Source organism: Capricornis sumatraensis, chromosome 9 (assembly GCF_032405125.1).
Source record: "Capricornis sumatraensis isolate serow.1 chromosome 9, serow.2, whole genome shotgun sequence".
Classification (NCBI taxonomy): Eukaryota; Metazoa; Chordata; class Mammalia; order Artiodactyla; family Bovidae; genus Capricornis; species Capricornis sumatraensis.
Genome location: NC_091077.1, coordinates 10,398,657 through 10,459,604, shown reverse-complemented (window position 1 = coordinate 10,459,604; position 60,948 = coordinate 10,398,657). Strand labels below are relative to the sequence as shown.

The 60,948-nt window shown below is 38.2% G+C and overlaps 2 protein-coding genes and 2 pseudogenes across 2 annotated transcripts; all 4 read right to left on the bottom strand.

The window, feature by feature from the left end:
- Window positions 1-4,221: 4,221 nt before the first annotated feature.
- Window positions 4,222-7,663, bottom strand: LOC138085614 (olfactory receptor 7A10-like; annotated as a pseudogene).
- A 16,429-nt stretch (window positions 7,664-24,092) lies between these two features.
- Window positions 24,093-25,113, bottom strand: LOC138085613 (olfactory receptor-like protein OLF4). The gene has a single exon (XM_068980083.1). The coding sequence runs from the start codon at window positions 25,047-25,049 to the stop codon at window positions 24,093-24,095; it is 957 nt and encodes a 318-aa protein (XP_068836184.1). The 5' UTR covers window positions 25,050-25,113.
- A 10,038-nt stretch (window positions 25,114-35,151) lies between these two features.
- LOC138085913 (olfactory receptor 7A17-like) lies at window positions 35,152-36,123 on the bottom strand. The gene has a single exon (XM_068980530.1). The coding sequence runs from the start codon at window positions 36,121-36,123 to the stop codon at window positions 35,152-35,154; it is 972 nt and encodes a 323-aa protein (XP_068836631.1).
- Window positions 36,124-47,322: 11,199 nt separating this feature from the next.
- On the bottom strand, window positions 47,323-48,264 carry LOC138086639 (olfactory receptor 7A5-like; annotated as a pseudogene).
- Between the last annotated feature and the right edge of the window lie 12,684 nt (window positions 48,265-60,948).

The following is a 60,948-nucleotide window of genomic DNA, read 5'->3' as shown; positions in this document are numbered from 1 at the left end:
CAACCAAGAGTGATTTTGCAATTAAAGATATTTGGCAATATTTGAAAGGGTCCTACTGAGCTCTTCGGACATACAGGACATCATCCAATGCAAGTAATCATACTTCCCAAGTATCAACACTGAGAAGGTGATGAAACCTATTCTAGACCAGCACTTCTCTAAATCCACTGCTTCTACACATTACCAAGGATTGTATTTCAAATGTAAATTATTATTTTTTTTATTTTTTTTAACTTTTTTTTTAACTTTACAATACTGTATTGGTTTTGCCATACATTGACATGAATCCACCACAGGTGTACATGAGTTCCTAATCCTAAACCCCACTCCCACCTCTCTCCCCATATCATCTCTCTGGGTCATCCCAGTGCACCAGCCCCAAGCATCCTGTATCCTATATCCAACCTAGACTGGCGATTCGTTTCTTACATGATAGAACACATGTTTCAATGCCATTCTCCCAAATCATCCCACCCTCTCCCTCTCCCACAGAGTCCAAAAGTCTGTTCTATACATCTGTGTCTCTTTAACTGTCTCACATGCAGGGTTATCAATACCATTTTTCTAAATTCCATATATATGTGTTAATTTACTGTATTGGTGTTTTTCTTTCTGGCTTACTTCACTCCATATAATCTGTTCCAATTTCACCCACCTCATTAGAACGGATTCAAATGTATTGTTTTTAATGGCTGAGTAATACTCCACTGTGTATATGTACCACAGATTTCTTATCCATTCATCTGCTGATGGACATCTAGGTTGTTTCCATGTCCTGGCTATTATAAACAGTGCTGCGATAAACATTGGGGTACATGTGTCTCTTTCAATTCTGGTTTCCTTGGTGTGTATGCCCAGCAGTGAGATTGCTGGATCATAAGGCAGTTCAATTTCCAGTTTTTTAAGGAATTGCCACACTGTTCTCCATAGTGGCTGTGCTAGTTTGCATTCCCACCAACAGTGTAAGAGAGTTCCCTTTTCTCCACACCCTCTCCAGCATTTATTGCTTGTAGACTTTTGGATCGCAGCCATTCTGACTGGTGTGCAATGGTATCTCATGTAAATTATTATTCAGCAGGTCAGATCAGGGACCCAGGGCCCTGGGTTTCTAACAAGATTCTAAGTGTTATTTGATAGTATAGGTCCTGGCCTGTGGATGACAATTTGACTAGCAAGAAAGTGGTTCTGTGTTAGATTCAGGTGTAAGTAATTTTAGGCCTTCACCCAGAATCCTCCAATCTTTCTTAATTTTGAAAGAAAAGATTTTTGATCACCTGTTATGTAGTGATATATTTCATGTTTGATTTTTTATAAAAGTATTAAGTGACATCAAATAGTTTCTATTAAAATAATATTTTGCAGTAATCACAATAAGATCCTCCAAAAGATGTCTACAGAAAAATCTCAAGAACTTTGGAATAGCCTAGTTTACATAACGAGTTTAATTACAATAAGCAGAGGAAATAAGGTTGCTGATCATTCATCTTGATATAAGAATATTAGCACAGATATCCAGGTCAGACTTATACAATTATGATGATTTTTCTAACCATGCAAGAGAGGGGAAGAATTGGAATTAGAGAGAGAGTTAAAATGCCATATACCTGGATTTGAATATGGAGGAGGGACTGTGAACTATGGAATGGTGGTGGCCACTAGAAGTAAAACAGGAAATGGAATGCAACCTGTTCTGGGGTATCCTTAAGGATCACAATCTTGTGGATATCTAAATTTTTGCTCAATGAGACTTCAGGCCTCTGACCTTACATAATTTTACGACAGGTACTTTTTTAACCCACTGATATGGTAATTTGTTATTGGAGCAATAGGAATCTAAAATATATTTGTCCAATCATCTACTGTTTCTAGGAGATGAGCTAAAGATTTTCGATTCACACAATAAGCTTCTCTTAAACAGGGCATTTTGTGTTGAACTCCTACCATATATAGGAGGAAATCAGAGTCACTCTAGAGACCTTTTTCCCATTAGTTGATACAGAGAATTTTTCTTTATCTATATGTAAATGTGGCTCTGATTTTGAGGCCTTTGAAATTTAAGGTAGGAAAAGTACCTCATTATTGAAATTAATATCCTACTTTAAATCTTTGTGTTAACATTTCTACATTCTTTCTAGTTTATATTAATTCAAGCATTCTTTTTTTTCTTCTATCCTTCCAACTTTCTCTCAAGTTTTCTTTCAACACAATGGGTGAGATTACTAATGAGACTGTGCGCAATACATATATGTGTGAGTGGGTTTATTTCAGAGAGTGGTGTATACAGATGAAGGCACATATAAACATATATGTACTCCTAACCTTGAACATGGTTTGTGGATTCAGCAAATATTTCTATGCATTGCATCCATACCTCACAATATCCAAGTGAAGGTAGAATTTATCATCTCATATTTCCTTATGAAATGAAAACTGAGGCTCAGGGCAATTATATTGTTAACAACATTACAAAGAAATTAAAACTTATTGTGCACCCTTTTAAATTATTCACAAGTGGAACCATGTAATATACTCTTAATTTGGGGGGATTTTTTTGTATTTTTAATTTTTTTAATTTAAATTTATTTATTTTAATTGGAGGCTAATTACTTTACAATGTCCATCAGCAGATGAATGGATAAGAAAGCTGTGGTACATATACACAATGGAGTATTATTCAGCCATTGAAAAGAATACATTTGAATCAGTTCTACTGAGGCAGATGAAACTGGAGCCTATTATACAGAGTGAAGTAAGCCAGAAAGAAAAACACCAATACAGTATACTCTTAATTTTTGAAATTTAGAAAACTGTATATTTTTAAAATGTGCAGTTTACTGTATGTAATTACATGTTAATGAATTAGCTAAAAATTAAACATTTCTGATGCTGCATGGTTTAGGGTAATATGCTAAGCACAGGTAGTTGAGTCACACCTAAAATTGGTTGAGATAGCTCTTTTAGGAAGAAAGAAAAGTGTCAAAGTGTTTTATTTATATATTTTACATCACATATATCATTTAAATATGATATTTATATTATCCACTGACTTTTACTGATCATGAAAGAAATTAGAATGGGGCAAATATTTCATTTAGAGAATTGGAAAGAATCATATTCTTAGGCAGCCGCAATGGAATTACTTCAAGCAGAAGCAGAAAGATATAATTACACCAAACAATCCTTCGCTCCAGTGATAAACCTCTTTACACAGAAACAATGAAATCACATACACCACTAAGTAAATGACACCATGAAAAACAGTTTACATAGAAATAATCTGACATGAATTTTTGCTACATCATACTTAAGGTCCCCTTTGACTCCACATCTTATAATGCCAAACTCTTTACTGAAATTTTTGTTTCACATACACACCAATTAGAGTCACTTTGCCAGTGACTCCTGTAGGTAAAGTGGACATTGAGCTACAAGGAAAACAGTACACTGTGAGGGCATAAAAGCAGATGACGTACTATGAAACACACTATTTGTTAATGCCTACATTTTCAGAAAGCAATTACGGTGGTGATGTTCCAAGGTATGAGGAATCAAAATGTGATAAAATGTAGTTTCATATTTTGTTTGGGTATACATTTTTTTCCATAGAAGTAGCAAAATTCATGATTATTCTTTAATAAAATGAAAGAAAATTTACTCAGTATAAAGTAGTTCATTTCAGAAGAATTTATTCTTAAGAAATGGGTGAAGTCTTATGAGATAAATTGGAATTTATATATATTTCATACAAGAGTTTTAATCAATTTGAGAAAGTAGAAAAATGAAAAAAGAAAAAACTTGGATAACAGAGAAAAGTTAATAAAGGATGTTTTTAAAATTGTATAAAGTGAACTGAAGTCGCTCAGTCATGTCCAACTCTTTGTGACCCCATGGACTGTAGTCTACCAGGCTCCTCTGTCCATGGGATTTTCCAGGCAATAGTCCTGGAGTGGATTGCCATTTCCTTCTCCAGGGGATCTTCCCAACCCAGGGATCGAACCTGAGTCTCCCGCATTGTAGACAGACGCTTTACTGTCTGAGCCACCAAGGAAGTCCTTAAAATTGTATACAGAAGTTGAAATCAAAGAAATGGAAATATCAGGCTATAAATTGAAGAAGCTACTACTGTCATCACAATCTGAACAAAGAATCACAATATCTGTCTATGAGGCTTTGAGTCCTGCTATCATGGGCATTTTTTCAGTCCAAGATCAAATGGCCCTATTAAAAAGTTTCCATTCCAAAGAATCTTTTCAGAGACTTCTTTATGTCTTTATTTCTCAGACTGTAGATGAAGGGATTCAGCATGGATGTGACTACAGTGTATATCACTGAGTCTATTACACTTGCTTCTGAGCTGTGGGTACCAACAGAACTAAGGTATACTCCTAAACATGTACAATAAAACAAAGAGACAAATTAGAGGTGAGATGCACAGGTGGAAAGTGCTTTATACTCTAAGAGTAAAGGATACCAGCCAGGGGAACACCCCTGAGAATTCCAGATCCAACATACAGCACTACGTTATGGACGAAGGTGTCAGAACAGGCAAGTTGGATTAGATGTTTGATTTCACAAAAAAAGTGGTAGATTTCCAAGTCTGAGCAGAAGGACAATCGCAATATCATTAAGCTGTGTAACAAGGAGTTCAGGACACTAATGATCCAGGACTCCAGAACCAGCCATCCACAGAGCTGGGAGTTCATGGTAACTGTGTAATGCAGGGGGTGGCAAATGGCCATGAAGCAATCATAGGCCATCACAGTCAGGAGAAAGTCATCTAATCCTGCAAAGAGAATGTAAAAATGCATCTGGACAACGCAGCCTTCATAAGTTATGCCTTTGCTCTGTATCTGAACATTTTGCAGCATCTTTGGGATGGTGGTGGAGATAAAGCAGATGTCTACAAAGGACAGGCTGGAGAGGAAGAATACATGGGGGTGTGAAGGTGGGAGTCTGAGCTGAAGACCAAGATGATGAGCAAATAGTGATTAGGTACATGGAGAGGAAAAGCCCAAATACGACGGGCTGCAGTTCTGGTACCTCTGAAAGTCCCATGAGAAGAAATTTTGAAATGTGTGTATTATTCCCTGGTTCCATATGGTGAAGGTGACTCTTGGCGGGGGGCGGGGGGGGGGGGGGAACATGACTAAGGTTCCCTGAAATTGGCATAACTCACATAGCTTAAATACTATAATTTCTATTTTGCTTGCAAGAAACTGATGCTAATATATTGTACATAGACAGATCTTCCCTGAGGGTGTATCCCATTTCATCTCTCATCAGATATTTTTATCACATTGTCAGCATACTTTCAAAGAGTTCATGTATTTTCAGTTTTAATGAGAAATTCTTTCAGATATTTTCAGGAATACTTTATATTGAGGGCCAACATGCTCCAAGAACATATAGGGAATAAGTAGAGGTACTGAAAAACAAATTTCTCACAATCCAGGGATGGTGAAAGATGATATTCAAATAAATATATTTTATGTTGGAAGGTGAATGATATTTTGAAGAAAACAAAAAGCAGATATAAAGGAGCAAGTAGGAGGGAAACTTATTATGCACTGAGTGTTCAGGCAAGGCCAACAAACAAGAGGTTATTTGAAGAGATGTTAAGAAAGAGACAGAAGGATATAGTATGACACCAGGAGAAGTGTGTGCCTGGAAGAGGCAACAGCCACTGCAAAGGTCCTGAGCAAGACACTTGTTCCACATGTTTGAATGCAAACAAGGAAGCCAGAGGAATGAGCAGGTGGGGGAGTGACTAGAGATGGTGTCAGGGATGCTAAGGATCAAGGTGGCCTCTCTGCTACAACTGACACCTCAGTCCACAGAGAATTCCTCCTTCCATGTTGTTCTTTGCACTTATATTAGTTTTCTTGCAGAAATGTCCTATGAATTATATTAGATCCCTTTCATAGTTTCATCTGTTGATTGAGTTCTGGCCTCTGTGAACTTCTCATGCCACCTTAATATAGGAGTCCAGTTGTGTCTGCTTTAAGAACCGCTCTCACTTCACAAGGCACAGGCAGACACACCCCACAGCCTCCTGAACTATATTATTGGCATGAATTTCTCATCCAGAACCAACCTCCTTGGGCCATGGGTGGTTACAACTCAAGTTGGTCAGATCCGATTACCTTTCTCTTGAACAATGTTTTAATGGTACCCAGAAATTCTAGTTCATAAGCTTCTGAGAGAGTAATAAAGTTAGGGTTCCTTTCAACTACAACCATTTTCTGTCCTGTGTTTAAAGAAATATAAAAAGTATGAGAGAGAGAGATAAAATGAAGGGAAAAGATCTAACAAGCTCAAATCATCCCTGAGACAATGGGACAAAGAAAAACCCCCTTGATTTGGCAATATTTCAACTTTAGCTACATCTCCTTGATGCCCAGGAAAAATCAGAAAGAAATATATCTCTTTTCCAAGGAGAGAAAGTTAAATCTAAATGATGTGAAAAACCAAAACCATACAGATTTACTATCCCAAGAGAAGAATAAGTAAAGATAGTAAACTCACAATTCAAAAATTAAAACACACAAAATACAACAAGTTTCATATGTGTTACATGAAGTAGTAGAAGATGTCTTTCTTGTGCTTTTCCATATAATCTGACATTTTTCTGTGTGGTCTAATACTGAATGAGGCAAGCCTTGTCTCTTTTTTTCTTACAAGTCATAATTTGTTTGCTACTGTTTGTCTTAATATTTTCACCTTTTTAATTAATCCAATGGGCACACTTCAAGTCTAGTTCTGGTCTTTGACCAACAGGCAAAGGCCTTTCCAGACCATACTCTATAAAGTTAGAGTAGGCCATGAAAATTCCTTCTCTTATTCTGGATAAGTTTCTTTACATGATCTAAGCCTGAGGACTATATTTTATTTCAGTGTACTATGACATTGTCACTATATTGCAAGATGCTAATCATCAGAGACTTAAATTGCTTTGTTCAATTCTTATTTTCCCAGGTCTGTGAATATATTTGCATTTATTTAAAAAACACACTGAAGAAAAATACAAATTATAAAATGACAAAATATGGCTAAAATATGAAACCAGTTAAAAGGGTGATTTCACATAATTGTATTAAAGAAAACTGAATGGAACAGCAAAAGCTGACTGAAACATGATATATATAATAGGAGTAATTAAGCACTTATGACATGAATTAAGAATTGCTCTAGAAAAGACCTTGACTCAAGAGAATATAACATAGAATGATCCAGAAATTTCTGGCAAGTAGCAAATGTTTTGCTATTATTTGTTGAATGATGAAGAATTAGGTCCCTTTGGATATGAACACTATCCTATGGGATGGTTGCATCCAATTTGGTTGGAAAATGCTGGATTGTTGAATAAAAGCTGGAGTAAATGGCCACCTATCTAGAAGGAAATTAAGTATTTCCTTATATGATACATCTTTTTAAAATGGACTAAAGAACCCAGTGCAAAAGTAAGCAGTACTCTTTAGATGAATATATGAAAAACTATATTGGAACTACTTTTCCATTGATATTAGAAACACGGATAACTTTTAACTCGGGATTCCTCAGTCTCTGCACTAATGGATATTCTCTGCCAGATTCTTCTCTGGGGTGGGATCTGTCCTATAAATTGCAAGAGGTTTAGCAGCATCCTTGCCCACCACTTACCCATCATCAGTGTGACAGTGAATAATGTCTAAAAAAATATTGCTTAAAGGCTCCTGGGGGACACAATTATCCTTGGTTGAGAAAAATAATATTAAACTAAGAATTTCAAAGTACTTTTGTAGCAGTGAAAGACAGACATATAGATCAATGGAACAAAATAGAAAGCCCAGAGATAAACCCACACACATATGGACACCTTATCTTTGACAAAGGAGGCAAGAATATACAATGGAGTAAAGACAATCTCTTTAACAAGTGGTGCTGGGAAAACTGGTCAACCACTTGTAAAAGAATGAAACTAGATCACTTTCTAACACCGCACACAAAAATAAACTCAAAATGGATTAAAGATCTAAATGTAAGACCAGAAACTATAAAACTCCTAGAGGAGAATATAGGCAAAACACTCTCAGACATAAATCACAGCAGGATCCTCTATGATCCACCTCCCAGAATTCTGGAAATAAAAGCAAAAATAAACAAATGGGATCTAATTAAAATTAAAAGCTTCTGCACAACAAAGGAAAATATACGCAAGGTGAAAAGACAGCCTTCTGAATGGGAGAAAATAATAGCAAATGAAGCAACTGACAAACAACTAATCTCAAAAATATACAAGCAACTTATGCAGCTCAATTCCAGAAAAATAAACGACCCAATCAAAAAATGGGCCAAAGAACTAAATAGACATTTCTCCAAAGAAGACATACGGATGGCTAACAAACACATGAAAAGATGCTCAACATCACTCATTATCAGAGAAATGCAAATCAAAACCACAATGAGGTACCACTTCACACCAGTCAGAATGTCTGCGATCCAAAAATCTGCAAGCAATAAATGCTGGAGAGGGTGTGGAGAAAAGGGAACCCTCCTACACTGTTGGTGGGAATGCAAACTAGTACAGCCACTATGGAGAACAGTGTGGAGATTCCTTAAAAAATTGCAAATAGAACTACCTTATGACCCAGCAATCCCACTGCTGGGTATACACACCGAGGAAACCAGAATTGAAAGAGACACATGTACCCCAATGTTCATCGCAGCACTGTTTATAATAGCCAGGACATGGAAGCAACCTAGATGTCCATCAGCAGATGAATGGATAAGAAAGCTGTGGTACATGTACACAATGGAGTATTACTCAGCCGTTAAAAAGAATTCATTTGAATCAGTTCTGATGAGATGGATGAAACTGGAGCCGATTATACAGAGTGAAGTAAGCCAGAAAGAAAAACACCAATACAGTATACTAACACATATATATGGAATTTAGAAAGATGGCAATGACGACCCTGTATGCAAGACAGGAAAAAGGACACAGCTGTGTATAACGGACTTTTGGGCTCAGAGAGAGAGGGAGAGGGCGGGATGATTTGGGAGAATGGCATTCTATAATGTATACTATCATGTAAGAATTGAATCGCCAGTCTATGTCTGACGCAGGATACAGCATGCTTGGGGCTGGTGCATGGGGATCACCCACAGAGATGTTATGGGGAGGGAGGTGGGAGGGGGTTTCATGTTTGGGAACACATGTAAGAATTAAAGATTTTAAAATTTAATAAAAAAAAAAAAGTACTTTTGTAGCAGTGATATTATAGTCACTTATTTATAAATGATATAATACACCACCAAATGTCTGAGTCACACAGCCACACCATGCAGTATTATACAGATAAGGAAATAATGAGCCAGCATTATACTCGTTACTTGGAAGCAAGTCCATGAGGCATTATTGAGAAAGGAACAAAAGAGGGACAAATTGTAGAAAACATTAAACATAATGACTATTTGTCACTAAAATATAAAGACCATTTATCATGAATTCAGGATTGTATTGATTCATTTGTGTAAAAGTATATAAGTATGTATAAGAACACATTTTAGAAAGAGATTTTTCGAAAACTAAGAACTTATGGAACAAAATATATTGGTGAGAGTGCACTTATGTTAAGTATATTGTTTCCTGAGCAATATGCCATGTGCTAAGCAACTTCAGTCATGTCAGACTCCATATGACCCTATGGACTGTAGTTTGCCAGTAGCCTCCATCTGTCCAAAGGATTCTCCAGGCAAGAAGTGTGGAGCGAGTTGGCATGCCCACCTTCAGGGGATCTTCACAACTCAGAGATCGAACCTGCATCTCTTAATTCTCTTGCATTGGCAGATGGGTTCTTTACCATTAGTACACCTGGGAAGCCCCTTCCTGAACAATAGGATGTAATAAAATTGAATGAAAATCTACAACTCACTGATAAAAAGACACAAACAGTAAAAATTTAACAATATTAACATGGATCTCTAATTCAAGATCAAATTGCCAAAGATATGGGGGTTAAACAATATAGTTCAATTCAGTTCAGTTCAGTTCAGTTGCTCAGTCGTGTCCGACTCTTTGCGACCCCATGAATTGCAGCACACCAGGCCTCCCTGTCCATCACCAGCTCCCAGAGTTCACTCAAGTCACGTCCATCGAGTCAGTGATGCCATCCAGCCATCTCATCCTCTGTCGTCTCCTTCTCCTCCTGCCCCCAATCCCTCCAAGCATCAGAGTCTTTTCCAATGAGTCAACTCTTTGCATGAGGTGGCCAAAGTATTGGAGTTTCAGCTTTAGCATCAGTCCTTCCAAAGAAATCCCAGGGCTGATCTCCTTCTGAATGGACTGGTTGGATCTCCTTGCAGTCCAAGGGACTCTCAAGTTTTCTCCAACACCACAGTTCAAAAGCATCAATTCTTCAGCACTTAGCCTTCTTCACAGTCCAACTTTCACATCCATATATGACCACAAGAAAAACCATAGCCTTAACTAGACGGACCTTTGTTGGCAAAGTAATGTCTCTGCTTTTGAATATGCTATCTAAGTTGGTCATAACTTTCCTTCCAAGGAGTAAGCATCTTTTAATTTCATGGCTGCAGTCACCATCTGCAGTGATTTTGGAGCCCCAAAAAATAAAGTCTGACACTGTTTCCATTGTTTCCCCATCTATTTCCCATGAAGTGATGGGACTGGATGCCATGATCTTCGTTTTCTGAATGTTGAGCTTTAAGGCAAATTTTCACTCTCCACTTTCACTTTCATCAAAAGGCTTTTTAGTTCCTCTTCACTTTCTGCCATAAGGGTGCTGTCATCTGCATATCTGAGGTGACTGATATTTCTCCCAGCAATCTTGATTCCAGCTTGTGCTTCTTCCAGTCCAGTGTTTATCATGATGTACTCTGCATAGAAGTTAAATAAGCAGGGTGACAATAACAGAAGAACATTTATGAAGTGAGGAAGGAGCAGTATCTAAGTTATAATTTTATCTTATATGTAGAGAGAGGAATTCAAATATGGCTATAGAATGTAAGTCAAATGGTGAAGAATTATGATCAGAGGAGATGCAATTTTTAGGAAAAGATTTAATCAGAAGGCCAAAAGGAATAATAAGGAATAACTGATGAGAAACTCTTAATAGAAGTAAATATGTATAAGTTGTCTATCACCACTAAGAATGCTAAAGAACTCTCACTCTCCTTCTTGCTTACAGCAAGGGTTGACACATTTAGAATATTAAAGTGACAAATTATTACAGTAAGAAACATAGCAATAAAGAGCAATGAGTGGTATGTACTGTGCAGCACGGTGACTATAGTTCATAATACTCTTTTTAGCATAATTGAAAGTTGCTAAGAGACAGTATATCCTAAAAGTTACCCTCACAATAAATAAATTGTAACTATATGTGGTGACAGATGTTAAGGAGATTTACTGCAGTGAGCAGTATAAACAAGTATTAAATCATTATGCTGTGTACCTGTAAGTCATATATTGTCATAGGTCAAATACCCAAATTCTTTTGGAAAAGCAATGAAGAGAATGTTTGCAGGTTTGACCAACAAAATTTATCAGTTCTTATACAATCTCACAAATATATCTATGCATATATAAAAGAACTAAATCACAAATTTAAGGGTTTTGTTAAAAAATAATCCTTCCTATCAAAGAATGCAATTTTAAAAAGGAATAACAACACTCTGATACCACTATATAAAACAAAATAGTTATAGAGACATTTTTTAAATAGAGAAACACCGCATGACTAACAAATTCATAGATCTATTTAGCCTCACGGATAATAAAACAGTTGGAAAGTAAACGTCCCTAGCATACATCTTTTTTTTTTAGCATAACTAAGTATTTTTTTGTTTCTTATGTGCACACAAGAGTGAGAGAAGATACTGTAATGTGTATGTTTCCTACACAGCTATTGAAAGTGTGTATTATTTGCAAACAGTCCTCAGTTTAGAGCTTTCTCCTCTATGTGGAGGCACAGTCTAATATGCCCCATCTTACAATAAAATGAAATGCCCTCACCTCACTGACTGACCCTCAACAGTTAATACCCTATTTGTCTACTCCTGTTAATTAACAAGAACTTTAGACTCATGTTCCACTTTTACTGGATGCAATTTATACCTCCCATTCATTCTTCTGTTGGACTTCCACTGAAAGTGAAGGTGAAAGTTGCTCAGTTGCGTCCGACTCTTTGCTACCCCACGGACTATACAGTCCATGGAATTTTCCAGGTCAGAATACTGGAGTGGGTAGCCTTTGCCTAGCATGATTTAATTTTCAACATTGACACTCTCGTTTTCAAGTGCAGTGTTCCTTTTTCAGTATCATAAATAAATACATTTTCAGGAAACCCAGCAAACAACCACAGTGACCTCTGCCTCTGGGATATGCTAGATTGGTCCTCAGGTGACCTCAGGTACATTCCTGGCTTCCATCCTCTCTGATCCTCTCCTGCAGTGTCTGTGGAGCTCTCAGACTCACTTGTTTGGGAACTCTGTGAGGGAGGTTTCCTTGTGAAAGTAAAATTTCACCCCTAAGTAGCTGATGATGCAGATCCACGCTCTGTTTCCCCACAAGACAGCAATGAGAGATCAAGCATTGTTCTCTCAGCCCGATGTAGGATTGCAAAAGCAACAACCACATCCTATCCAACCAAAGAGACACAGGCTGAGGGCCTGCAGCAGAGGAGATATTTACATCTTCTGTGTCATCTCATTAGACGTTTTTCCTTTGTTAGCCCAACCTCTAAGTACATGATTTCCCTTGGAGTACTGGTCTGAACAGAATGTATTTTTTTCTGCTAATCCTCTGTTCTTAAGAGACTCCATTATAAGTCAGGTAAATTCAGTTTCCTCACCCCTTCATCTTTACTTCTGCTTCCAAAGCTCTAAGACTCCCGGCACCTCATCACACCCCTGAGTTCAAGTTTTCTCAAAAGTATAGTATTGACAATTGGTCTTGACTAGGTCCTTTGCGTCTTCAATGCTTTGATCTGTTGCTGGAACACAACCCAAGAAATCTCTGAATATGACTTTTGCTCGTTTCAAAACATGGGATAACTTTGCTCTTTAATATAAAACTTGGTTTCAAGCAAGTTTTGCAAAACCTAAAAAGATTTCCTTCTTACATCAGAAAGTAAACAACCTGTCTGCCAACACAGGACATATAACAGAGATGGGCAGATAGGATCCCTGGGTTGGGAAGATCCCCTGGAGGAGGGCATGGTAATTCATGCCAGCGTTCTTGCCTGGAGAATTCCGTGGACAGAGGAGCCTGGCAGGCTACAGTCCATGGGGTCGCACAGAGTCAGACACGACTGAAGAGACGTAGCACAGCACAACACACATACTGCTCCTAGGAGCTGAGACTAACCCTTAGGAGTCAATCAGTGAACTTCCTTTACATAGGGTCATTGATGGTACACTCTGATCTTTTAGTCACTGTGGACAGATTTTGCCCCCTGAGCTGGTACAGAGAATTTCACTTGGCCTAAATGTAGGTGTGGATCTGACTCTGAGGCCTTTGGAATTTAAGACAGGAAAAGCAAGTCATTATTAAAATTACGGTCACATAAAAGAATGAAACTAGAACACTTTCTAACACCATTCACAAAAATAAACTCAAAATGGATTAAAGATCTAAACGTAAGACCAGAAACTGTACAACTCCTAGAGAAGAACATAGGCAAAACACTCTCCAACATAAATCACAGCAGGATCCTCTATGACCCATCTCCCAGAATATTGGAAATAAAAGCAAAAATAAACAAATGAGACCTAATTAAAATTAAAAGCTTCTGCACAACAAAGGAAACTCTAAGCAAGGTGAAAAGACAGACTTCAGAATGGGAGAAAATAATAGCAAATGAAGCAACTGACAAACAACCAATCTCAAAAATATACAAGCAACTTTTGCAGCTCAATTCCAGAAAAATAAATGACCCAACCAAAAAATGGGCCAAAGAACTAAATAGACATTTCTCCAAAGAAGACATACGGATGGCTAACAAACACATGAAAAGATGCTCAACATCACTCATTATCAGAGATATGCAAATCAAGACCACAATGAGGTACCATTTCACACCAGTCAGAATGGCTGTGATCCAAAAGTCTACAAGCAAGAAATGCTGGAGAGCGTGTGGAGAAAAGGGAACCCTCTTACACTGTTGGTGGGAATACAAACTAGTACAGCCACTATGGAGAACACTGTGGAGACTCCTTAAAAAACTGGAAATAGAACTGCCATACGACCCAGCAATCCCCCTGCTGGGCATACACACTGAGGAAACCAGAATTGAAAGAGACACATGCCCCCAATGTTCATCACAGCACTGTTTATAATAGCCAGGACATGGAAGCAACCTAGATGTCCATCAGCAGATGAATGGATAAGAAAGCTTTGGTAGATATACACAATGGAGTATTACTCAGCCATTAAAAAGGATACATTTGAATCAGTTCTAATGAGGTGGATAAAACTGGAGCCTATTATACAGAGTAGAGTAAGTCAGAAAGAAAAACCCCAATATAGTATACTAATGCATATATATGGAATTTAGAAAGATGGTAACAATAACCCTGTAAGTGAGACAGCAAAAGAGACACAGATGTATAGAACAGGCTTTTGGACTCTGTGGGAGATGGCGAGGGTGGGGTGATTTGGGAGAATGGCATTGAAACATATATAATATCATATAAGAAATGAATCGCCAGTCCAGGTTCGATGCAGGATACTGGATGCTTGGGGCTGGTGCTCTGGGATGACCCAGAGGGATGGTATGGGGAGGGAGGTAGGAGGGGTATTCAGGATGGGGAACACATGTACACCCGTGGCAGATTCATGTTGATGTGTGGCAAAACCAATACAATATTGTAAAGTAATTAGCCTCCAATTAAAATAAATAAATTTAAGTTTAAAAAAAGAAAGTATGAGAATGATTTCTCATTCAATATAGGTAATCAGTAGAGGATGGAAATTATTAAAAAGTAAGAATTATGAAGGTGATAAGTATAACAGGTGAAATAAAAATCACTGAACGTGCTTAATAGCAGATTTGAAGTGGCAGAAGAAAGAATGAGTGACGTTAGAGAGATTATCCAATGGAGGGACAGAACAACAACAACAACAAATTAAGGTCACACATTCTACTTTAAAAAAATAAATACATAAATAAAATAAAATAAAAATTCTACTTTTTTTCTAATTTATGCTAATTTAAATGTTCGTGGTTTTTTTTCTTTTCTTTTTTACTTCTCTCCTTCAAACTTGCTCTTATGTTTTCTTTTAAGACAACAGATGGAATTACAAATGAAATGGGTAAGAAAGCTGTGGTACATATATACAATGGAGTATTACTCAGCCATTAAAAAGAATACATTTGAATCAGTTCTAATGAGGTGGATGAAGCTGGGGCCGATTATACAGAGTGAAGTAAGCCAGAAAGAAAAACACCAATACAGTATACTAACACATATATATGGAATTTAGAAAGATGGTAATGATAACCCTGTATGCGAGGCAGCAAAAAAGACACAGATGTATAGAACAGTCTTTTTTCTAATAAATTTATTTATTTTAATTGGAAGCTAATTACTTGACAATATTGTATTGGTTTTCCCATACATCACCATGTATCCACCACAGGTATATACGTGTTCCCCATCCTGAACGCCCCTCCTTCCTCCCTCCCCATACCATCCCTCTGGGCCTTCCCAGTGCACCAGCCCCAAGCATCCAGTATCATGCATTGAACCTGGGTTGGCGACTCGCTTCATATATGACATTATACATGTTTCAATGCCATTCTCCCAAATGATCCCACCCTATAGAACAGTCTTTTGGATTCTGTGGGAGAGGGAGGGGGGATGATTTGGCAAAATGGCGTTGAAACATGTATAATATCATATAAGAAACGAATCGCCAGTCCAGGTTTGATGCATGATACTGGATGCTTGGGGCTGGTGCACCAGGATGACCCAGAGGGATGGTACGGGGAGAGAGGTGGGATGGGGCTTCAGAATTGGGAACACGTGTACACCCGTGGTGGATTCATGTTGATGTATGGCAAAACCAATACAATATTGTAAAGTAATTAGCCTCTAATTAAAATAAATTAATTTAAAAAAAAAGAAACAGTGTGTTTAAATCTATGTGTGCATGGGTGTTTATTTCAGAGAAAGTGTATACAGATACAGATGTACATACATATTCCTAAGCTTGAACAATGTTTGTGGGCTCAGCAAAGTATTTCTATGCACTTCATTCATTCCTCACAACATCCAAGGGAAGTTAGGATTTATCATCTCACATTTCCTTCTGAAAGATAAAACTGAGGCTCAGGGCAATTCTATTATTAATAATAACATTACAAAGAAATTAAAACTTATTGTGCGCCCTTTTAAATCATATGCAAATGGAACTATGTAATCAATGCAAATAAATAAAGAAAAACAACAGAGAATGGGAAAGACTAGAGATCTCTTCAAGAAAATTAGAGATACCAAGGAAACATTTCATGCAAAGATGGGCTCGATAAAGGACAGAAACAGTCTGAACCTAACAGAAGCAGAAGATATTAAGAAGAGGTGGCAGAAATACACAGAAGAACTGTACAAAAAAGATCTTCACGAACAAGATAATCATGATGGTGTCATCACTCACCTAGAGCCAGACATCCTGGAATGTGAAGTCAAGTGGGCCTTAGAAAGCATCTCTATGAACAAAGCTAGTGGAGGTGATGGAATTCCAGTTGAGCTATTTCAAATCCTGAAAGATGATGCTGTGAAAGTGCTGCACTCAATATGCCAGCAAATTTGCAAAACTCAGCAGTGGCCACAGGCCTGGAAAAAGTCAGTTTTCATTCCAATCCCAAAGAAAGGCAATGCCAAAGAATGCTCAAACTACCACACAATTGCACTCATCTCACATGCTAGTAAAGTAATGCTCAAAATTCTCCAAGCCAGGCTTCAGCAATACGTGATCCGTGAACTTCCAGAAGTTCAAGCTGGTTTTCAAAAAGGCAGAGGAACAGAGATCAAATTGCCAACACCCGCTGGATCATGGAAAAAGCAAGAGAGTTCCAGAAAAACATCTATTTCTGCTTTATTGACTATGCTAAAGCCTTTGACTGTGTGAATCACAATAAACTGTGGAAAATTCTGAAAGAGATGGGAATACCAGACCACGTGACCTGTCTCTTGAGAAACCTATATGCAGGTCAGGAAGCAACAGTTAGAACTGGACATGGAACAGACTGGTTCCAAATAGGAAAAGGAGTACGTCAAGGCTGTACGTTGTCACCCTACTTATTTAACTTATAAGCAGAGTACATCATGAGAAATGCTGGGCTGGAAGAAGCACAAGCTGGAATCAAGATTGCTGGGGGAAATATCAGTAACCTCAGACATGCAGATGACACCATCCTTATGGCAGAAAATGAAGAGGAACTAAATAGCCACTTGATGAAAGTGAAAAAGGAGAGTGAAAAAGTTGGCTTAAAGCTCAGCAATCAGAAAACTAAGACCATGGCATCTGGTCCCATTACTTCATGGGAAATAGATGGGGAAAGAGTAGAAACAGTGTCAGACTTTATTTTGGGGGGCTCCAAAATCACTGCAGATGGTGATTGCAGCCATGAAATTAAAAGACGCTTGCTCCTTGGAAGGAAACTTGTGACCAACCTAGATAGCATATTCAAAAGCAGAGACATTACTTTGCTAACAAAGGTCCGTCTAGTTAAGGCTATGGTTTTTCCATTAGCCATGTATGGATGTGAGAGTTGGACTGTGAAGAAAGCTGAGCGCCAAAGAATTCATGCTTTTTAGCTGTGGTGTTGGAGAAGACTCTTGAGAGTCCCTTGGACTGCAAGGAGATCCAACCAGTCCATTCTACAGTAGATCAGTCCTGGGTGTTGATTGGAAGGACTGATGCTGAAGCTGAAACTCCAATACTTTGGCCACCTCATGCGAAGAGTTGACTCATTGGAAAAGACCCTGATGCTGGGAGGGATTGGGGGGAGGAGGAGAAGGGGACGACAGAGGATGAGATGGTTGGATGGCATCACCGACTCGATGGACTTGAGTTTGAGTAAACTCCAGGAGTTGATGATGGACAGGGAGGCCTGGCATGATGAGATTCATGGGCTGGCAAAGAGTCGGACATGACTGAGCAACTGAACTGAACTGAATATATTGCTAATTTTTAAAATTCAGTAAGTTGAATACTTTTAAAATGTACAGTTTATTATGTGGAATTGCACTCCAATTAATTAGTTAAGAGTTAAAACTTTCTGGCAGTACATTGTGGAGGGTAGTATGTTAAACACAGGCAGTTGTGTCATACCTAAAATTGATGGGAGACAGCTCCTCTAATTAGGAAGAAAGAAGGGGCATATATAAATTTAAGAACAGTGAAATTTAAATAAAGCAACTGACATTTGAGTAACCTGGCGATTTCCCTATAAACAAAAGACTGACCTAATATATAAAAGGAAGAAATTGACACAAAGTGGTTCGAGACAGAAGAGCACTACCACTGCACACCACATCATGAATGATCCTTTAAAACACAAAATAGAGCCTGCCAGCTGACAGCAGATCCAAGAGAAGACAGTCAGAGCTCAGATAAGCTACCTGTCACAGAAACCATCTGACAAATCTTCATTATATTAAGCCATTTCCTTTTAAGATGAGTTGCTATGTAGCAACAGGTAACGGAAACAATAATCAAAATGAACAGAACTGGGGGGAGTTATAATAACATGCTGCTTTTTTCTAGGCAACTGTGTGAAGTTTGAATAACATTCATGATGATGCTATCATTCAAGTTTATGTCAACTTTATAAAAATGGGATTCCATTTAGGGTTCCATGTAGGTAAGCAAGAAAGGTTAAAAGCATATGCCTATTTCAGGAGAATTCTATCAAAGAGTTAGATGAGAGCTAACGCCTATCCTTCTAAACCTCTTTCAAGAAACTGCAGAGAGGAATACTTCCTAACTCATTCTACAAGGCCACCACCTTGTACAATAGTATCACCCTGATACCAAAACCAGATGAAGACAACACAAAAAAAGAATACTACAGGACAATATCCCTGAGGAACCTAAATGCAAAAATCCTCAGCAAAAGTTTAGCAAACAGAATTCAGCAACACATCAAAAAGTTCATACACCATAATTAAGTTGGGTTTATTCCAGGGATGCAAGGATTCTTCAATATATGGAAATCAATCAATGTGATGTCCCATATTAACAGATTGAAAGGTGAAAAGCATATGATCCTCTCAATAGATGCAGAAAAAAACCTTTGATAAAATTAAGAAGTCATTTATGAATAAAATTATCAAAAAATGAGTATAGAAGGAACCTACTTCAACATAGTAAAGGCCATATATGATAAGCCTACAGCAAACATTATTCTCAATGGTGAAAAAATGAAAGCATTACTCCTAAGATCAGGGACAAGACAAGGGTGTCCACTTTCACTACTATTATTCACATAGTTCTAGAAGTCCTAGCTATAGTAATCAGGGAAGAAAAAGAAATAAAAGGAATCCAGGTCAGACAAGAAGTAAAACTCTCACTGTTTACAGATGACATGATAGTGTATGTTAAAACCTTAAATATTGTATCAGAAAATTACTAGAGCTAATCATTGAATTTAGAAAAGTTGCAAGATACAAAATCAATACACAGAAATCACTTTCATTTCTATATACTAACAATGAAAAATCAGAAAGGGAAATTAAGGAATCAATCCCATTCACCTTTGCAACAAAAAGAATTAAATATCTAGGAATAAACTTACCTAAGGAGGAAAAAGAACTGTACACATAAAATTATGAGGCTAAAGAAATAAAGATGACGTAAACAGATGGAGAGATATTCCACATTCCTGAGTAGGAAGATTCAATATTGTGAAAATGACTAGACTACCAAATCCAATCTACAGATTTAATGAAAAAGTGAAGTAAAGTATAGTCACTCAGTCGTGTCCGACTCTTTGTGACCCCATCAACTGTAACCTACCAGGCTCCTCTGTCCGTGGGATTTTCCAGGAAAGAGTACTGGAGTGGGTTGCCATTTCCTTCTCCAGAGGATCTTCCTGACCCAGGGATCGAACCCAGGTCTCCCACATTGTAGTCAGACGCTTTATTGTCTAAGCCGTGTAATCCTTATCAAATTACCAATGGCATTTATCACAGAACTAGAACAAAAAATTTCACAATTCATACGGAAACACAAAAGACCCTGAATAGCCAAAGCAGTCTTGAGACAGAGGAATGGAGCTGGAGGAATCAAGCTATCTGACTTCAGATTATATACAAATCTACAGTCATCAAGACAGCATGGTCCTGGCATAAAAACAGAAATATAGACCAGTGGAACAAGATAGAAAGCCCAGAAATAAACCCATGCACTTATGGGTACCTTATCTTTGACAAAAGAGGCAAGAATATACAATGGGGCAAAGACAGCCTCTTCAATAAATGATGCTGGGAAAACTGGACAGGTGTATGTAAAAGAATAAAATTAGATCACTTTCTAACACCATAAACAAAGATAAACTCAAAATGGATTAAAGACTTAAATGTAAGACCAGAAGCTATAAAACTCAGAGGAAAACATAGGCAGAGCACTCTCTGACATAAATCAAAGCAAGCTCATCCATGACCCACCTCCTAGAGTAACGGAAATAAAATCAAAAGTAAATAAGTTGATGTGTGGCAAAACCAATACAATATTATAAAGTAATTAACCTCCAATTAAAATAAATAAATTTATATTTTTAAAAAATAAGTGGGATTTGATTAAATTTAAAAGCTTTTGCACAACAAAAGAAACTATAAGCAAGGTGAAAAGACAGCCCTCAGAATGGGAGAAAATAACAGCAAAGGAAACAATTTACAAAGGATTGATTTCTAAAATATATAAGCAGCTCGTATCACTCAATACCAGAAAAAAAAAAAAAAAAAACAATCAGAAGGTGGGAAAAAGACCTAAACAGACATTTCTCCAAAGAAGACATACAGATGACTAACAAACACATGAAAGAATGCTCAACATAGCTCATTATTCGGTTCAGTTCAGTTTATTTTCTCTGTCATATCCGGCTCTTTGTGACCCCATGGACTGCAGCATACCAGGCCACGCTGTCCATCACCAACTCCCAGACCTTACTCAAACTCATGTCCATTGAGTCGGTGATGCCATCCAACCATCTCATCCTCTGTTGTCCCCTTCTCCTCTCACCTCAATCTCTCCCAGCATCAGGGTCTTCTCAAATGAGTCAGCTCTGCACCTCAGATGGCCAAAATATTGGAGTTTCAGCTTCAACATCAGTCCTTCCAATGAACACCCAGGACTGATTTCCTTTAGGATGGACTGGTTGGATCTCCTTGCAGTCCAAGGGACTCTCAAGAGTCTTCTCCAACACCACAGTTCAAAAGCAACAATTATTTGGTGCTCAGCTTTCTTTATAGTCCAACTCTCACAGCCATACATGACTACTGGAAAAACCATAGCTTTGACTAGACGGACCTTTGTTGGCAAAGTAATGTCTCTGCTTTTTAATATGCTGTCTAGGTCGGTCATAACCTGTCTTCCAAGTAGTAAGTGTCCTTTTATTTCATGGCTGCAGTCACCATCTGCAGTGATTTTGGAGCCCCCAAAAAAGTCTGCCACTATGTCGCTCATTATTAGAGAAATGCAAATCAAAACTGCAATGAGATATCACCTCACACCAGTCAGAATGGTCCTCATCAAAAAATAAAAGAATATAAATGTAGCTATTAAAAACTGCTCTACAAATATATGCATTTAAATAAAACATATAAATACAAAAAAAAAATGTCTACAAACAATAAATGCTGGAAAGTGTGTGGAGAAAAGGGAATACTCTTGCACTGTTGGTGGGAATGTAAATTTATACAGCCACTAAGGAAGACAGTATAGAGTTTGGAATTTTTCCTTAAAAAACTAGGAATAAAACCACCATATGACCCACCAATATCACTCCTAGGTATATACTCCGAAGAAACCAAAATTGAAAGAGGCACATGTATCTCATTATTAATTGTAGTGCTATTTACAGTATCTGGAACATGGAAGCAACCTAGATGTCTGTTGACAGATGAATGGGCAAAGAAGTCGTGGTATATAAACACAGTGGAATATTACTCAGCCATAAAAAGGAATGCATTTGAGTCAGTTCTAATGAGGTGGATGAACCTACAACCTATTATACAGAGTGAAGTGAGTCAGAAAGAGAAAGATAAATACCATATTCTAACACATATATATGGAATCTATAAAAATGGTACTGAAGAATTGATTTACAGGGCAGCAACAGAGAAACAGACATAGAGAATAGATTTATGGACATGAGGAGAGAGGAGGGGAGGATGAGATGTATGGAAAGAGTAACATGGAAACTTACATTACCATATATAAAATAGATAGCAAACAGGAATTTGCTGTATGGCTCAGGAAACTCAAACAGGGGTTCTGTATCAACCCAGAGGGGTGGGATGGGGAGGGAGGTTCAAAAGGGAAGGGATATATGCATACCTGCGGCTGATTCCAAAGAAGGAAATGGCACCCCACTACAGTACTCTTGCCTGGAAAATCCCATGGATGGAGGAGCCTGGTAGGCTGCAGTCCATGGGGTCACTAAGAGTCGGGCATGACTAAGTGACTTCACTTTCGCTTTTCACTTTCATGCATTGGAGAAGGAAATGGCAACCCATTCCAGTGTTCTTGCCTGGAGAATCCCAGAGACAGTGGGCCCCCGTCTATGGGGTCACACAGAATCATACACAACTGAAGCAACTTAGCAGCAGCAGCAGCAGTGGCTGATTCATGTTGAGGTTTGACAGAAAACAACAAAATTCTGTAAAGCAATTATCCTTCAATATTAAACACATTAATTAAAAAAAGAGAAGAAAGGATATGTCTATTTCTAAAAACTTACACCTTTATCACAGGACTGGATAGGAATTTAAGCTCTCTAGTGAGCCATGATTTGGAGATGTATATATATATGGGATATATATATGATATACATTATATATAATAAAGGAACAGTGAATAAATGATAGGAATATCATTTATATTGTATATTCCTATCATTTATTCACTGTTCCTTTATTGGTTATGACAGAAATGGAATGGGGGAAATATTTCATTTAGAGCATTGGAAGGAACCATATATTTTTAGGCACAATGGAAGTTTTCAAGCAGAAAGATATATTTACACCAAATAATCCTTCACCCCAACAATAAACCCTTTTACGTACATACACTAAGCCACAGACCTCAATAATTAAATGGACACTATGAAAAAATACCTTGCATAGGAATAATCTGACATAAACTTCTGTTGCATCATACTTAAGGTCCTATCTGACTCTAGGCCTTATTATGTCAAACTCTGTATTGAAATTGCTGTTTCATATAGATACCAATTAGAGACATGCATTTGATGCTCCGCTTTCTCAGTAACTCCTGTAGAGAATGTGACACTGAGCTAAATAGAGAATAGTACCCTGAGGAGTGTAAAATCAGATGACCAATTATAAAACATACATCTGTTCATGTCTACATTTCCAGAAAGAGAAATTATGATAATGATGTTCCAAGGTATGATGAATTAAAACAGTAACAAATTATAGTTTCATATTTTATTCTCCTATGAAATTATATAATTGATTTAGTTACCGAGTTAGATTTTTCATAGAAGTAGCACAAACTATGTTTATTCTTTTAATAAAATGAAAAAAGTTTACTAAGTAAAAAGCATTTCATTTCAGAAGAATTTATTCTTAAAAATGTGTGAAGTCTCATGAGATAAATGGGAATTTACATATGTTTCACAAAAGGTTTGAACCAATTTGAGAGAGCAGAAAAATGACAAAAGAAAAAACTTAGATGTCAGAGAAAAGTTAATAAAGGATGTGTTTAAAATTGTAGAGAAAGGTGAAATTGAAGAAATGGAAATACCAGGTAATAAAATGAGGAAGCAGTTGCTATTACCATAATCTAAACAAAGAATCTCACTATCTGACTCTGAGACTTTAAGCCCTGCTATCATTCTTCAGCCCGAGGTAAATGGACCTTTTCTAAAAGTTTCCATCCCGAAGAATCTTTTTAGAGCTCTCTTTATGTCTTTGTTTCTCAGACTGTAGATGAAGGGGTTCAGCATGGGTGTGACCACAGTGTACATCACCGATACTATAGCACTTGTGTGTGAGCTGTGGGTAGCAGTGAAGCTAAGATACACTCCTAAGGCTGAACAATAAAATAAGGAGACAACAGAGAGGTGAGATGCACAGGTGGAGAATGCTTTATACTGCCCCTGAGCTGATGAGATTCCACAGATAGAGGACACTATCTTAGAGTAAGAGTAAAGGATACCAGCCAGGGGAACACCCCCGAGAATTACAGATCCAAAATACACCATCATGTTATTGAGAAAGGGGTCAGAACAGGCCAGTTGGATGAGCCATGTGATTTCACAGAAAAATTGGTGTATTTCCAAGTCTGAACAGAAAGACAATCGCAAAATCATTAAACTCTGTAACAAAGAATACATAGAACTCAACACCCAGGACAGCAGCACTAGCAGTCCACAGAGCCAGGGGCTCATGATGACTGTGTAGTGCAACGGGTGGCAGATGGCCACATACCGGTCATAGGCCATCACAGTCAGGAGGAGGTCATCTAATCCTGCAAAGAGTAAGTAAAAATACACCTGGACAATGCAGCCTTCATAGGTGATGACTTTCCTCTTTGTCTGAGTGCTTTGCAGCATCTTTGGGATGGTAGTGGAGGTTAAGCAGATGTCTACAAAGGACAGGTTGGAGAGGAAGAAGTACATGGGGGTGTGGAGGTGGGAGTCTGAGCTGACAGCCAGGATGATGAGCAGGTTTCCAAACACAGTAATCAGGTACATGGAGAGGAAAAGCCCAAAGATGAGGGGCTGCAATTCTGGTCCCTCTGAAAGTCCCAGAAGAAGAAATTCTGGGAATTGTGTTTTGTTCTCTGGCTCCATGTGATGAAGGTGACTATTGGGAAAAAAGAAAATAGCATGAAGAATTTTCACCCAAACAGACACAACTCACATCACCAAAACACTATAATTTCAATTTTGTTGGCATGAAATTGATGTTAATATGTTGTATGTAGATAAATTCTCCATGAAGTTATATTCCATTTCACCTCTGAATAGAAATTTTTGGCCCATTCTCAGTATATTTCCAAATGATTCATGTGTTTACAGTTTTAATGAGAAATTCTTTCATGCATTTGAGATACATATTGAGAGCAAACTTGTCCCAAGCCATACAGAGAATAAGTAGAGGTGCCTAAAAATAAATCTCCCACAATCCAAGGATGGTGAAAGATGATATTCAAATAAATATAGAATATGTTAGAAGGTGACAGGTGTTATGAAGAAAACAAAAACATGTATAAAGGAAAGAATAGTAGGTGGCAATATTTTATACCAAGTTGCAAGGGCTGCAAACAAGGGGTTATTTGAAGAGATGTCAAGGAAGAGACAGAAGTACCTAGTGAGATACCAGGAGAAGTGTGTCTGGCAGAGGGAACTGCCACTTCAAAGGGCCTGAGGAAGATGCTGGTTCCACATGTTCAAAGGCAAATGAGAAAGCCAGTGGGGTAGAGGGATAATCAAGAGAGGGAGTGATTAGAGATGGTGTCAGGGATGCTGAGGAGCAAGGTGGCCTCCCAGCTAGAGCTGACACTTCAGTCCACAGAGAATCCCTCCTTTCACATTGTTCCCAGCACTTTATGGTTTTAGTTGCAAAGACTTCCTGTGAAATAAAGCAGATCCTAGTCTCAGTACCGTCTTTGATTGAGTTCTGGCCTCTGTCACCTTACTATATCACCTTAATGTATGAGTCCCACCCGGTGCCTGTGCTTTAAGACCTGCTCCCACTCCACAATGCACAGACACGCCATGGCTTCTGGACTGTGTTTCTGTCTTGAATTTCTCAACCAGAGCCACCCTCCTTAAGCCAGGGGTGGTAACCACCCCAACTAGTCAGATCAGATTAATTCTCTCATAAACAATGTTTAAATGGCACCCATAAATTCCAGATCATAAGCTTCTGGGGGAATAATAAAGTTGGGGTTCCTTTTAGCTACAGCCGCTTTCTGCCCTGTATTTAAAGAAACATGAAATGTGAGGGAGAAATAAAATGAAGGGAAAAGATCTAAGAAACTAAAATCATCCCCAAAACAATTTGACGAAGAAAAGCTTCCTTGGATTAGCAACCTTCCAACCTCAGCTGTATCTCTTTGATGCCCAGGAAAAAACCAGAAAGAAACATATCTTATTTCCAAGGACAGAAGCAGTGATACATGTATGATGTGAAAAACCATACAGATTTAATACCCCAAGAGAAAAATAAGTAAAGGGCGCAAACTCAACAATTCAAAAATAAAAACATAGAAAATATGACAAAAGTTATGTATGTGTTATATGAGACAGTAGAAGATGTCTTTCCTGTGCTTTTCTATATAGTTTGATCTTTTTTGTGCATTCTGATGCTGAATGAGGCAAGCCCTGTCTCTGTTTTCTTATAGGTCATAATTTGTTTATTACTCTTGGGCTTAATGTTTTCAGTTTTTTAATTAATCCAATGGGCACACTTCAATTCTAGTTCTGGTCTTTGTCCAACAGGCAAAGGCCTTTCCAGACCAAACTCTATAAAGCTTGAGCAGGTAAAGAAAATTCTTTCTCTTATTCTGGATAAATTTCTTTACATGGGTTAAACCTGAGGACACTATATTTTATTTCAGTGTACTGTGACATTGTCACTATATTGCAAGATACTAATCATCAAAGACTTAAACTGCCTTGTTCAATTCTTGTTTTCCCAAGTCTGTGGATATATTTGCATTTATTTAAAAAACACACTTAAGACAATGAGAAATTATGAAATGACAAAATATAGCTAAAACATGAATCCAGTTGAAAGTATGATTTCCTATAAATGTATTAAAGAAAACTGAATGGAACAGCAAAAGCTGACTGAAACTTGACATACACTAGGGGTGAAAGCAAAGTTGCTCAGTCGTGTCTGACTCTTTGTGACCCCGTGGTTTATAGCCTACCAGGCTCCTTCATCCATGGGATTTTCCAGGCAAGAATACTGGAGTGGGTTGCCATTTCCTTCTCCAGGGCCTCTTCCCGACCCAGGAGGGGATTGAATCTGAGTCTCCTGTATTGTAGGAAGACGCTTTAGTTTCTGAGCCACCAGGGAATTAATAGGAGTAATAAAACATTCATGACATGAATTAATAATTAATTTAGAAAAGACCTCAACTCAAGAGAATATAACATACAATGACCCAGAAATTTCTGGCAAATAGCAGATGCTTTGTTATAATGTTTTGAATGATTAGGAATTAGGTCCCTTTAGATATGAACACTATCCTATGGGACAGTTGTATTCAATTTGGTTGGAAAAGGCAGGATTGTTGAATAAAAGCTGGAATAAATGGCCATCTCTCTAGGAGGAAATTAAGTAGTTCCTTATCTGACACATCTTTTTAAAAGGGACTAAAGACCCCAGTGTAAAATTAAGCAGTCCACTTTAGACAAATATATAAAAAGCTACATTGGAACTTCATTTCTACTGAAAGCAGAAACACGGATAGTTTTAAAATCTGGATTCTTCAGTCTCTGCACTATTGGACATTCTCTGCTGGATCCTTCTCTGGGGTGGAGTCTGTCCTGTAAATTGCAGGATGTTTAGAAACATCATTGCCCACCACTTACCATTCATCAGTGTGACAAGCAAATACTGTCTATGAATATTTCTTAAAGGACTGTGGGGGACACCCTTAGTGGAGAAATGCTGTATTAAATTAAGAATCTCAAAATATTTTTGCAGCAGTGATATAATAGTCACTTATTGATAAATAATGTTATAGACCACCAAATGTGTGAGCCACACCATGTGATATTATACAGATATTAAAATAATGAACCACCATTATACTGGTTGATTGGAAGCAAGTCCCTGAGGTATTATTGAGAAAGAAACAAAAGAGGGACAAACTGTAGAAAACATTAAACATAATGACGATTTGCCACTAAAATATAAAAACCATTTATGATGTATTCAGGATTATATTGATGCATTTGTGTAAAAGTATGTATAAGAACACATTTTAGAAAGAGATTTTTCAAAACCTAAGAACTTATGCAACAAAATATATTGGTGAGAGTGCAATTATGTTAACAGTACTGTTTCCTGGGCAATGTGCTATGTGCTAAATCACTTCAGTCGTGTCCGACTCCATGCAACGCTATAGACCGTAGCCTGCAAGTAGCCTCCATCTGTCCATGGGATTCTCCAGGCAAGAAGCCTAGAGTGTGTTGTCATGCCCTCCTCCAGGGTATCTTCCCAACCCCGAGATCAAAACTGCATCTCTTAATTCTCCTGCTTGGCAGACAGGTTCTTTACCGCTAGCACCACGATAATAATTTGAATAATAAAATTGAATGAAAACCTACAACTAACTGATAAAAATACACAAAAGAGTAAAAAAATTAGCAATATTAACATGGATCACTAATTCAAGATCAAATTCCCAAAGATTTGGAAGTGAAGCAATATAACAAAAGAACATTTACAATATGAGGAAGGAGCAGTATCTAAGTTATAATTTTATCTTATATGTAGAGAGAGGAATTCAAATATGGCTATAGAATGTAAGTCAAATAGTAAAGAATTATGGTCAGAGATGATGCAACTTTTGGGAAACGATTTAATCAGAAGGCCAAAAGGAATAAAAATAAAAACAGATGAGAAACTCTTAATAGAAGTAAATATGTATAAGAAGTTATTTATCAGCACTAAAGGTGCTAAAGAAGCCCCACTTTCCTTTCTGGCTTACATGAAGAGTTAACACTTTAAGAATATTAAAGTGACAACTAAAATATTACAGTAAGAAAAATAACAATAAAGAGCAATGAGCGGCATGTACTATGCAGCATGGCGACTATAGTTCATAACACATTTTTTTAGAATAATTGTAAGTTGCTAAGAGACAGTATATCCTAAAAACTCTCCTCACAAGAAATAAATTGTAACTATGTGTGGTGACATGTTAAGGAGATTTACTGTGGTGATCATTTAGCAATATAAACAAATATTGAACCATTATGCTGTGCACCTGTAATGCATTTATTGTCAAAGGTCAGTTATACCCAAATTCTTTTGGGAAAGCAATGGAGAGAATGTTGGAAGACTTGACCAACAAAATTTATCAATTCTTATATAATCCCACAAATACATCTATGCATATATAAAAGAGCTAAATCACAAATTTAAGTTTTTTGTTAAAAAATAATCCTTCCCATCAAAGAATGCAATTTAAAAAGGGAATAACACCTGATACCACTGTATAAAACAAAATAGTTTTAGAGACTTTTTTTTTAATAGAGAAACACTGCATGGCTAACAAATCCACAGATCTATTTAGCCTCACAGATAATAAAATAGTTGCAAAGTAAACCTAACTAGCATACATCCTTACACTTATATAACTAAGTTTTTTTTTCTCTTAAGTGAACACAAAAACAAGAGAAGATACTGTAATGTGTGTGTTTCCTACACAGCTATTGGAAGTGTGTATTTGCAAACAGTCCTCAGTTTAGATCTTTCTCCTCTATGTGGAGGCACAGTCTAATATGCCCCATCTTACAATAAAATGAAACGCCTTCACCTCACTGACTGCCCCTCTACAATTAATACCCTATTTGTCTACTGCTGTTAATTAACAAGAACCTTGGATTCATGTTCCAGTTTTACTGGATGCAGTTTATCCCTCCTATTTGTTCTTCTGTTGGGCTTCCACTAGCATGACTTAATTGTCAACACTGACGATCTCATTTTCGAGTTCACTATTCCTTTTCAGCATCATAAATAAATGCATCTTCAGGAAACCCAGCAAGCAACCATGGTGACCTCTGCCTCAGGGCTATGCTAGATTGGCCCTCAGGTGATCTCAGGTACATTCCTGGTTTCCATCCTTCTGATCCTCTTCTGCAGTGTCTGTGGAGCTCTCAGACCCACCTGTTTGGGAGGTTTGTCTCACTTTGTCTGGGAAATTTCCCTGTGAAAGTCAAAGTTCTCCCATAAGTAGCTGGTGATGCAGACTCATGTGCTGTCTCTGTACAGGACAGCTAAGACGATCAAGCATTGGTCTTCCATCCAGATGTAGGACCACAAAAGCAATGAACACGTACTGTCCAACCAAAGAGGAAGAGGCTGAGGGACTGCAGCAGAGGAGATATTTACATCTTCCATGTCAGCTCATTAGACATGTTTTCCCTTTGTTACCCCACCCTTTAAGTTCGTTATTGCCCCTGGTGACACTGGTCTGGACAGAATGCATTTTTTTCTTCTGATTCTCTGTTCCTAAGAGACTCCATTATAAGTTAGGTAAATTCAGTTTCCTCACTTGTTTACCTTTACCTCTCCTACTTCCAAAGCTCTAAGGCTCCCGACACCTCATCACATCCCTGAGTTCAAGTTTTCTCAAAAGTATAATACTGACAATTGGTCTTGACTAGGTCCTTTGGGTCTTCAATGCTTTGATCTGTTGTGGGAACACAACCCAAGAAGTCTCTGAATATGACCATTACCCTTTTCAAAACAGGGGATAACTTTGCTCCTTAACATAAAACTTGGGTATTATAATCCTTGGTTACAAGCAAGTTTTGCAAAGCCTAAACTGATTTCCTACTTACAGCAGAAATTAAACAACCCACCTGCCAATGCAGGAAATATAAGAGACATAGGTAGGATCCCTGGATCAGGAAGATCCCCTAGAGAAAGCCCACTCCAGTATTCTTTCCTGGAGAATCCCATGGACAGAGGAGCCTGGCAGGCTACAGTCCATGGGGTCACGAAAGAGTCGGACAAGACTTAAGTGACTTAGCACAGAACAGCACACATACTGCTTCTAGGAACTGAGTTTAACCCTTTGGAGTCAATCAATGAACTTCCCTTATATAACATCATTTTATGTTACACTCTGATCTTTAATAGGAGAAAGTTTTAGTTATTCTGGAGAGATTTTGCCCCCGGAGTTGGTGATGGACAGGGAGGCCTGGCGTGCTGTGATCCATGGGGTCGCAAAGAGTCGGACACGACTGAGCGACGGAACTGAACTGAGCTGAGCTGGTACAGAGAACTTCACTTTGTCTCAACGTAAATGTGGATCTGACTCTGAGGCCTTTGGAATTTAAGACAGGAAAAGTAAATCATTGTTAAAATTCAGGTCACACATTCTACTTTAAATCTGTGTATTAACGTTTCTACATTTTTTCTAATTTATGTTCATTCAAGCATTCATTTTTTTACTTCTATCCTTCCAACTTTCTCTCGTGTTTTCTTTCAGCACAATGGATGGAATTACAAATGAAGCCGTGCATTTAAATCTATGTGTGCATGTGTATTTATTTCAGAGAAAGTGTATACAGATGCAGACACATATACATATTCCTAAACTTGAACAATGTTTCGGGACTCAGCAAAGTATTACATACATTTTATGCATTCATCACAACCTCCAAGTAAAAGTTAGGATTTATCATCTCACATTTCCTTCTGAAAGATAAAACTGAGGCTTAGGGAAATTTCATTATTAACAATAACATTACAAATAAATTAAAATTTATTGTGGACCTTTTAAAATTATACAAATGGAACCATGTATATTGGTTTCTGAAATTTATAAAATTGTACATTTTAAAAATGTGTAGTTTTTATATTTAATTGCACTCTAGTGAATTAGTTGAGAATTAAACCTAGATGTCCTTCAGCAGACGAATGGATAAGAAAGCTGTGATACATATAAACAATGGAATATTACTCAGCCATTAAAAAGAATACATTTGAATAAGTTCTAATGAGGTGGATGAAACTGGAGCCTATTATACAGAGTGAAGGAAGCCAAAAAAAAAAAAAAAACCAATACAGTATAATAATGCATATATATTTTATATATGGAATTTAGAAAGATGGTAATGATAACCCTGTATGCGAGACAGCAAAAGAGACACAGATGTATAGAACAGTCTTCTGGACTCTGTAGGAGAGGGCAAGGGTGGGATGATTTGGGATAATGGCGTTGAAACATGTATATTTTCATATGTGAAATGAATCACCAGTCCAGGTTCTATGCATGATATAGGATGCTCAGGGCTGGTGCACTGGGATGAGCCAGAGGGATGGTATGGGGAGAGAAGTGGGAGGGGGTTTCAAGATGGGGAACACATGTATACCCATTGTGGATTCATGTCAATGTATGACAAAACCAATACAATATTGTAAAGTAATTAGCCTCCAATTAAAATAAATAAATTTATATTAAAATAAATAAAATGACAATGTGTCAACTCTGGGAAAAAAAAAAGAATTAAAATTTTCTGGTTGTGCATTATTAAGGGTAGTATTTTCAGTTCAGTTCAATTCAGTTCAGTTGCTCAGTCATGTCTGACTCTTTGCGACCCCATGGACTATAGCATGTCAGACCTCCCTGTCCATGACCAACTCCCAGAGTTAACTCAAACTCATGTCTATTGAGTCAGTGATGCCATCCAACCATTTCACCCTGTCATCCCCTTCTCCTCCTGCCTTCAATGTTTCCCAGCATCAGGGTCTTTTCCAAGGGTAGTATATTAATCACATAAAACTGGTGAGAGACAGCTCCTCTAACTGGGAAGAAAGCAAAGTGGCATATATGGATTTAGGAACAGTGAAATTCAAATACAGCCAATTAACATTTGAGAAATACAAGGGTGTTTTTTTTTTCTTATAAACTAAAAGACTGTTGTTCAATCTCTAAGTTAAGTCCGATTCTTTGCAACCCCGTGGACTGTAACATGACAGGCTTCTCTGTCCTTCACCATCTCCCAGAGCTAGCTCAAATTCAAGTCCTTTGAGTCAATGATGCAATCTAACCATCTCATCCTCTGCCACCTCCTTCTCCTTTTACCTTCAAACTTTCCCAGCTTCAGGGTCTTTTCCAATGAATCAGTTCTTCACATCAGGTGGCCAACATATTGTCACTTCAGCTTCAGCATCAGTTCTTCCAATGAATATTCAGGGGTGATTTCCTGTAGGATTGACTGGTTTGATTTCCTTGCAGACCAAGGGACTCTCAGGAGTTTTCTCCAACACCACAATTGGAAAGCATCAATTCTTTGACGCTCAGCCTTCATTACGGTCCAACTCTCATGCAGTCACCATCCTCAATAAATTAAAGACTATTCTACTTACATAAAGGGAAGAAACTGGCACAAAGTTGTTCAAGACAGAAGACCACTACAGCTGAACACACCATCGTGGAAGAGACTTTAAAACACAAAATAGAATCTGACAGCTGACAGTAGATCCATGTGGAAACAATCATAACTCAGGTCAACTCCCCATCATAGAAACTTATTACATAAAAAATTCATTATACTAAATCATTTACTTTTAGGATGACTTGTTATGTAACAACAGCTAACTGATATACACTAATCCAAGTGAACAGAACTGAGAGAATTATCATAACGTGTTGCTTTATTTCTAGGCAATTGTTATGATATCTGAATAACATTCATGACTTCTCTATTATTCAAGTTTTTGTCATACAATTTTATTAAAAAGGGATTCCACTTAGTTTTCCTTGTAGGTAAGCAAGAAAGCTTGAAAGGATATACCTATGTGTGAGAAACATATAACTTTATCACAGGAAAGTGAAAACATGGAAGTCGCTCAGTCTGACTCTTTGTGATGCCATGGACTGTACAGTCCATGGAATTCTCCAGAGCAGAATGCTGGAGTGGTAGCCTTTGCCTTCCCCAGGGAACCTTCCCACATTGCCGGTGGATTCTTTACCAGCTGAGCCAAAAAGGAAGCCCAAGAACACTGGAGTGGGTAGCCTGTTCCTTCTCCAGTGGATCTTCCCGACCCAGGAATCAAACTGGGGTCTCCTGCATGGTGGGCAGATTCGTTACCAAATGAGCTATCAGGGAAGCCCATTTATCACAAGACTAGAAGGGAATTTAAGGCCTAATGGGCCATAATTTGGACATATATATTATAATATTATATATATATATAGTGTATATCATATAAATATGATATTTATATTATACATTCACTCTTTCACTGATTATAACAGAAATGGAATGGGGGAAATATTTCATCTAGAGCAATGGAAGGAGCCATTTATTTGTAGGCAACAATGGACGTTTGCAAGCAGAAAGATATAATTATGCCAAAAACTCTTTCACCCCAACAATAAACCCCTTTACACACAGATACTAAATTACATACATCAGTAAGTAAATGGACATCATGAAAAAATAATTTGCAAAGATATAATCTGACACAAATTTTTGCTGCATCATACTTAATGTCTCTCTGACTCTAGGTCTTATTATGCCAAAGTCTTTATTGAAATTTCTGTTTCACATAGATGTCAATTAGAGACATGCATTTGATGATCAGCTTTACCAGTAACTCCTATAGAGAATGTAGACACTAGGTTAAATAAAGAATTGTACCCTGTGAAGGCTTAAAATCAGATGACCATTTATGAAATACACTATCTGTTAACATCTACATTTTCAAAAAAAGCAATTATGGTAGTGATGATCCAAGGTATGAAGAACTAAGGCATGATAAACTGTAGTTTCACATTTTACTCTCCTATGAAATTGTGTAATTGGTTTGGTTTCCAAGTTAGTTTTTTTCCCACAGAAGTAGCACAATTCGTGATTATTCTTTTAGCAAAAATAAAGAAAAATTACTCAGTATAAAGTATATAATTTCAGAAGAATTTATTCTTAAGAAATGTGTGAAGCATCATGAGATAAATGGGAATTTACATATGTTTCACACATGGTTTTGAATCAATTTGAAAGAGTAGAAAAATAACAAGAGAAAAATCTTAGATGATAAGGAACAGAAAAGTTAAGAAAGGATGCTTTTAAAATCATATAGAGAAGCTGAAATCAAAGAAATGAAAATACCAGGCTATAAACTGAAGAAGCAATTGCTATTATCATAGTCTAATCAAAGAATCACATATCCCCCTATGAGGCTTTGACCCTGCTATCATGGGCAGTTTTTCAGCCCAAGGGCAAATGGCCCTTTTACAAACATTTCCATCCCAAAGAATCTTTTCAGAGCCCTTTTTATGTCTTTGTTTCTCAGACTGTAGATGAAGGGGTTCAGCATGGGTGTGACCACAGTGTACATCACCGATACTATAGCACTTGTGTGTGAGCTGTGGGTAGCAGTGAAGCTAAGATACACTCCTAAGGCTGAGCAATAAAATAAGGAGACAACAGAGAGGTGAGATGCACAGGTGGAGAATGCTTTATACTGTCCCTGAGCTGATGAGATTCCACAGATAGAGGACACTATCTTAGAGTAAGAGTAAAGGATACCAGCCAGGGGAACACCCCCGAGAATTACAGATCCAAAATACACCATCATGTTATTGAGAAAGGGGTCAGAACAGGCCAGTCTGATCAGCCATGTGATTTCACAGAAAAAGTGGTGTATTTCCAAGTCTGAGCAGAAGGACAGTTGCAACACTGTTAAACTGTGTAACAGGGGAAAGAGGGCACTCACGATCCAGGACAGCAGCACCAACAGTCCGCAGAGCCAAGGGTTCATGATGACTGTGTAGTGCAGGGGTTGACAGATGGCCACATAACGGTCATAGGCCATCACGGTGAGGAGAAAATCATCTAATGCTGCAAAGAGTAAGTAAAAATACACCTGGACGATGCAGCCTTCATAGGTGATGACTTTGCTCTGTGTCTGGATGTTCCACAGCATCTTTGGGATGGTGGTGGACATAAAACAGATATCTACAAAGGACAGGTTGGAGAGGAAGAAGTACATGGGTGTGTGGAGGTGGGGGTCTGAGATGGTGGCCAGGATGATGAGCAGGTTTCCAATCACAGTGATCAGGTATATGAAGAGGAAAAGCCCAAATATAAGGGGCTGCAATGCTGGCTCCTCTGAAAGTCCCAGAAGGAGAAATTCTGAAATTTGTGTCTTGTTCCTTGATTCCATGCTATGGAAGTGACTACTGGGAAAAAAGAAAATAACATGAATAATTTTCAAACAGGTATAACTCACATAGCTGAACTTCTGTAATTTCTATTTTGCTGGCAAGAAATTGATGTTAATGAGTTGTATATAGATAAATTCTCCTTGAAGGTATACTACATTTCACCTCTAATTAGATAATTTTGTCTCATTCTCAGCATATTTCCAAGGAGTTCATGCATTTACAGTTTTAATGAGAAAGTCTTTTATGCCTTTGAGAAACATTATGCTGACAGTCAACATGTTTCAAGTACATATAGGGGATAAACAGAGACACTTAAAAACAAATCTCTCACAATCCAAGGGTGGTGAAAGACGATATTCAAATAAATATAGAATATGTTAGAAGGTGACAGGTGTTATGAAGAAAACAAAAACATGTATAAAGGAGAGAATAGTAGGTGGCATTATTTTATACCAAGTTGCAAGGGCTGCAAACAAGAGGTTATTTGAAGAGATGTCAAGGAAGAGAGAGAAGTACCTAGTGAGATACCAGGAGAAGTGTGTGTCTGGCAGAGGGAACTGCCACTGCAAAGAACCTGAGGAAGATACTGGTTCCACATGTTCAAAGGCAAATGAGAAAGCCAGTGGGGTAGAGGGATAATCAAGAGGGGGAGTGATTAGAGATGGTGTCAAGGATGCTGAGGTACAAGATGGCTTCCCTGCTATAGCTGAACCTTCAGTCCATAGAGAATCCCTCCTTCCATCTTGTTCCCAGAACTTTATGGATTTAGTTGCAAAGGAGTCTTGTAAATTATATCAGATCGTCTTCTTAGTACCATCTTTGATGGACTTCTGGCTTCTGTCACCTTATCACGTCACCTTAGTATGTGAGTGCAAGTGCCTTTGCTTTAACAACTGCTCTCACTCCACAAGGCACAAGTATACACACACACCATAGCCTCCTGGGCTGTGTTACTGTCATGAATTTCTCACCCAGCACCACCTTTCTTAAGCCACGGGTGGTGACACCTCAAGCTTGTCAGATCAGATTATCTTTCTCCTAAAGGATGTTTAAATACTAGCTAGAAATTCCAGTTCACAAGCTACTGAGCAAATAATACAGTTGAGATCTCTTTTAGCTACAATGACTTTCTGCCCTATATTTAAATAAGTATAAAGAGCATGGGAGAGAGAGAGATAAAATGAAGGGGAAAGATATAACAAGCTCAAACAGCCCCTAAGACAATGTGGTGTTCTCGGTTTGGCAACATTTCAACTTCAGCTGTATCCCTTGATAACCGGGAAAGATCAGAAAGAAAAATACCTCTTTTCCAAAGACAGAGCAATGGTATCTGTAGGGTATGAAAAACCATACTAATTTGCCTTGTCTCTGTTTTTTCTTTTTTTTTTTTTTGATGTGGACCATTTTTAGTCTTTATTGAAAATGCTCCAATATTATGCCTGTTTTATATTCTAGATCTTTAGCTGTGAGACATGTGGGATCTTAGCTTCCCAACCAGGGATCGAACCCACAGCCCGTGCACTGGAAGGCAAAGTCCTAACCACTGGACAGCCAGGAAAGTGCCCTTATCTCTGTTTTCTTATGAGATATATTTTATTTGTTATTCTTGGGCTTAATGTTTTTAATTTTTTTCATAAATCCACTGGGAACATCCTAATTCTAGTTCTGATCTTTGAACAGCATGCAAGGGCTTTTGCAGACCATACTCTGTGAGTCCATGAAGTCATGAAAATTCATTCTCTTCTTATGGATAAATTTCTTCCCATGATTTAAGCCTAAGGACACTGTTTTATTTCAGTATATTGTGATGGTGTCACTATAATGCAAGATTCCAAGCATCACTGATTTCAGCTCCCTTTTTTACTTCTTATTTTCCCATATGTACATGAATACATGTGCATTTATTTTAAAAACACAATTAAGAAAATTATAAATTATGAAATAGAATGACAAAAATGTTAAACCAGTTAAAAGAGTGATTTCATACAAATGCATTAAACAAAACTGAATGGAACATCAAAACCGTTATGTTTCAATCAATTTTTGTTATTCCATTCAGTTTTTAGCAGTAACAGAACAATCAAAACAATCATTAATAATGAATTAATAACTAATTTAGAAAAGACCTTGACTCAAGAGAATCTAATGTATAATCTACCTGGGAATTTCTAGCAAACAGCATATGCATTGTTAATATTTGTTGAATGATTATGAATTATATCCCCTTAGATATGAACACTAGTGTATGGGAAGATTGTACTTCAGTTTGATAGGAAAAGGCTGGATTGTTGAATAAAATTCAGAATAAATGGCCATCTATCTGGAAGGAAATGAAGTGGTTTCCTATTTAATGCATGTTTTTAAAAAAGACAGTGTAAAAGTGAACAGTCCATTTCAGATGATCATATAAAACCATATATAAAATCTACAGGTGAGAAAACTATTATTATCAAGGGAGAAAATCAGAAGTAAGAAGAAACACAAATTTAATGATATAAAATTTTAAAACATTTTATGGTCAAAAATAACAACCCCAAAATCAATCACAGAACAATACTTTGTAAAAAATCATTGGAAATGCAGTTAACTGTTGAGAAGAAGGCATAAAATATATGTAGATGTATGGTAATAATAAGAAATAACTTGCTGATTGAATATACAAATCTTTGTTCCAAGTGAGTACTAGTTTAATAAACAGGAGGATATCTAATTCACAACCTTCAGCCTGGGAAAAAACTTAATGTTGATTGAGGTTGAAACTTTTAAACAAGTATTACAGACATAAGGGAAACTCTCTACTTTCACTGGCAGAGATATGAAATGGAGAACATTGTGGAAACCACCTAAGACAGCTATTGATAATAGAAACACAAATATTCTTTAACTCAGGGTTCCTCCGTCTCCACACTACTGGATATTCTCTGCCAGGTCCTTCTCTGTGGGGGGGTCTGTCCTGTACATTGTAGGATGTTTAGAAGCATCCTTGCCCACCACCTGCCCTTCATCAGTGTGACAGCAAAAAATGTCTACTGATGTTGCTCAACGTCCCCTGAGGGATAGTTACCCTTGGTTTAGAAGTGCAATGTTAAATTAACAATCTCAAAATAATTTTGTAGCAGTGATATGATAGTCCTTATTGCTAAATAATGATACAGACCATCGAATGTATGAGTCACACAGCCACACAGCCATGGAATATTATATGGACATTGAAATAATGAGCCAGCATTATTACTAGTTGTTTAGAAGCAAGTCCCTGAGTTGTTGCTGAGAAATAGACAAAAGTGGATAAATTGTAGAAAAACATTAAACATACTGGCCACTTATCAGTAAAACATAAAGAAAATTTAATGATGTATTTAGGATTATATTTATACCTTTGTATAAAAGTATGTGAATATGTATAAGTGCATATTTTAGAAGGGTATCTTTAAAGGAAACTATAAAATTAAGGAATAAAAAATACTTATTCCATAAATAAAAACTTATGAAATAGTAAATATACTTAACTTTATGAAGCAAAATAAGATAAAATACATTGCTTCCTGAACAACTGTAGGTAAAAAATTGAATGAAAAATCTACCACTAACTAATAAAAACACATAAAAGAGTAAGAATTTAATGATACCAGCATTGGTCTCTAATTCAAGTTGAAATTGCCAAAACAGGGAAATGAAAGAATATAACAGGACATTTACAGTGAGGAGACAGAGCGGTACCAAAGTTGTAATTTCATCTCATTGAAATAGATGGACTCAAATACACTTACAGAATGTGAAGGCAATGTTTAATATGGTAAAGAAGTGTATACCTGTGGTGGATTCATGTTGATGTATGACAAAACCAATACAATATTGTAAAGTAATTAACCTCCAATGAATATAAATAAATGTATATTAAAAAATTATGTCCAGAGCTGATGCAACTTTTGCAAATAGATTTAATTAGAAGGCTAAAAGGAACAATAAGAAATAACAGTTGTGAAACTAGAAGTAAATATGTATAAAGTGCTATTTATTATTAATATCACTAAGGATGCTGTGGAACTCTCACTTTCCATTTTGGTTTACAAGGATTGAACCATCAAGAATATTAAAGTGATAACTGAATTCATTCAGTAAGAAAAGTGACAATGAAAAAGCAACAAATGGGGTGTACTGTACAGCATGGTGACTATACATAGTTCATAACACTTTATAGCATAAACTGACTGACAGATTTGACACGAAAATTGGTCCAAAATTTGACCCCAAAAATAAATTATTATACAATCCCCAGGTTTCCCTGGTGGCTCAGTGGTAAAATATGAACCTGCCAATGCAGAAGACCTGGGTTAAATCCCTGGGTCAGGAAGATCCCCTGAAGGAGGGCATGGCAACCCACTCCAGTATTCTTACCTGGGAAATCCCATGGACAGAGGAGCCTGGTGGGCTATATTTCATGGGGTTGCAAACAGCTGGACACAACTTGGTGACCAAACAACAACAACAACGTACCATCCTCACAAATGTATCTATGTATACATATACGAAGAAGACTTGACATTCAGTTTTTGTTAAAAAAAAAAGAAAGAAAGAAAGAAAGAAAAGGAAAACAATTTCTTCTTTCAAAGGATTCAATTAAAAAATAATAAAAAATAAGCGACAGCACTTTATAAAGCAGAAGAATTGTAGAGACATTTTTAAATAGAAAAAGTTAATCTCATTATCATACATCTTTTCACCTATGAAACTAAGTGTTTTTTTTCCCCCTTACGTGAATACCTAGCATGAGAGAAGGTACTGTAATGTGTGTGTTTATTGCACAACTATTGCAAGGGTGTCTTTGCAAACAGTCCTGGGTACAGATGTTCTCCTGCATGTAGAAACCGAGTCTAATACGCCCCATCTTACAATAAAAAGAAATGCTGTCACTTCACTGTGCATCCCACCACAGGTAATATCCTGTGTCTCCCATTTCCTCTTCTATTGAGCTTCTAGAAGATTTAATTGTCAAAACTAATATCCTTCTTTCCAAGTATGATGGTCACTTTTTTTACATCGTAAATAAATGCATTATTATGAAAAGCAGCAAATAACCACAGAGATCTCTGCATCTGGGCTATGCCCGATTGGTCCTCAGGTACATGTTCCTGGCTTCCATCCTCTCTGATCCTCCCCTCCAGTGTCTGTGGGGCTCTCAGACTCACCTGCTTGGGAACTCTGGGTAGATGATTTCTCTGTGAAGGTCAAAATTTCTCCCTAATTAATTGACAAGGCAGATCAAAGTTTTGTCCTCAAACAAGAAAACAGGAAAGGATAAAAACCAAGCATTAGTCTCCCAGCCAGATGTAGGACTGCAAAAGTAAATAACCACATCCTATACAATCAAAGAGGCACAGGCTGAGGGACTGTAGCAGAGGAAATGTTTACAGCTTCTTGTGTCAGTTCATTAGGCATGTTTTCCTCTTGTTAATTCAGCTTCTAAGTACATGATTTCCCTTAGAGACACTGGTCTGGATATAATTTTTTTTTTTTCCTACTGACTCTCTGTTCCTAGGAGACTGCATTATAAGTTAGGTGAAATCAGTTTTTACAGCTCCTTTGACTTTACCTCTCTTACTTCCAGAGCTCTAAGCCTCCCAACACCTCATCACAGCCCTGAGTTCAAATTATCTCAATAATATAACATGGACAATTTGCCTCAACTAGGTCCACAGAGCCTTCAAAGCTTTGGATTTTGTTGGGAACACAACACCTGAAATCTCTGAATATGATTATTCCCTTCTTCAAAAGGGAATAAATTTTCTCCTTTAATATAAAACTTGGATATTATAATCCTTGGTTTCTTGAAAGTTTTTATAATGCCGATAAGGATTCCCTACTTGTATCAGGAGTTAATAGCTGTCATTTAAGAGTCCTCAGTATAAAATATTTGTAACTATGAAAGACATATATAGATATTGTTATGCAAAAAACTGTGGAAAATTCTGAAAAGATGGGAATACCACCTGACCTGCCTCTTGAGAAACCTATATGCAGGTCAGGAATCAACATTAGAACTGGACATGGAACAACAGACTGGTTCCAAATAGGAAAAGGAGTACATCAGGCTGTATATTGTCACCCTGCTTGTTTAACTTCTATGCAGAGTACATCATAAGAAACGCTGGGCTGGAAGAAACACAAGCTGGAATCAAGATTGCCAAGAGAAATATCAATAACCTCAGATATGCAGATGACACCACCCTTATGGCAGAAAGTGAAGAGAAACTAAAGAGCCTCTTGATGAAAATGAAAGAGGAGAGTGAAAAAGTTGGCTTAAAGCTCAGCATTCAGAAAATGAAGATCATGGCATCTGGTCCCATCACTTCATGGGAAATAGATGAGGAAACTGTGTCAGACTTTATTTTTGGGGGCTCCAAAATCACTGCAGATGGTGATTGCAGCCATGAAATTAAAAGACACTGGCAAAACCAATACAATATTGTAAAGTAATTAGCCTCCAATTAAAATAAATAAATTTAAATTTAAAAAAAAAGAAAAAGAAAACACATAAAAAATAATAATAAAAGATGCTTACTCCTTGAAAGAAAAGTTATGACCAACCTAGATAGCATATTCAAAAGCAGAGACATTACTTTGCCAACAAAGGTCTGTCTAGTCAAGGATATGGTTTTTCCAGTAGTCATGTATGGATGTGAGAGTTGGACTGTGAAGAAAGCTGAGCCCCGAAGAATTCATGCTTTTGAACTGTGGTGTTGGAGAAGACTCTTGAGAGTCCCTTGGACTGCAAGGAGATCCAACCAGTCCATCCTAAAGGAGATCAGTCCTGGGTGTTCACTGGGAGGACTGATGCTGAAGCTGAAATTCCAGTACTTTGGCCACCTGATGTGAAGAGTTGACTCATTGGAAAAGACTCTGATGCTGGGAGAGATTGGGGGCAGGAGGAGAAGGGGATGATAGAGGATGAGATGGTTGGATGCTGTCACCGACTCAGTGGACATGAGTTTGGGTAAACTCCGGGAGTTGGTGATGGACAGGGAGGCCTGGCATGCTGTGATTCATGGGGTCACAAAGAGTCAGACACGACTGAGTGACTGAACTGAACTGAACTGAACTGAGAAAGATACTACTAATTTATATTCCACAAGACAGAACCCAATAGAAGTAATGTTCCTGCCCTAAATGCCAAGAGTAAGAAAACCTATTCTAGACCAGAGCTCCAATAAGCTCATTATGCATACAAATCATCAAAGTTTGTGGTTGAAATACAAAGTATGTCTCATTGGGTCTCTAGCAGACACAGGAACTGCCTTTCAAACAAGTTCTTAGGTATTGATGAACGTGTAGGTCTTGGTCTGTGGATCACAGTTTGAGTAACAAGACAGTAGTCCTGCGTTAGAGTCAGGTATATACGGTTTCAGTCTCCTCCACCGAGGATCTTTATGTAACTTTGAAAGATTTTTTTTTTTATTCACTTTATAGGTCATGATAAATTATGTATTAGATCACTGAAATATAATAGCTCTTGAGTAATCTGAAATAAAATATATATTAAGAAGGATTGGTAGCAGGCAGAATGTGAGTGAGTGAAAGTCATTCAGTCATGTCCAACTCTTTGTGATCCCATGGACTATATCATCCATGGAATTCTCTAGGCCAAAATACTGGAGTGGGTAGCCTTTCCCTTCACCAGGGGATCTTCCCAAACCAGGGATCAAACCCAGGTCTCCAGCATTGCAGGTGGATTCTTTACCAGCTGAGCTATCAGGGAAGCCCCATAAAATATCTCTAGTTAAATGCAAAACAATTTGTTCCACAACTTGAGAAAAGATAGTTAGTTACTTTTCAAAAATGGGTTTAGTCACAAAAACAAAATAATACAAATTAGGATAGTTGGATATGAAATAAGATAGCAATATGCATAATATCTATTCCTTACTACTAAAGATGCAGAAGAAATTCCATGTTTAAAAGTAATAAAGGGAACACACAATGTGTCCAACTGATAGATTTGATTAAACACAATTTATAAACTCTCACACAATTCCATTAATGGAACTACACATACATAGAAGAATTAAATGGCAAACTACAAACTTGATGAAGAAAGTCCTAACTTTTGAAAGAATGCAAAAAAAAAAAAAAAGACACTCAGATTCCAAGACACAAAGCAAAATTCTTGCAAAGACAATTTGCATATAGAAAGTGAATGGCTAACAAACCAAACATGTATTTTGGTGGTGTTGTTCTGTTGCTAAATCGTGTCCAACTCTTTTGCAACTCCATGTACTGTAGCCCACCAGGCTCCTCTGTCCATGAGAATCTCCAGGCAAGAATACTGGAGTGTGTTGCCATTCCATATTCCAAGGGATCTTCCTGGACCAGGGATGGAACCCACGTCTCCTGCATTGGCAAGCAGATTCTTTACCACTGTGCCACCAGGGAACGCTTAGCCATCCTGTAATGAAAAAATTACCAAGTAATACTCTTTGTCATACCTCTTTGTGCATATTTATACAATGCTCTTTTTCATGGGAATATCAAGGTGGTAGGCAATACTGTGAAATATGTGTCCTAAATACTGCAGTTGCAACATAGCATCTACCTCCATGGGTCTGGATTCTTCTCATAAATATAGGACATGTTGAAACACTGAGCCTGAACAAATTTTTGAATACCCTCCCTTCAATGTTCACACCTCCAATCCTAATACTCTGCTTTCCTACTCCCATGAACTGCAAAACTCCTCAGATATGTTCTGCTTTTACCAGATCCAGTTTATTCCTTCCATTCCTTCTTCATTCTCATCCGACTGGAATTCCATTCCCATCACTTATTTGTCAACAGTGATGCTTGTATCACTGAGTCAGCAGACACCAATCTTTTCATATATTAAATCAATCAATTTTAAATGTATTAGTCAACCTAGGAAAAAATATGTGGCAGTCTCTTGGGTCTGGGTTAGGCTGCTTAAGTTCTCAGGTAGCCAGATTTATGACTTGAAAACCAGGAAGCATGTCCTGTCTGCCTGATTGCAGAGAACCAACACAGCTTGATAGAGATTGTACTCCAAAACAGACAGGAGCTAGATCTTCTGATCCTTGAACAAGCAGGGACTTGAGCCATCCTGGCGATGTGAATTTAAAATTGACTAATGCCCCTACTAGTCCTTGTCATGCTATATTGATGATGTTTATGATTATTCCATGTACTGTCAATTGTCTAACTTGTTTTGTCTCTGCCCAGGTCAAAAAGCTACAACATACAGTGCCAGTTCAACAAAGGTGTAAAACTACAGCCGACCATGAAAATATCACACACTCTTAGATGGACACCACTATAAGGACTCTGAGGCTTGAGACTAACAAGAGCGGGAGGCCCAATACCCCCTCGCCATCCCAATTCAGCAGGAAGTAGCCAGAAAGACCTCGACACCCCTATTCCCAAAGAATTGGGCCTCCCATCTCTTGAGGGGGGAATGTTAGGTAGGTAGAACAGGGAAAAGGAGTCCAGGATGGCAGTGGCTATAAGACAAGGAAGGGAAAAGCCCATGAAAACGACACAAAAGAAGGTCTGAGGACCAGAGTGAGGATCTCAGGTAAAACAAACAACACTCCTGGCTGGCCCAATTTACACAGGACAGGCCCAGGGAGAGATAAACAGATAAACAGAGGAGCCAAAGCAAGCTCTCTCTCTCTCTCCTGCGCACTGGGGTGCTCTTCTCCTCGTGTCTTTAGATCGACGTGCCCTCACGCCTCAAAGATGGATTTTCCTACTATCTTCTAAATAAAATAGAGCTGTAACACTGATTTGTCTAAGAGCTATAACATGGTCCATTCGAGACCTGAGAGCTATAACACGGTCTATCCAAGACCTGAGAGCTGTGACACGCCAAGGGGGCTTTAATGTCTGTCACTCCAAATATTTGTTGTGATGAGACAAAGAATTGAGGAACATACACTCGCGTGACAATATGAAGACACTTTGTTTACCATACATGAAAAATTTACACTAGATAAGCAAAAACTAAAGGAAAAATAACACAAGCATATCACTAAATAAAATCATTAAATCATAAGAGAAGAAACGCAAAGAAAAAAGAAAAACAAAGAACTACACAATCAGAAAACAAGTTAACAAATGGGCAATAAGTAATACCTACCAAAATCCTCTTTAAAGCAGCCAGTAGATTAAATGCTCTCCTAAAGAGCCAGCTTAAAACTAAATATTGGAAAAAAACTAACATCATGACACCCAGCCCCATTAATTCATGACAAGTAGAAGGGGAAAAGGTGGAAGCAGTGACAGATTCTTCCTCTTGATCTCCAAAATCACTGTGGACAGTGACTGTAGCCATGGATTCAGAAGACGATTGCTTCTTGGCAGGAAACCAATGACAAACCTAGACAGTGTATTGAAAAGCAGAGACATTACTCTGCCAACAAAGGTCCTTATAGTCAAGGCTATGGTCTTCCCAGTGGTCACATATGGTTGTGAGAGGCAGAATGTGGAATAACTGATGCCTTCAAACTGTGCTGCTGGAGAAGACTCCTGATAGTCCCTTAGACAGCAAGGAGATCAAACCAGTCAGTCTTAAGGGACATCAACCCTGAATATTCACTGGAAAGACTGATGCTGAAGCTGAAGTTCCAGGATTTTGGTCACCTGACACAAACAGATGATTCATTGGAATAGTCCCTGCTGCTGGGAAAGATTGAGGACAGAAGGAGAAGAGGGCATCAGAGGATGTGACGGCTGAATGGCATCACCAGTGCAATGAACATGAACTTCGGCAAGCTCTGGGAGATGATGAGGGACAGGCAGGCCTGGCGTGCTGCAATCCATGGAGTCACAAAGGGTTGGACATGATCGGGCAACTGAACAACAACAGGTGAAATGTTTTAATAAAAAGACTTTACTCCTAATAAATTCTTCATAAATCTATGACATTCCTTCAAAAAAAATGGAATTTCCAAACATTTTTGATCCAAAGGTAGAAAAATGGTGGAGTAGGAAAAAATTTTTAATGTCTATATATAAGACTAAGGATAAAGCTTAATAAGAGAGTTCCTAAAATTGTATAAAGATGCTGAATTCAAAGCAGAAAAGAAAAATGGAAATCTCAGGAAATAAGTGCAAGGAGCAAATTTTATTTCACTGTGATCAAAGAACAACTTCTGATTCTAATTCTTTGAGTTATACAATCCAGAGCACTAATATAATTGGTCTTTTATGCTAGGCATCAAATATAATCTCTTTAGAGCCTCTTTTTTATCTTGGTTTCTCAGACTGTAGATGATAGGGTTCAGCACGGGTGTGACCACAGTGTACATCACCAAGGCGATTGTACTTGAATGTGAGGTGTGGGTAGCACCAGAGCTAAGGAACACTCCTAAGGCTGTAAAATAAAATAGGGAGTCAACCAAGAGGTGGGACACACAGAAAATGCTTTATTCGTCCCCTGAGCTGATGATATTTTACACGTGCAGGAAACTATTTTAGAGTAAGAGTAAAGGATACCAGCAAAAGGACCACCACCCATCAGGACAGCTGCAAAATACATCACTATGTTATTAAGAAAGTTGTCAAAACTGGCAAGTTGTACCACCTGACTGAGATCACAGAAAAAGTAGGGGATTTGCACAACTGGACAGAAGGACAATCGAACACCATTAAGCTGTGTAGCAAGGAATACAAGGCAATCAGCACCCAGGATATCAGAACCAGCAGTCCACAGAGCCAGAGGCTCATGATGACCGTGTAATGCAAGGGTGGCAGATGGCCACATACCGACCATAGGCCATCACTGTCAAGAGAATATCATCTAATTCTGCAAAGAGAATGTAAAAATACATCTGGATGATACAGCCTTCTTAGGTGATGACTTTGCTCTGGGTCTGAATATTCCGCAGCATCTTTGGGACGGTGGTGGAAGCGAAGCAGATGTCTACAAAGGACAGGTTTGAGAGGAAGAAGTACGTGGGTGTGTGGATATTGGAGTCAGAGATGGTGACCAGGATAATGAGCAGGTTTCCAAACACAGTGATCAAGTACATGGAGAGGAAAAGCCCAAAGATGAGAGGCTGCAATTCTGGATCGTCTGAGAATCCCAGAAGAAAAAATTTAGAAAATTGTCTATTATTACCTGGTTCCATGTGGTGGAGGTGACTACCAAGAAAATGAAAATAACATGACTAAGTTTCACAAAAATTGGCATAACCCTCATAGATGAAATAGTAAAATTTCTATTTTGCTGTCAATAAAATATTTTTAGTATCTTGTGTTTAGAAAAATTCTGTTTCATCTCTACTTAGGCATTTTAGTCCCGCTCTCAGCATATTCCCAAAGAAATATGCATTCTACAGTTGTAATGAGAAATACTTTCATACATTTGAAGAATATATATTGAGTGTCAACCATGTTCAAAACATATATTTCTGTTTAATCACTAAGCTGTGTCTGACACTTTTGAGACTGCCCCCCACCCCCGGACTATAGCTGGCCAGGCTCCTCTGTCCAAGGGATTTCCCAGGCAAGAATACTGGAGTGGGTTGCCATTTCCTTCTCCAGATGATCTTCTCAACCCAGGGATCTAACCTGCCTCTTCTGCATTGTTAGGCAGATTCTTTACCACTGAGCCATCTGGGAAGTCCCTCTAAACAAATATAAGTAACAAGTATATGATGCTAAAAAAAGGAAGTTTTCACAATCCAGTGATGGTGAAAGATGATGTGCAAATAAAATATTATATAATATGTCAAGTGATTACAGTTGGTATGAAGAAAACATAGCTAGATATGTGAAGAAAGCTGAGTGACGAAGAATTGATGCTTTTGAACTGTGGTGTTGGAGAAGTCTCTTGAGAGTCCCTTGGACTGCAAGAAGATCCAACCAGTCCATTCTAAAGGAGATCAACAGTGGGTGTTCTTTGGAAGGAATGATGCTAAAGCTGAAACTCCAGTACTTTGGCCACCTCATGCAAAGAGTTGACTCATTGGAAAAGACTCTGATGGTGGGAGGGATTGGGGGCAGGAGGAGAAGGGGATGACAGAGGATGAGATGGCTGGATGGCATCACTGACTCGATGGACGTGAGTCTGAGTGAACTCCGGGTGTTGGTGATGGACAGGGAGGCCGGGTGTGCTGCGATTCATGGGGTCGCAAAGAGTCGCACACAACTGAGCGACTGAACTGAGGAGGTGTTTTCATGTACTGCGTGTTCAGGTAAGGCCAGCAAACAAGGTGATAATTGAACAGAAAGCTCAAGAAAGGGAGAAAAGGATCTAGTATGATATCAAGAGAAATATGTGCCTGGAGAGAGAATGGCTGCTACAAAGGACCTAAGGAAAATGCTTGTTCCTTGCACTTTATGAATTTAGTTGCAAATGCATCCTGTGAATTAAAGCATCTTCCATCCTTAGTACCTTCTGCTGACTGAGTTCTGGGCTCTGTGATATAGGGCACCTTAATATATGAATCCAGGTGCCTCTGCTTTAAGAACTGCTCTCATTCCACAAGGCATAAGCACACACACGCTCACACGCTCACACACACACACACACACACACACACATCATCATCATCATCATCATCATCCTCACACCATGTCCTCCTGGGCTATGTTCTTACCACACATTTCACACCCAGAACCACCCTTCTCACACCATATACCATAATAACTCAAGCTGATCAGATCAGATCATCTTTCTCCTACAAAATGTATAAATAGTACCCAGAAATTCCAGTTCATAGACTGCCTATAGGCCAATAAACTTAGGGTTCGTTTTTATGATCACTTTCTGCTCTGTATTATAAGAAATATGAAAAGTATGTGTGTGTGTGTGTGTGTGTGTGTGTGTGTGTGAAAGAGAGGCTGGGGGAGAGTGAGGAGAGGAAAATGAAACAGACATTAGAGGGTAGAAGATTTAACAAACTCTAATGGCCCCTGAGACTATGTGATAAATTAGAGTTTCCTTTGTTTGGCAACATTCCAATTCTGGTTATCTCTGCTTGACACTCAGGAAAAATAATTTTCAAAAAGAAAAATACATGTTTACCTTGACAGAACAGTTATACTTTTGTAATGAAAGAAACCTGACATATCTGACTACCCCAAAAGAAAAATGGGCAAAGTAAATAAACCAACAAAAATGAATATACAAATGAAAATAGTAACAGTTGAACATGTTTTATAAAAAACAGTAGAAGACATTTTTCCTGAATCTTTTCCATTTATTTGACCAGTTTTTTACTGTCCTATAGGGAATGAGACAAGCTCTTTCCCAGTTTTATTATAGGGCATCTTGTGTTTGTTATTCTTGGACTTTATGAATTATCATATTTTTAAAATAAATCTGATGAGCATACCCCAGTGCTATTTCTGGCCTTTGTTCATCACACAAAGGGCTTTTCAAACTATACTCTGTAAATTCTACAGACACCATGTCAATCCATCCTTTTGCCCTGAAAAATTTTCTTCATAATATTCATGCCTAAAGACATTATATTATATAAATAATTATTTCATTGTACTATTACTTCACCATGATAATGCAAAATCCTAAGCATCAGAGACTTCAACTGCTCTGGTCATTTTCAGAAAGATATGTGAATACGTGTGCACTTATATAGAAACACAGGCTTACCAGGTGGCGCTAGTGGTAAAGTACCTGCCTGCCAATGCAGGAGACACGAGACACAGGTTCAATTCCTGGGTCAGGAAGATCCCCTGGAGGAGGGCATGCAACCCACTCTAGGATTCTTGCCTGGAGAATCCCATGGACAGAGGAGCCTGGTGGGCTACAGTCCATAGAGTCGCAAAGAGTCAGACATGATTGAAGCGACTTAGCATGCACTCAGGCATACAGAAACATATTTTGTTAAATAAAGAGAATTGAAGGAAAAATAATTAAATAAATTAGTTGCAAAGAAACTGTATTTTTAAAACATTGAATGGAGCATCACACACTAACTCGAACAATATTAAAATAGTAATGATTTAATAATATCCAATGAACTAGTAATTAAGTTGGGAAATGTGTAAACATGAATATAATATATAATGTTCCTGAAAATTATGGCACATATTAGATTCTCGGTTATTGTACATGGAATGAATCAAGAATTATGTCTCTACTATAGGTTTCATTAAATACATATAAGATTGCACTTCAATTTGGGAAGATTAGATTATAGAATAAATCAGAGGGGTAATCTATGCAATATGAAAACCAATCATTTTTTGGTGAATACCTGGACAGTTACACAGTAAAATCCACAAGTGTGCCAAACTATCTTAAAGCAAGAAACCCAACAGAAGACAGATGTATTTAACCAAGCAAAATGATTTTAATGGCAAAACAGTCCCCAAAAGTTCAACTGAGAAACAGCTATTCTTTTTTTTTTTCCCCCCACTAAACTGACTTTTTTTTTTTTTTTGGTCCATCAGCAGATGAATGGATAAGAAAGCTGTAGTACATATACACAATGGAAACAACTATTTTAAAAAATGATTTCAAAAGTTGATAACGGTAGATTAAGAGGCATATATTATGCGGGCATATAATAAAAATAGACACATTAAAATGACAATTCAAGCTATTAATTTTTTATCAAACTCAGTAACAGTTAAGAAAAGAACACTTTTTCACAACCATCAGTCTGGGAAATTATTTAGAGTTGTCACACAGTTTATAGTGGTACTTTGAAACAGGTATCAAAGGTGCATTATCTGTTTGCAGACAGAAATTTAAAATGTTACCCTGTTAGGAAAACCATCTGAACAATGGTATAGATATTAAAAATCCAGTTCCTTAACTGAAGGCTTCTCAGTCTCAGCACTATTGACATTCTCAGGCAGGTTGTTTTCTGTGGTGGGGTCTGTCCTGTGCCTTGTAGGATGTCTAGAGCATCCCTGATCTCCACCCACAGTTCCTGGAATAACAGACAGATATTTCTACAAGCATTTTTCAGTATTTCTGAGGAAACAAAGTTGCTCCTGCTTAGAACAGTTTAACTTTAACAACCTCAAATATTTTTGCAGGAATGATATAATAGCAACTCAAAGAGAAATATTAGGAAAGACCATCTGCAGTGTGAGTAGCACAGCACCTTATGAAATACTAAACAGCTATTGAAATAATGAACCCATATTACATTGAATACTAGCTGGCTGGTAGAAAGTCCTGGGATATTATTGACCAACAAGAAAAAGGCAACACACGTAGAAAACAAACAAACAAAAAAAAAAAAAACACTGCACTGAATCATCAAGCAAATCTGTGATGTGCATAGGATTCTATTCATGCATTTGTACAAAAGTGTATGAATTAGGTATCAGTACTTTGGCCACCTCATGCTAAGAGTTGACTCATTGGAAAAGACTCTGATGCTGGGAGGGATTGGGGGCAGGAGGAGAAGGGGACGACAGAGAATGAGATGGCAGGATGGCATCACTGACTCGATGGATGTGAGTCTGAGTGAACTCCGGGAGTTGGTGATGGACAAGAAGGCCTGGCGTGCTGCGATTCATGGGGTTGCAAAGAGTGGGACATGACTGAGCGACTGAACTGAAATGAACTAAACTGAACTGAACCTCATGCAGAAAGAAAAGTTTAAAAGAAACCAAGCATATATGGGACAATGTTACTGGGAATAAAACTAGGTTATGTGGTAGTGGCTTTAAAGTAACTGAATGCAACAAGATTGAATGAGTATCTTTAAGTTTCAGAAAGATGTGAACAGTAATAATTTAATGATACCAACATTAGCCACTAATTCAAAGTTAAACTGCCAAAGACTTGGAAATAAAAGAATATGAGAAGATATTTTAAAATGCAAGGAGGAAGTAGTATTCAAGTTAATTTTTTTTTCTTAAATATACATGGATTCAAATATGTTCATGAAAGACAAAGGTGACGTTTAATCAAATGGTTTTTAAAAAATGATTTTTATATGGTGTCCAAAGGTAATACAACTTTTAGAAATACATTTAACCAAAAAGGATTAAAAAGAACAATAAGGAAGAAGAGAGTAAAAGTTAGAAATATGTTTAATAGGTGTGTGTGTGTGTGTGTGTGTGTGTGTGTGTGTGTGTGTGTGGTAAGTTGCTGCAGTCGTGTCTGACTCTTTGTAACCCTATGGACCACAGCTCACTAGGCTCCTCTGTCCATGGGATTCTCCAGGAATGAATACTGGAGTGGGTTGCATGACCTCCTCCAGGGGATCTTCCAGTCCCTGGGATCCAACCTGTGTCTCTCATCTCTCCTGTACTAGCAGCGGGTTCTTTACCACTATCTTCACCTAGGAAGCTCATAATAGGTGATTAATTAGCACAAAAATTTATGCAGGAAAACATTCACTGTCATTTTTTTTAAACAAGTATTGTCAAATGAAGAATATTGCAGTAACAGCTCAATTCTTTCAATTAATAAAAATGTAAAAACAATGGAGAGAACACCATATGACTGACTGACCACATACATTTTATAAACTACCAAAAATTCTCACAAATATATCTATACATACATAAAACAATTAAATGGCAAGCATTTTGTGGAAAGAAAATAAAACCTCCAATTCATTTTGAAAAATGTGAGCAAAGACAGTAATAAAAGCACTTCAACTGCAGCATACAGAGGGTTCTCACTGACAATTTTTGATTAACAGAGTAATTGTGTAACACAAAGATAAATATATATTATATATGTATATGTGTGTGCACGCGCACGCGTGCACTCAGTCACTCAGTTGTGTCCAACATTTTATATATATGTAAGCATATATAACTATCCAGCAAAGGGCTTTCCCATTGCCCAGTGGGTAGGGAAGCTGCATGCAATGCAGGAGACAGGATATGTAGCTTTGATCCCTGGGTAGGAATTGTCCCATGGAGGAGGAAATGGGAGACCACTCCAGTATTCTTGCCTGGAGAATCCCATGGACAAGAGGAGATGACAGGATACAGTCCATGGGGTTACAAAGAGTCAGACAGGACTGAGTGACTAAGCATCCCAGCAAAGAGAAGTCACTACCTTTCAAGAATTTTTTAAAATTCATTTATTTTTAATTGGAGAATAATTGCTTTCCACTATTATATTGGCTTCTACCCTACATCAACATGAATCAGCCATTGTATACATATGTTTGCAAGGATGTATTTTCGTGAAGCCCTTGGTCCAGATTTTACTCATTAATATAGAACCAGTCAAATATGATCCATCTTAAAAAAAAATCCTTACTTCACAGTACATCTGTCAACATCTAATAACCTATTTCTCTACTCTTGTTACTTAGCATGTCATAAGGCTTATGTTCAAATTTTACTGGAAACACTTTATGCCTCCCATTCTCTCTTTTACTTGGACTTCCATTTTTAACATTTAATTGGCAACACTGAGCCTTACCTTACTGAGGTCAAGGTTTGCTTCTCTTTTTCATGCCTGCTCAGTCGCTCAGTCATGTCTGACTCTGTTGACCCTAAGAACAGTAGCCCATCAGGCTCCTCTGTCCATGGGATTCTCCAGGCAAGAATCCTGAGGTGGGTTGCATGCCCTCCTCTAGGGCATCTTCCTGACTCAGGGATCAAACCCATGTGTCTTATGTCTCCTGCATTGACAAGCAGGTTCTTTGCCAATAGTGACACCTGTGAAGCCCTTGCTCCTCTTTTAGTCCTAAGTAGATACATTTATTTATGAATTAGGGCTTCCCAAGTGGTGCTAGTGATAAATAATCCACCTGCCAATGAAGGAGATGCAAGAGACTTGGGTTCAATCCCTGGGTTGGGAAGATCCCCTGAAGTAGGAAATGGCAATCCACTCCAGTATTCTTGCCTGAAAAATTCCATGGACAGAGGAGCCTAGCAGGCTACAGTCCTTGGGATTGCAAAGAGTCACACATGACTGAATGACTGAACATATACACACAATAATCATGGTAGCAAACTACCACAGTAATTTCTGGTATCTTTGCCAGGCTGGGCTGAATCACAGGTGACTTCAGATACATGTTCAAGGTTTGCATTGTATTTCTCTCCCACAGTGTCTACTGGGCTCTCAGACTCACCTAGATGGGAACTGAAAGAAAGGTCTTTGTGTGGAAGTTCAAATGCCTCCTGGAGGGTTGATAATAGAGACTGAAGCTCTGTCCCCACGAGACAGCTGCAGGGCGTGAAGGACTGATTTCCCAGTCAGTCAGACTCAGATTTTCAAAGTGAGAGAGTCAATTCCTAGGCAGGTTGATAAGTCCAGGGGTCCCCAAGGAGAGAAGGGTTTGGAATTCTCAAGGAGGAAGAAAGGACAAAGTTTTTTTTCCCTCTACATTCCTTAGGACTCTATAACAATAATGTATCCTGCTTGAGGACTGCTGCTGCTAAGTCACTTCAGTCTTGTCGACTCTGTGCGACCCCACAGATGGCAGCCCACCAGGCTCCCCCATCCCTGGGATTCTCCAGGCAAGAACACTGGAGCGAGTTGCCATTTCCTTCTCCAATGCATAAAAGTGAAAAGTGAAAGTGAAGTCGCTCAGTAAGTGTCCGACTCTTTGTGATCCCATGGACTGCAGCCTACCAGGCTCTTCTGTCCATGGGATTTTCCAGGCGAGAGTACCGGAGTAGGTTGCCATTGCCTTCTCTGATCCTGCTTGAGGACAGTTTCTGGAAAAAGTCTTCTGACTAATCCTGTTATCTTAAAATGTAGATTATGGGAGTGGGTCTAGTAAGGTCTTTACAACCTCTAGACATTCTTTTGATTCACTGTAATAACTACATAAAAAGTATATAACCCCATTGCTAACACTAGCAAGGGGGCACTCTTTCTGCCCCCTTCTGATGTCTATGTCAAAAGCTTTCTCTGTCTCTTTTATATTTTAATAAAACTTTATTACACAAAAGCTCTGAGTGATCAAGTCTCATCTCTGGCCCTGGATTGAATTCTTCTCCTCTGGAGGCCAAGAATCCTGGCGTCTTTTGTGGCTCAGCAACAATCTTTCAAAAGGAAACATGTTCTGTGGCATCCAAGATTTCTCAGGCTGAGGGGCCCATAGCAGAGAGATTTTATAGCTCACTTAGCTTCTCAGTAGGCATCTTTTTGCTGTAACACCCATACTCTGTACCTGATTTCCCTGGGGGACAGGGGTCTGGACAGAAAGGAAAATTTTCCATTTCATTCTTTGTTCCTAAGAGACCAGTTTACAAGGCAGGTGAATTCTGTTTTTATTACTCCTTCCCCCTTAATTCTCCTGTGTCCAGAGGTCTAAACCATCCCTGCAATTTATCCCAGTCCAAGCTAAAGTTTCATCAAAGTCTAGGTTAAGAATTCTCACTTGATTAAGTCCCTCAGATCTACCAAGTTTTCACTAATGGTGAGTACATAACTCCTGATATTTCTAAAAAATATTTTATTAGTATAACTTTGCCCCTTAATATAAAACCTTGGGAATTACACTCCTTGGCTCTGCAACATTTTGGCCAACTCAATTAGGATATTTATGCTTATATCAGAAGTTATGAGCTGTCCTTTAGTACTTCATTATGAATGTTTTTAATTATGAGACAAATTTAGATATTTTTGTACACTGTAGCCTAACTTAGCACATTATAGGGACTGTCTGCTTTAATTTTAACCTAGGTTCATGCCTGGAAAATTTCATGGACAGAGGAGCCTGGTGGGCTACAGTCCATGGGGTTGCAAAGAGTTGGACATGACTGAGCGACTTCTCTTTCTTTCTTTCTTTTTTTCTTTCTTTCTGTGGTGTGATGTAGTCTTCTTATATATTAATACTTCATTCTCCATGATAGAAATGACACACAGAGGGGTTTAATGCTCTGCCCAAAGCTATAAACCAAGAAAGGGATGGAGTCTTGACTGGGAGTCTTGTCAGAATGCTTTTAGTTCACAAGTTCTGTGACAGTGATTCTCAATCAGAGATGACTTTGCAGCTGGTGATATTTTTTAGGGCCTAAGGGATCCTACACATGTAATGCATAGGACAGTACCCAATACTTATAATTATACTACCTCAAATACCATCAGTGAAAAGGTTTAAAATTTATTCTAGTCTAGCACTTTTCTAAATTGATTATTCTTTTTTTTTAATGTTATTTTTACTTTATTTTACTTTACAATACTGATTTGGTTTTGGCATACATTGACATGAATCCGCCACGGGTGTACATGAGCTCCCAAACATGAACCCCCCTCCCACCTCCCACCCCATACCATCCCTCCGGATCATCCCCGTGATTATTCTTAAACATTACCGAGACCTATAGTCCAAATGCAAATTAGGATTCAGCAGGTCTGATTCAAGCTACCAGGTATTCTGCATTTCTAACAATATCCTACATGTTCTGAATGCTGCAGGTCCTTGTCGGGGTATGCCAAGAAAATGATTCTGTTAGATTCAGGTGTAAACAGTTTTAGGTCTTCATCAAGAATCTTCCATGTATGTAATTTTCAACGATACATTTCACTCACTTTGTAAGCAGTGGTAAATTCTATTTGATTCTTTTACTGGGAGAAGGTAATAGCTTATGATGAATGGTGTTGGATTCATGATTGCTGAAGATTTAACTTCAGGACCGGGGACCAAGCTTGATCACCCAAGAGCTTTAGTATAGCAGAGTTTTATTAAATTATGAAAAGGGACAGAGAAAGCTTCTGACCTAGACATCAGAAGGGGGATGGAGAGTGCCCCCTCCCCACCCCGCTAGTTTTAGCAACCTGTTTTATGTCTGTTTGAAAGCTATTAATCAGATAAGAGAGACATCTCAATGCTGCTGGAGTTTCACCAGGCCCCTCTCCCACAATTTGCATTTTTGTGATAGGATGGTAACAAGTGTGTCATCCTCCAGCAATAAAAGAATAAATATAAATACTGGTTTGTTGAGCTATTATCAGCCCAAGGTTTCAGAAAAGGAAAAAAGTTAGTCTTTAGGTGGAACCATCTTGAAGAAAGGCAAATTCCAAAACAAATACATAGCTTCACTAACTTGGCTTAAGAAAAACATTTCCATAAGAAAAACGCATTGGTTAGCTCAAGGTTTGAGAAAAGCTAAGTTCAGGTGGAACCAGGTGTCATCACGGCAACACAGAATTTTAAGAGAAAAAAATCTGACACTTTGTTTGTTTCGTCCTGCCACCTAAGGGAGAGAGAAAAAATGTTTTACACTTGCAGCCTATTTCCACCGTTTGGAGACCCCTGGCCTTCCTGCCTGTTGCCCTCTCAAAGGCAAGAGTGGGATGATCTGACAGACTACCATGGGAATATGTACATGCAGTTCAGTTCAGTTCAGTTCAGTGGCTCAGTCATGGCCGACTCTTTGCGACCCCATGAATCGCAGCACGCCAGGCCTTCTCGTCCATCACCAACTCCCGGAGTTCACTCAGACTCACGTCCATCAAGTCAGTGATGCCATCCAGCCATCTCATCCTCTGTCGTCCCCTTCTCCTCCTGCCCCCAATCCCTCCCAGCATCAGAGTCTTTTCCAATGACTCAACTCTTCGCATGAGGTGGCCAAAGTACAGGAGTTTCCGCTTTAGCATCATTCCTTCCAAAGAAATCCCAGGGATGATTTCCTTCAGAATGGACTGGTTGGATCTCCTTGCACTCCAAGGGACTCTCGAGTCTTCTCCAACACCACAGTTCAAACGCATCAATTCTTCGGTGCTCAGCCTTTTTCACAGTCCAACTCTCACATCTATACACGACCATGGGAAAAACCATAGCCTTGACTAGACGGACCCTAGTCGGCAAAGTAATATCTCTGCTTTTGAATATGCTATCTAGGTTGGTCATAAGTTTTCTACCAAGGAGTAAGCGTTTTTTAATTTCATGGCTGCAGTCACCATCTGCAGTGATTTTGGAACCCAGAAAAATAAAGTCTGATGGTTTCCACTGTTTCCCCATCTATTTCCCATGAAGTGATGGGACCGGATGCCATGATCTTCGTTTTCTGAATGTTGAGCTTTAAGCCAACTTTCTCACACTCCTCTTTCACTTTCATCAAGAGGCTTTTTAGTTCCTCTTCACTTTCTGCCATAAGGGTGCTGTCATCTGCATATCTGAGGTTATTGATATTTCTCCTAGCAATCTTGATTCCAGCTTGTTTCTTTCAGTTTAGCATTTCTCATGATGTACTCTGCATAGAAGTTAAATAAGCAGCCTGACAATATATAGCCTTGACGGACTCCTTTCCCTATTTGGAACCAGTCTGTTGTTCCATGTCCAGTTCTAACTGTTGCTTCCTGACCTGCATACAGATTTCTCAAGAGGCAGGTCAGGTGGTCTGGTACTCCCATCTCCCTCAGAATTTTCCACAGTTTATTGTGATCCACACAGTCAAAGGCTTTGGCATAGTCAATAAAGCAGAAATAGATGTTTTTCTGGAACTCTCTTGCTTTTTCCATGATCCAGCAGGTGTTGGCAATTTGTACTCTGGTTCCTCTGTCTTTTCTAAAACCAGCTTGAACACTGGGAAGTTCACGGTTCACTTATTGCTGAAGCCTGGTTTGAAGAATTTTAAGCACTACCTACTAGCATGTGAGATGAGTGCAATTGTGCAGTAGTTTGAGCATTCTTTTGCATTGCCTTTCTTTGAGATTGGAATGAAAAGTGACTTTTTTCACTCCTGTGGCCGCTGCTGAGTTTTCCACATTTGCTGGCATATTGAGTGCAGCACTTTCACAGCATCATCTTTCAGGATTTGAAGTAGCTCAACTGGAATGCCATTACCTCCACTAGCTTTGTTCGTAGTGATGCTTTCTAAGGCCCACTTGACTTCACATTCCAGGATGTCTGGCTCTAGATGAGAGATCACACCATCGTTATTATCCAGGTCATGAAGATCCTTTTTGTACAGTTTTTCTGTGTATTCTTGCCATCTCTTCTTAATATCTTCTGCTTCTGTTAGGTCCAGACCATTTCTGTCCTTTATTGAGCACGTCTTTGCATGAAATGTTCCCTTGATATCTCTAATTTTCTTGAATAGATCTCTAGTCTTTCCCATTCTGTTGTTTCCCTCTATTTCTTTGCATTGATTTCAGAAAAAGACTTTCTTATCTCTTCTTGCTCTTCTTTGGAACTCTGCATTCAGATGCTTATATCTTTCCTTTTCTCCTTTATTTTTCACTTCTCTTCTTTTCACAGCTATTTGTAAGGCCTCCCCAGAAAGCCATTTTGCTTTTTTCCATTTCTTTTCCATGGAGATAGTCTTGATCCCTGTCTCCTCTACAATGTCACGAACCTTATTCCATAGTTCATCAGGCACTCTATCTATCAAATATAGGCCCTTAAATCTATTTCTCACTTCCACTGTATAATCATAAGGGATTTGATTTAGGTCATACCTGAATGGTCTAGAGGTTTTCCCTACTTTCTTCAATTTAAGTCTGAATTTGGCAATAAGGAGTTCATTATCTGAGCCACAGTCAGCTCCTGGTCTTGTTTTTGCTGACTGTATAGAGCTTCTCCATCTTTGGCTACAAAGAATATAATCAATCTTATTTTGGTGTTGACCATATGGTGATGTCCATGTGTACAGTCTTCTCCTGTGTTGTTGAAAGTGGGTGCTTGCTATGACCAGTGCATTTTCTTGGCAAAACTCTATTAGTCTTTGCCCTGCTTCATCTGCATTCCAAGGCCAAATTTGTCTGTTACTCCAGGTGTTTCTTGACTTCCTACTTTTGCATTCCAGTCCCCTATAATGAAAAGGACATCTTTTTTGGGTGTTAGTTCTAAAAGGTCTTGTAGGTCTTCATAGAACCGTTCAACTTCAGCTTCTTCAGTGTTACTGGTTGGGGCATAGACTTGGATTATCGTGATATTGAATGGTTTGCCTTGGAA

Excerpts from the sequence above, each read along its gene's own strand:
- LOC138085613 (XM_068980083.1), bottom strand. The coding sequence starts at position 25,049 with ATGGAGCCAGAGAACAAAACACAATTCCCAGAATTTCTTCTTCTGGGA.
- LOC138085913 (XM_068980530.1), bottom strand. The coding sequence starts at position 36,123 with ATGGAATCAAGGAACAAGACACAAATTTCAGAATTTCTCCTTCTGGGA.